Source organism: Aquarana catesbeiana, linkage group LG02 (genome assembly GCF_042186555.1).
Source record: "Aquarana catesbeiana isolate 2022-GZ linkage group LG02, ASM4218655v1, whole genome shotgun sequence".
NCBI classification, from domain to species: domain Eukaryota; kingdom Metazoa; phylum Chordata; class Amphibia; order Anura; family Ranidae; genus Aquarana; species Aquarana catesbeiana.
In genome coordinates this window covers 172135142-172207230 of record NC_133325.1, presented here as the reverse complement: position 1 = coordinate 172207230, position 72089 = coordinate 172135142, and the positions used below count along the sequence as shown (strand labels likewise).

At 42.5% G+C, this 72089-nt stretch overlaps 1 long non-coding RNA gene across 2 annotated transcripts; it reads right to left on the bottom strand.

Annotated features, from left to right (window-relative positions):
* Positions 1 to 14339: 14339 nt before the first annotated feature.
* Positions 14340 to 69202, bottom strand: LOC141127413 (uncharacterized). 2 transcript variants are annotated; one of them, XR_012241552.1, is made up of 4 exons: positions 69037 to 69202; positions 27299 to 27387; positions 24281 to 24377; positions 14340 to 19164 (listed from the first exon to the last, which is right to left on the bottom strand). It is a non-coding gene; the product is annotated as an uncharacterized lncRNA (long non-coding RNA). The 2 variants fall into 2 exon arrangements; XR_012241553.1 differs by having other exon boundaries at positions 24316 to 24377; positions 69037 to 69195.
* Positions 69203 to 72089: the final 2887 nt, after the last annotated feature.

The window sequence follows — 72089 nt, the reverse complement described above, 5'->3', positions numbered from 1 at the left end:
CCCTCGCGATCGCTCATGGAGAATGAAATGGTTCCTCGGCTTCTGTAATGTAAACAGAAGCGGAGGAAGTGATGTCATCTCTCCTCGAGCCAGTCTTTTCGTTCCGGTGCCGAGGAGAGAAGACATCAAGTTTGCACCAACACTACACTTCCAGTAGAATACGCAGGCACACTTTTCACCCCCCCATCACCCCCCAGTCACCCCCCGATCACCCCCCTGTACCCCCTGTCACAGTGACACCAAAAGCAGTTTTTTTTTTTCTGATTATTGCATTGGTGTCAGTTTGTGACAGTTGTAAGTGGTAGGGCACTTAGGGTTAGCCCCCTTTAGGTCTAGGGTACCCCCCTACCCCCCCCAATAAAGTTTTAACCCCGTGATCACCCCCCGTCGCCAGTGTCACTAAGCGATCGTTTTTCTGATCGCTGTATTAGTGTCACAGGTGACGCTAGTTAGCGAGGTAAGTATATAGGTTCGCCGTCAGTGTTTTATAGCATTACTGTTACGGGAGACGCTGGTTAGTTAGTTTGTTTTTTATAGTTTTAAGGCACCCGCCATTTATGACCTAATAAAGGTTTATCCCCTGATCGCCCGGCAGTGATATGTTATGTTTTAGGGTCAGATAAGGTCTGTGTCGCCCCAGGCAGTGTCAGGTTAGTGCCAGTAGCGCTAACACCCACGCACGCAGCATACACCTCCCTTAGTGGTATAGTATCTGATCCGATCAGATTTATACTAGCGTCCCCAGCAGTTTAGGGTTCCCAAAAACGCAGTGTTAGCGGGATCAGCCCAGATACCTGCTAGCACCTGCGTTTTGCCCCTCGGCCCAGCCCACCCAAGTGCAGTATCGATCGATCACTGACACTAAGCACACATAACTGCAGCGTTCGCAGAGTCAGGCCTGATCCCTGCGATCGCTAACAGTTTTTTGGTAGCGTTTTGATACAGTTGCTGACAGTCAGGAGCTTTTTTGCCTGTGAGTCTCACTAGTGTACCCCTAAATTTAGAGCCCAAAATGGCATGACAAATAGTGAAGAGGAAGTCAATCATCTGTCAGATTCAGGCTCAGATTACGATCCTGTAGACGACAGCTGCTCCATGACAGATAGCTCTGACGACGGAGTTGTGGTCCCTGCTAAGGTCAGGCGTACCAGACCCCAAACTTCTTCTTCTGTCCTTGAAGTGCAAGAACTGCAGGGCTCTCGTATGGAGCAGAGCGGTACTAGTGCCGCTATTCCTTCTGGTGAACTGGCAAGCACCAGCGGCCTAGTACACCCTGGTCGTAAATCCAGCACTGCAGTATCACGTGGTGACGTGGCGAGTCCCATAAGTGCAGTTTAAGCTGGCGAGGTGGCAAACACAAGTAGTGTCCCGCTGCCACCAAGAAGACGAACACAGGCCCGTCGTGCCCATAGTGCCCTTCCTGCTGCATTCGCCAATCCGTATTGGGAACCCACCACTTCTGCAGCACCCGTACTTCCCCCATTCACTGGCCAACCCGGCATTCAGGTGGAAACAGTTGATTTTACGCCACTTGATTTTTATTCACTGTTTTTCACCGAAGATCTCTATAGATCTATTGTGGACCAAAGCAATTTATACGCTGGTCAACACATCACCACTATTCCCCAGTCCTCCCTTGCCAGAGATTGGAGACCAATTACGGTCTCGAATTTAAGCTCTTTCTGGGCCTTTCCCTCGAGATGGGCATAACTAAAAAGAGTGAGTTGCAGTCATATTGGTCCACTGACCCAATTCACCATATGCCCTTGTTCTCTGCCTCCATGACCAGGGCACGATACGAGCAGATCTTGCGGTTCATGCACTTCAACAACAATGAACTCTGTCATCCTCGTGGAGACCCTGAATACGATCGGCTCTACAAAATTCGGCCCCTCGTAAACCACTGCAACCAACGTTTTGCAGACTTGTTTACTCCCCATTAGGGATGAGCTTCGAGTTTGAGTCGAACTCAAGTTCGACTCGAACATTGGCTGTTCGCAAGTTCGCCGAACAGCGAACAATTTGGGGTGTTCGCGGCAAATTCAAATGCCGCGGAACACCCTTTAAAAGTCTATGGGAGAAATCAAAAGTGCTAATTTTAAAGGCTTATATGCAAGTTATTGTCATAAAAAGTGTTTGGGGACCCGGGTCCTGCCCCAGGGGACATGGATCAATGCAAAAAAAAGTTTTAAAAATGGACGTTTTTTCAGGAGCAGTGATTTTAATAATGCTTAAAGTCAAACAATAAAAGTGTAATATCCCTTTAAATTTCGTAGCTGGGGGGTGTCTATAGTATGCCTGTAAAGGGGCGCATGTTTCCCGTGTTTAGAACAGTCTGACAGCAAAATGACATTTCGAAGGAAAAAACCCATTTAAACCTACTCGCGGCTATTGCATTGCCGACAATACACATAGAAGTTCATTGATAAAAAAGGCATGGGAATTCCCCACAGGGGCCCCCCGAACCAAAATTAAAAAAAAAAAAAATGACGTGGGAGTCCCCCTAAATTCCATACCAGGCCCTTCAGGTCTGGTATGGATATTAAGGGGAACCCCGGCCAAAATTTTTTAAAAAAATGACATGGGGTTCCCCCTAAATTCCATACCAGACCCTTCAGGTCTGGTATGCATTTTAAGGGGAACCCCGCGCCAAAAAAAAAAAAAAAAACGGCGTGGGGCCCCCCAAAAATCCATACCAGACCCTTATCCGAGCACGCAACCTGGCAGGCCGCAGGAAAAGAGGGGGGGACGAGAGTGCGGCCCCCCCCTCCTGAACCGTACCAGGCCACATGCCCTCAACATTGGGAGGGTGCTTTGGGGTAGCCCCCCAAAACACCTTGTCCCCATGTTGATGAGGACAAGGGCCTCATCCCCACAACCCTGGACGGTGGTTGTGGGGATCTGCGGGCAGGGGGCTTATCGGAATCTGGAAGCCCCCTTTAACAAGGGGACCCCCAGATCCCGGCCCCCCCCTGTTTGAAATGGTAAGGGGTACTTACCCTTACCATTTCACTAAAAAATTCAAAAATGTTAAAAATGACGAGACAGTTTTTGACAATTCCTTTATTTAAATGCTTCTTCTTTCTTCTATCTTCCTTCATCTTCTTCTTCTTCTGGTTCTTCCTCCGGCGTTCTTGTCTGCTCCGCGGTGTCTTCTATCTTCGCCTCCCTCTGACGCACGGGACATGACGGGACTTCCCTGTGGCATTCCCCGTGACGTCACAGGGAAGTCCCGTCAAGTCACCGTGCGTGACCCCGCCCCCCGTTATTTAAGAACCGTCAGACGAGGAGACGCCGTCACACAGCGGGAGCCTCCCTCCATGCCAGCAAGGGTGCGGAGCGGCCCAAGGAGGAGAAGATAGAAGATGCCGCGGAGGAGATGCTGGACGAGAACGCCGGAGGAAGAACCAGAAGAAGAAGTAGATGAAGGAAGATAGAAGAAAGAAGAAGCATTTAAATAAAGGAATTGTCAAAAACTGTCTCTTGTCATTTTTAACATTTTTGACAGTTTTTTTAGTGAAATGGTAGGGGTAAGTACCCCCTTACCATTTCACACAGGGGGGGGCTGGGATCTGGGGGTCCCCTTGTTAAAGGGGGCTTCCAGATTCCGATAAGCCCCCCGCCCACAGACCCCCACAACCACTGGACAGGGTTGTGGGGATGAGGCCCTTGTCCTCATCAACATGGGGACAAGGTGTTTTGGGGGGCTACCCCAAAGCACCCTCCCAATGTTGAGGGCATGTGGCCTGGTACAGTTCAGGAGGGGGGGCGCACTCTCGTCCCCCCTCTTTTCCTGCGGCCTGCCAGGTTACGTTTTTTTTTTTAATTTTGGCCGGGATTCCCCTTAATATCCATACCAGACCTGAAGGGCCTGGTATGGAATTTAGGGGGACTCCCACGTCATTTTTTTTTTTAATTTTGGTTCGGGGTTCCCCTGTGGGGAATTCCCATGCCGTTTTTATCAATGAACTTCTATGTGTATTGTCGGCAATGCAATAGCCGCGAGTAGTTTTGAATGGGTTTTTTCCTTTGAAATGTCATTTTGCTGTCAGACTGTTCTAAACACGGGAAACATGCGCCCCTTTACAGGCATACTATAGACACCCCCCAGCTATGAAATTTAAAGGGATATTACACTTTTATTGTTTGACTTTAAGCATTATTAAAATCACTGCTCCTGAAAAAACAGCCGTTTTTAAAACTTTTTTATGCATTGATCCATGTCCCCTGGGGCAGGACCGGGTCCCCAAACACTTTTTATGACAATAACTTGCATATAAGCCTTTAAAATTAGCACTTTTGATTATTCATGTTCGTGTCCCATAGACTTTAACGGTGTTTGCGCGTTCGAACGAACTTTTTTCCTGTTCGCATGTTCTGGTGCGAACCGAACAGGGGGGTGTTCGGCTCATCCCTACTCCCCATCAAGTTGTCTGCGTTGATGAGTCCCTGATTACATTTTCTGGCCGCTTGTCATTCAAACAGTACCTTCCCAGCAAGCGTGCCAGATACAGGGTCAAGATGTATAACCTCTGTGACAGGGCCACAGGCTATACATGTAGTTTTATGGTTTACGAGGGCAAAGATAGTCACGTAGAGCCAACAAACTGCCCTGACTACATAGGAAGCGCTGGCAAGATTGTGTGGGACTTGGTGTCACCCTTATTCGGAAAGGGGTACCATTTATATGTGTACAATTATTACACGAGCATGCCACTTTTTAGTCATCTTTTTGATCATCAAATTGGAGCATGTGGCACCGTGCGATCTAATCGCCGGGGCTTTCCCCAGCGGCTTGTAGATTCCCGTCTTAGGCTGGGGGAGAGAGCCTGCTTGCGGTGTAATAATTTACTCGCTATGAAGTGGAGGGACAATAAGAATGTTTTCGTTCTTACCTCCCTTCATGCAGACACGACGGTCCAAATTACTGCGGCGACTGGTGTTGTGGAGAAACCCCTCTGTGTCCACAAATATAACCTTAACATGGGAGGGGTGAACCTCAATGACCAGTTGTTGGCGCCGTACCTAGTTGCCCGTAAGGCCAGACGCTGGTACAAAAAAGTGTCTGTATACTTATTTCAATTGGCTTTGCTGAACGCTCATGTGCTATACAGAGCTTCAGGATGGACTGGATCCTTCCTTAAATTCCAGGAAGAGATCGTCAGAGCCCTTCTGTATCCAGATGGTGCTCCACCTCACCTTCCCCAACCAAATGCAGTAAGCCGGCTGCATGAGAGGCATTTTCCTTATGTCCTCCCGAGTACCCCTACTCAACGAGCCCCCCAAAGAAAATTTCGTGTCTGCAGAAAGCGCGGATATAGGCGTGACACCCGCTATTATTGTCCCTCCTGTCCTGGCAATCCTGGTCTTTGCATTGGTGAATGTTTTGAGCGCTACCATACACTAGTTGAGTTTTAGCGTAGGGTACAGCATTGCACAGACTAGGACACACTTTCACAGGGTCTCCCAAGATCCCATCGCATTTTGAGAGACCCAAACCTGGAACCGGTTACAGTTATAAAAAAAAAAAAATGTAAAAAAAATGCACAAAAAAATATAAAATAAAAAAAACAAAAATAGTTGTCGTTTTATTGTTCTCTCTCTCTCTATTCTCTCTCTATTGTTCTGCTGTTTTTTACTGTATAGTTTACTTTATAGTTTACTGTGTTTTATTGTTAACCATCAGGTACACCATTCAGCTGCAGCGCGGATTTATCTATCTTGACAGCAACAGCGTTTGCTCACACGATACATAAAGCCGTGACTCCAGCGTTGTCGGAGGTGATATCACCACCACAGTTACATACTTCAGCATATATGCCGAAGCGCGGGGGCAGCAGTGGGCGGAGGAGCGATTTGTTCCTACCTTTTGCGGGAGGATGCCCCCATGCTTCGGCATATATATATTTTAGGCACAGGTTACGTTAAATGTTTTATTTTTTACTATGTTTTTTTGTATTTGCTTTGCAGGTATGGTAAGTCTTACTGTTATACTGTAATATTACTTTGTTTTATTGTTAACCATCATTTGCTTAGCAGGTACGCCATTCAGTTGCAGCGTGGATTTATTTATCTTGACAGCAACAGCGTTTGCTCCCACGATACATAAAGCCGTGACTCCAGCGCTGTCGGAGGTGATTTCACCACCACAGTTACATACTTCAGCATATATGCCGAAGCGTGGGGGCAGCAGTGGGCGGAGGAGCGATTTGCTCCTACCTTTTGCGGGAGGATGCCCCCATGCATCGGCATATATAAACGGTGCATATATGCCCATCATTAGAAGTGGGTGGATGAAGGGAGGTATTCTAATGGTGGGCATACCCACCGATCAATCTCTTTTTTTCGTTCAGCCCACGGGCTGCATGAAAAAAAAGTTTACAATATATGCCCAACAAGGACCAGCAAGGTACTGGTATGTTGCTGGACTTTAAGTGGTTATACCAGAATGATGCCTGTAGGTTTAGGTATCATCTTGGCATCATTCTTTTCAGCCAGCGGTCGGCTTTCATGTAAAAGCAATCCTAGCAGCTAATTAGCCTCTAGACTGCTTTTACAAGCAGTGGGAGGGAATGCCCCCTCCCACCATCTTCCATGTTTTTCTCTGGCTCTCCTGTCCCAACAGGAAACCTGAGAATGCAGCCGTTCATTCTGCCAGCTGACCATAGAGCTGATCAGAGACCAGAATGGCTCCAATCATCTCTATGGCCTAAGAAACCTGAAGCTATGAGCATTTTATTACTTAGATTTCGCCGGATGTAAACAGCGCCATTGGGAAATTGGGAAAGCATTTTATCATACCGATCTTGGTGTGGTCAGATGCTTTGAGGGCAGAGGAGAGATCTCAAAAAAGAGTACCTGTCACTACCTATTGCTATCATAGGGGATATTTACATTCCCTGAGATAACAATAAAAATGCTAAAAAAAATAAAAAATGAAAGTAACAGTTTAAAAATAAGATAAAAAATAAAAAGCAAAAAAAATAAGAAAGAAAAAAAAAAAAAAAAGCACCCCTGTCCCCCCCGCTCTCGCACAAAGGCGAACGCTAGTGTCATTCTGGCGTCAAATGTAAACAGCAATTGCACCATGCTTGTGAGGTATCACCGCGAAGGTCAGATCAAGAGCAGTTATTTTAGCAGTAGACCTCCTCTGTAAATCTAAAGTGGTAACCTGTAAAGGCTTTTAAAGGCTTTTAAAAATGTATTTAGTTTGTCGCCACTGCACGTTTGTGTGCAATTTTAAAGCATGTCGTGTTTGGTATCCATGTACTCAGCCTAAGATCATCTTTTTTAGTTCATTAAACATTTGGGAAATATAGTGTGTTTTAGTGCATTAAAATTTAAAAAAGTGTGTTTTTTCCCAAAAAAATGCGTTTGAAAAATCACTGCGCAAATACTGTGTGAAAAAAAAAAAAAAATGAAACACCCACCATTTTAATCTGTAGGGCCTTTGCTTTAAAAAAATATATATAATGTTTGGGGGTTCAAAGTAATTTTCTTGCAAAAAAAAAAAAAAATTTTTCATGTAAACAAAAAGTGTCAGAAAGGGCTTTGTCTTCAAGTGGTTAGAAGAGTGGGTGATGTGTGACATAAGCTTCTAAATGTTGTGCATAAAATGCCAGGACAGTTCAAACCCCCCCCAAATTACCCCATTTTGGAAAGTAGACACCCCAAGCTATTTGCTGAGTGGCATGGAATATTTATATTGTGACACAAGTTGCGGAAAAAGACAATTTTTTTTTTTTGCACAAAGTTGTCACTAAAAATGCATCAGGAATATGTGAAATTACACCCCAAAATACATTCTGTTGCTTCTCCTGAGTTCGGGGATACCACATGTGTGAGACTTTTTGGGAGCCTAGCTGCGTACGGGACCCCGAAAACCAAGCACCGCCTTCAGGCTTCCTAAAGTAAATTCTTGATTTCACAGTTTCGGAGACTATGGAATGCCCAGATGGCACAAACCCCCCCCCCCCCCCCAAATGACCCCATTTTGGAAAGTAGACACCCCAAGCTATTTGATGAGAGGTATGGCGAGTATTTTGCAGACCTAATTTTTTGTCACAAAGTTTTGAAAATTGAAAAAAAGAAAAAAAAAAACATTTTTCTTGTCTTTCTTCATTTTCGAAAACAAATGAGAGCTGCAAAATACTCACCATGCCTCTCAGCAAATAGCGTGGGGTGTCTACTTTGCAAAATGTGGTCATTTGGGGGATTTTGTGCTATCTTGGCATTTTATGGCCTACGAAACTGTGATAGGTAGTGAGGAGTGAAATCGAAAATTTACGCCCTTAGAAATCCTGAAGGCAGTGATTGGTTTTTGGGGCCCCGTATGCAGCTAGGCCCCCAAAAAGTCCCACACATGTGGTATCACCATACTCAGGAGAAGCAGCAGAATGTATTTTGGGGTGTAATTCGAAATATGCCCATGGCATGTTTGAGAAATATATCATTTAGTGACAACTTTGTGCAAAAAAAAAAAAAAAAAAAGTTTGTCACCTTCCCGCAACTTGTGGCAAAATATAAAATATTCCATGGACTCAACATGCCTCTCAGCAAATAGCTTGGGGTGTCTACTTTCCAAAATGGGGTCATTTGGGGGGGGGGGGTTGTGCAATATTGCATTTTATGGCCTTCAAAACTGTGATAGGTAGTGAGGAGTGAAATCAAAAATTTACGCCCTTAGAAATCCTGAAGGCGGTGCTTAGTTTTTGAAGACCCGTACGCGGCTAGGCTCCCAAAAAGTCCCACACATGTGGTATCCCCTTACTCAGGAGAAGCAGCAGAATGTATTTTGGGGTGTAATTCCACATATGCCCATGACATATGTGAGCAATATATCATTTAGTGACAACTTTTTGTAAAGAGAGAGAGCAAGTACATAAAATGGGTGGAACTCCGCTTTAATAAAAGACCACATATATGAGTTCTTGCTGGAAAAATATTTTAAGCAACAGACAGCATGGATTCATGAAAGATAGAAGTTGTCAAACAAATCAGATTTCTTTTTATGAAGAGGTAAGTAAAACCTTGGACAGAGGGGTGGCTGTGAACATGGTATACTTGGATTTTGCAAGCAAAAGCGTTCGATACAGTTCCCCACACATGACTAATGTGTAAGCTAAGGTCTACAGGCTTGGAAATATCAGTTTGTAAATGGATAGAAAACTGGCTAAAAGACCAAATTCAGAGCGTAGTGGTTAATGATTCTTACTCTGAATGGTCTAAGGTTATCAATGGTGTACCCCAAGGTTCAGTGTTGAGACCCTTACTTTTTAATACCTTTATAAATGATATAGGGTCTGGGATTAAAAGTACCATTTCAATCTTTGCAGATGACACCAAAGTATGTAGTGGAATAACGTCCTTACAGGATGTCTCCAATTTACAAGCCGACCTCAATGCACTGTCTAATTGGGCAACTAAGTGGCAGGTGAGGTTTAATATTGATAAATGTAAAGTTATGCACTTGGGGGCTAAGAATATGCATTCATCATCCATACTAGGGGGAGTACAACTGGGGGATCCATAGTGAAGGATGTAGGGTTTTGTTAGATCATAAGCTCAATAATAACATGCAATGCCAAGCTGCGGTTTCCAAAGCGAGCAAAGTCCTTTCTTGTATTAAGAGAGGTATGGACTCCAGAGAGAGCGATATCATTTTGCCCCTGTACAAATCATTAGTAAGACCTCATCTGGAATATGCAATTCAGTTTTGGGCACCAGTTCTCAAAAAGGATATCAGGGAACTGGAGAAATGGCAGAGAAGGGCAACCAAACTGATAAGAGGCATGGAGGAACTCATCTATAAGGAAAGATTAGAGGAACTGGATGTATTCCCTCTTGAGAAGTGGAGATTAAGGGGGATATGATCAACATGTACAAATATATAAGGGGTCCATATAGTGAACTTGACATTGGGTTATTCACTTTACGGTCAACACAGAGGACAAGGGGGGCGCTCTTTACACTAGAGGAAAAGAGAAAAGGAAAAGAGATTTCCAAATACGGAAAGGTTTCTTCATAGTAAGAGCTGTAAAAATGTGGAATAGACTCCCTCCAGGGGTGGTTCTGGCCAGCTCAGTAGATTGCTTTAAGAAAGGTCTTTCCTAAATTTACATAATATAACTGGGTACTGATATTTATAGGTAAAGTTAATCCAGGGAAAATCTGATTGCCTCTCAAGGGTCAAGAAGGAATTTTTTCCCCTGCTGTAGCAAATTGGATCATACTTTGCTGGGGTTTTTCGCCTTCCTCTGGATCAACTGTAGGTATAGGATTGGGTATATGATATTATTTTTTATTTTATTTTTATGGTTGAACTAGATGGACTTGTGCCTTTTTTCAACCTGACTAACTATGTAACTACAGACAGGTCCATAAATATTGGGACATCGACACAATTCTAATCTTTTTGGCTCTATACACCACCACAATGGATTTGAAATGAAACGAACAACATGTGCTTTTACTGCAGACTTTCAGCTTTAATTTGAGGGTATTTACATCCAAATCAGGTGAACGGTGTAGGAATTGCAACAGTTTGTATATGTGCCTCCCACTTTTTAAGGGACCAAAAGTAATGGGACAATTGGCTGCTCAGCTGTTCCATGGCCAGGTGTGTGTTATTCCCTAATTATCCAAGTTACAAGGAGCAGATAAAAGGTGCAGAGTTCATTTCAAGTGTGCTATTTGCATTTGGAATCTGTTGCTGTCAATTCTCAATATGAGATCCAAAGAGCTGTCACTATCAGTGAAGCAAGCCATCATTAGGCTGAAAAAACAAAACAAACCCATCAGAGAGATAGCAAACACATTAGGTGTGGCCAAATCAACTGTTTGGAACATCCTTAAAAAGATAGAACGCACCAGTGAGCTCAGCAACACCAAAAGACCCGGAAGACCACGGAAAACAACTGTGGTGGATGACCGAAGAATTCTTTCCCTGAAGAAGAAAACACCCTTCACAACAGTTGGCCAGATCAAGAACACTCTCCAGGAGGTAGGTGTATGTGTGTCAAAGTCAACAATCAAGAGAAGACTTCACCAGAATGAATACAGAGGCTTCACCACAAGATGTAAATCATTGGTGAGCCTCAAAAACAGGAAGGCCAGATTAGAGTTTGCCAAACAACATCTAAAAAAGCCTTCCACAGTTCTGGAACAACATCCTATGGACAGATGAGACCAAGATCAACTTGTACCAGAGTGATGGGAAGAGAACAGTATGGAGAAGAAAAGGAACTGCTCATGATCCAAAGCATACCACCTCATCAGTGAAGCATGGTGGTGATAGTGTCATGGCGTGGGCATGTATGGCTGCCAATGGAACTGGTTCTCTTGTATTTATTGATGATGTGACTGCTGACAAAAGCAGCAGGATGAATTCTGAAGTGTTTTGGGCAATATTATCTGCTCATACTCAGCAAAATGCTTTAGAACTCATTGGACGGCGCTTCACAGTGCAGATAGACAATGACCCGAAGCATACTGCGAAAGCAACCAAATCGTTTTTTAAGGGAAAGAAGTGGAATGTTATGCAATGGCCAAGTCAATCACCTGACCTGAATCCGATTGAGCATGCATTTCACTTGCTGAAGACAAAACTGAAGGGAAAATGCCCCAAGGACAAGCAGGAACTGAAGACAGTTGCAATAGAGGCCAGGCAGAGCATCACCAGGGATGAAACCCAACATCTGGTGATGTCTATGCGTTCCAGACTTCAGGCTGTAATTGACTGCAAAGGATTTGCAACCAAGTATTAAAAAGTGAAAGTTTGATGGATGATTGTTAATCTGTCCCATTACTTTTGGTCCCTTAAAAAGTGTGAGGCACATATACAAACTGTTGTAATTCCTACACCAATCACCTGATTTGGATGTAAATACCCTTAAATTAAAGCTGAAAGTCTGCAGTTAAAGCACACGTTGTTCGTTTCATTTCAAATCCATTGTGGTGGTGTATAGAGCCAAAAAGATTAGAATTGTGTTTCTGTCCCAATATTTATGGACCTGACTGTATATGTAAAAACAGGACTTCTGGCCACGACCAGAAGTCACCCGGCTCCTCCCCATTGAGTGTTGGCAGCTTCCTGGATTAAAGTTTCATAGTAGGTAAGGTTGAATAAAGACAATACTCCATCCAGTTCAACCTGTGTAGGTGCACGTGTGTCAGTGTCTATAATTATTTCCCATATCCCTGTATGTTGTGTTCTTTAAGATGCACATCCAAGAGTCTCTTAAAAATATCAATACTCCCCCGCAGCCACTGCCAGTTGTGGAACAGCGTTCCACATCCTTATTGCCCTGACAGTGAAAAACCCCCTGCACAGTTTAACGTTAAACCGCTTCTCCAATCTCATTGTGTGGCCCCTTGTCCTCTTCCTTGAGACTGAATAGTTTTTTTCCTATGTTGGGATCACCATTGATATTTGTAAATCGCTATCATATCTTCTCTCAAGCGTCGTTTCTCCAGCAAGAATAAATTTAGTGCTTGCAGTCTTTCCTCTAATTGAGGTCCTACAGTTCCCTTATTAGTTTTGTTGCCCTTCTTTGGACTTTCTCCAGTTCCAGCACAGCCATTCTGAGGACTGGTGACCAGAAATGGACAGAATACTCCAGCAGTGGCCTAACCAGAGTTTTATAAAGTGGTAGGATTATCGTTCTATCTCTGGAGTATATCCCTTCTTTTATACATTCTAATATATGCCGGCTTTGGTAGCTGCAGCTTGACATTGCATGCTATTGCTCAATCTGTCATCTATTAAGACCCCCCAGATCTTTCTCAATCCTTGATTTTCCAGCGGTTCTCCCCCTAGTGAGTAGTTTGCATTTATGTTTTTTGCCCCCAAGTGCATTACCTCACATTTTTCCACATTAAACCTCATTTGCCATGTATTTGCCCACTTTATTATTTTATTCAGGTCTTTCTGTAAAATTTCTATATCCTGATATGAAGTTATTGCCCTGCTTAATTTTGTGCCAAACGCAGAAACTGAGATTGAGCTATTTATCCCATCCTCTATATCATTTATGAATATATTGAATAGAATTGGTCCCAACTCCCAAGACAATAGAATTGTCTAACACTCCAGACCAGTCTGAATACATGTTCTTGATCACCACCCTTTGGACACGCCCCTGTAACCAGTTTTTTACTTAAAAACCAAAAAAATATATGTCTTTGGATTATTCGCTTGGTTGGCACATAAGTGGCCTCATTCTAATTACTTTGCTTAGGCAAATGATGTCATTCATCCCTAGTCTTCGGGAGCGGAAGAGAGGAGGAGGTGTTTTCTCAGCTAAGCACACCCTCCTGCAGCATGGTTATGCTAAGGACAGATTGATTTCCTGAAGTAAATACTATATGAATCATTTGCCCCTACTCAAGATGGCCACAGTCTGAAATGCTAGGGGGTTGTTTCTCAAAGTGATTTCTCAACAAAATAAAGCATAGAGACATAGATGGATTGCTTTGAATATTGAAAATGAATTCGTTTTTTTGTTTGTGGTGCTCAGATGAAATGAAGATAAACTTTAAGGTTCTTTGGCAATTGCAACTTACTGCCAGGATTTAGCAGTAATTCAGAAGTGCAAAGGATGAAATATACATACATATATATATTTTATCTTCATTTTTGTCCTATAAAGAAGTGGGGCATAAACAGCAGCAGAGATGATTAGTAATCCATCTGACAGCCACACTTCTAAGATGCTTGTCTCTGGCTAAATGCATTATAACAAAATTCATAACTGGTGGACAATTTCTGACCTATTCATCAAATACAATATTTGTGCTTGCCATGTTATCCACAATTGTGTACCAAGTATACCTTTATCCTTATAAAATGTCCACCCTTTAGTACTTTTTGCACAGTTCATTCGGAGGGACACTACTTCTTTTGGATCCAATTCTGTCTATCCCTTTACTTTTCTGGTCTGATGTATAAATCCTTTTTTTTTATGTATAGACCTTTTTCAATGGACTATCAAACGTGTTACCCTACATTTTTTTTTTTTATCCAACCTCTAATTAATGCATTTATTATTTTGAAAAGCCAGTATATACTAAATGCTAAAGGTGTATTTTTTTCTTCTCAAGACGTTGGGAGGTATGTTTATTGCAGTGGCCTGTTCCATTGATTATTATGCTTTGGCTTCAGTTGACATCACAGATGTGATGTGTAGTCATGGAAAGCAGGAAGTTCTGACCTCTTACATTTAGAAATGTATGGGAAAGCTTTCCTTACATCAAAGACCCTCCGTATGTCAGAACTTTAATCCTCTGAAGCTGAAATGGTGTCATCAAACTGGGCATGTTGGAAATATGAAGGCAAAATATTGTTTTTAAGAAGCTTTATTAGGAAATCCTCAGACAGTATTTGCATTTTATATATATTTAGCATAACAATAATAGAGTCAACCACCAGAATGAGTAGATCCACAGGCAGCCTGTATTGAAAGAATATGCCCCAGCCTTCATTCATGGGAAAACCTTAAAATACTATCTGCTCTACTTTCAGGTATTATATACAAATGTGCCATAGTATGGAATGGCTAGCACGATCAGTCAAAGAGCTTTTCTATTTCTCCATATTAAAATTCATAACCATGATCACAACAGCAAGTATATAGCAGCTGCAGTGTTTTGAGATCTCTAACCTTTTTCAAGCCTTACTGTCATCTCACCAAGTTTGATATGAATAAATAGAAAAGGCATTTTAACTGTAAAAGGTGCCGACCATTCCATGTCATAATGTTGTTCAGATCTGGTGACCAGTTGAATCAGGTCAAGTCATGTCATTCATTGGGTGTCTCTGGACTACTTTACAATGCAAATGAGCCACTGCAATTTAAATCCTATTACTTATGGTTTTTGCTGATCTTAGGCAGGAATTTGAATCAACCCTTTGTATTCACATCCTATACATGTCCAATGTGTTCTATGCACAAAATCAAATTTTGCTGATCTAATATGTGATTTTGCATAAAGCCATTATATACACATTCCATAAATGTCCAAGGTGTTCTAAGTAGTACATACAGTACAGGTACAGTATAGGTAAACTATATGTGTCTTTATTAGTACTTTCATATTTTTTGCCCTAGCATTGAAGGTGATCTTTTCTATACTGAGCAGGGATACTTGGGTAAACACAGTTGTACATAGACTCAAGATGTCAGGTATATTCCCCACATACTCATCCTAAATAACTCTTACAGCTGCAAGTGTCCTCCAAGTGCACAGTTTATTAGCTTTATACTTCTGGAACCATGTTAATAGCACTAATCCATGAGTAACTACAGGGAACACTAATTGTTTTTATGTTCTACGTTCTTAAAGAAAAAACGAATTCTGGAAGTTGTGTCCCAAGAAAAGGCATGTAGAGGACTAGTCATTAGAATTACCTGTGGTCTTCCCTGCAGCTGACATTTCACCATTACTCACTTACAATGCCTTACTCTACACTGTAGAGTTATGTTTCGTCCTGTCTGAGCCAGCAAGAAAAGCATTGAGCAGCACAGTAGTTGTATTACCAAATCTCACTCATCTCCTAAGACTAGCAGTCAGAGGCAGTGGTGTCTGAGATCTCACATTGCAGATATACAGTGCCTTGAAAAAGTATTCACACCCCTTGAGATGTTCCACTTTTTTTTTGGTTACAACCAAAAATGTAAATGTATTTTATTGTGATTTTATGTGATAGACCAACAAAAAGTGGCACATAATTGTGCAGTGGAAGGAAAATGATAAAGGGTTTCCAATTTTTTTTTTACAAATAAATATGTGAAAAGTGCGGCGTGCATTTGTATTCAGCCCCCCTGAGTCAATACTTTGTAGAATCACCTTTCGCTTCAATTACAGCTGCAAGTCTTTTTGGGGATGCATCTACCAGCTTTGCACATCTAGAGAGTGACATTTTTGCCCATTCTTCTTTGCAAAATAGCTCAAGCTCTGGCAGATTGGATAGAGAGTGTCTGTGAGCAGCAATTTTCAAGTCTTGACACGGATTCTCAATTGGATTTAGGTCTGGACTTTGACTGGGCTATTCTAACACATGAATATGCTTTGCTCTAAACTATTCCATTGTAGCTCTGACTATGTTTAGGGTCGTTGTCCTGCTGGAAGGTGAACCTCCGCCCCAGTATCAAGTCTTTTGTAGACTATAACAGGTTTTCTTCTAAGATTGCCCTGAATTTGGCACCATCAATTTTCCCATCAACTCTGACCAGCTTCCCTGTCCCTGCTGAAGAAAAGCATCCCCACAACAGGATGCTGCCACCACCATTTTTCACGGTGGGGATGGTGTGGTCAGGGTGATGTGCAGTGTTTTCTGCCACACATAGTGTTTCACTTTTGGGCCAAAAAGTTAAATTTTGGTCTAATCTGACCAGAGCACCTTCTTCCACATGTTCACTGTGTCCCCCACATGGCTTCTCACAAACTGTAAATGGGACTTATCATGGCTTTCTTTCAACAATGGCTTTCTTCTTGCCACTCTTCCATAAAGGTCAGATTTGTGGAGTACATGACTAATAGTTGTCCTGTCGACAGATTCTCCCACCTGAGCTGTGGATCTCTGCAGCTCCTCCAGAGTTACCATGGGCCTCTTGGCTACTTCTCTGATTAATGCTCTCCTTGCCCGGCCTGTCAGTTTAGGTGGACAGCCATGTCTTGGTAGGTTTACAGTTGTGCCAAACTCTTTCCATTTTTGAATGATGTATTGAACAGTGCTGTGTGAGATGTTCAAAGCTTGGGATAATTTTTTTATAACCTAACCCTGATTTAAACTTCTTCACAACTTTATCCCTGACTTGTCTGGTGTGTTCCTTGGACTTCATAATGCTGTTTGTTCACTAAGGTTCTCTAACAAACCTATGAGGGCTTCACAGAACAGCTGGATTTATACTGAGATGAAATTACACACCGGCGGACTCTATTTACTAATTAGGTGACTTCTGAAGGCAATTGGTTCCACTAGATTTTAGTTAGGGATATCAGAGTAAAGGGGCTGAATACAAATGCACACAACACTTTTCAGATATTTATTTGTAAAAAATTTGAAAACCATATCCCTTAAAAATACATTTACATTTTTGGTTGTAACATGACAAAAGGGGTATGAATACTTTTTCAAGGCACTGTACAGCCATGAAGCTGCGGGCACATGAGTGCCTAGCCACCCTCACACACCAGGAAGTGCACTGCTTTATTTTAGGAGGAATTCAGGACAAAAGGTAAACTTCAGGGTACTACTCAGGCCCAAGTAACATACCATAACTTCACTTTTTAAACTTGGTTCCAATTTAAGCGATCCTGTCATTATACAGGGGCTACCACTGCTAGCATCCTTCTAAAATATGCTAGTTGCCCACCTGTGTCTGGTGTCAATATTTTTTGAGCAACACATTTGGAACATACATACCATGTCAGAAATCATTACCTTTATTTGTGTTCCAGGTCAGTGACTCAGGAAGCAGTGAAGCCAAAGTATCAACATGACATGAGTATGGTTAGAAATGGCAACTTCTATCATTCTCTCATGACAGGTTTTCTTTGGTCCTCCTTTTAGCATTGAGATTTGACAATGAAAGAACTTTTAAAAAGGTCTTCCATGTGTTCTCTCCTGTAAGTATGTTCACAGTTTTAGTCTGACCACTGCAGTGGAGCCCTAAATCTCCTTTCACATGGGAGGTCAGGGGGTGGTAAAAACAGGCAGTTGAGCAGTTTTTCTGCCTCTAGGCTGCCCACCCAAATTCTACTTTTGCAACTGGATGGGATTGTACTTGTCCCATAGCAAATTTTATTTAGGCAGCAGTATCCCCTACTGCACAACTGGCAGCCACTGCTCCACCTTCCTCTGAAAAGTGATCCACTGTGCTAAACACTGCTGTGAAATAGCCATAATTGTCTCAAAGTAAAGGTAATCTGAATACATTTATGTTTGCTTTAGTTATTTTATAAGTAGGTATTAAACAGACCCTTTCACCAACTTTAAAAAATGCAGGTAAAAGCACAGAATAATCAAGTATTTGAAATGCCTACTTGCAGTGTTTTTCTATACATAAAAAATGTTCACTTGCGATTTGTCTTTGAATTTGCTAGAACATTTGACTAGCCAATTCCCTAGCGCAGCCCCCTCCCTCCTTGCATTTCTTGCCTTTCCTTTTCTGATAGTGTCTAATTAACTGACTGTTCTTGCCAAAGTCCTCCACCCCTCCATTCACCTCTATACACCTCTGGGGGAAGAAGTAAAAGGGATTACTGTAGAGCAGTCTTTCTCAACCTTTTCAACACAGAGGAACCCTTGAAATAACATTCCGGTCTCAGGGAACCCCTTCTAAAAATGACTATGTCTATAACTCATGATACATTAGTGTGATGGTCAGTAGCAAGAATGCTCCTTACACTTGTGGTCATTGGAAAGAATCCCCTCTTACAGATTATAAAATTATCAATGGTGTCAGTGGGAACCTATCTAGGAGGCAAATATTGCACATTGCTTAAGGAACCCCTAGCAACCTCTGGAGGAACCCTAGACATCCATAAGAAACCCTGCTGTAGAGTGTCACTTGAGAGGTAGCTGGTGCTGCTGACATCATATCTAAAATGACGCTGCCCAGCAATCATTTTTGGGCTTTTGAATGTCCAAATAATGCACCTACAAATTTGGTAAATGAACATATAGAAAGATTTTATGAACTAAATGGTCTGGTGACAGGGTCTCTTTAACTGGAGTAAAGGGGCTTTGTTTACAGTGACCCTGTTGCTGTAGTAAGTTTACTCAGCCAAGCTGTGCCCTAGACACTGTACATTGATAATTTCTTGCATAGTTATCTTGTACCCTAAAACGAATATTTTAACATATATGCTGTCTAAATAAGATCAAAAGGCTTTTGAGGTGTGTATGGACATATATACAGTGTGTGTGTGTGTGTGTATGTGTGTATATATATATATATATATATATATATATATATAGTGAATAAATACAGATTTTACTCCTGGTTTGTCCACATACATACAAACTTCCCAAAGAAAGAAAGTAGAAAGTAGAGATTACGATGATTTTATATAGTACAGGTGCCCGGTCAGTGACACCGAAATAATATCCCATGCAGAAGCAGCATCACCTTGCAAAACGCATTTTCAGATCCAGGAAATCTGTGGAGAAAAATAATAAGAATTTTTCAATTTTGCTTATGCCCATTACTATACATTCAGCATATTATTACTTATAACCCTTTTTTACCGTAAAAAACCAATAGAAAACAACACAGATGTTGATGGATAAACTCTTGGCTCCTCAAAATGGACATGGTCCTGGATGGTTATACTGATGTTCTTGCATGTATTATTATTTTGGGATAAAATATAAAAAAGATTTTTTTTTTCCTTTAAAATTATTTAAAATAAGTTGTTATAGGTAATGCACTGTCTGCCTCAAATTTCATTCAATGTGACCGTTTACAAATCGTGCTAATAGTAATTCATTTTTGTGACTAGTTACTACAGGGATTTTATGAACCATTTAGAGACAGGTGGGCCCCCAATTAATGCATGTTTGTTAAAGATTTACACACTAAATTAGAATCTGCTCTAGTGACTGGTCTATACAAAGGAAATGTTATTTAGAAGCCAGGTTAACCAGATCACTGCCTGCTGTCATTGACATTTCCACCTTTAGATTGCCTGGTAATTGCTTCCTTTTGTGAAGGTGTGGTGTTACTCAGATGCACTTGGCTACATTACATGAGTATTGTTTTGAGAATAGGCAGTAATCTTGTATTATTCAGTACTTAACTAAATATAGTGACAGCTGCAGGGCATGGAAATCAAGACATCAGCACATACAAGATCCATTAGACAAATAAAATAACGGGCAGGTGTCTCATCCTAAGTAAAGGGAAGTAAAATATATGCATATCCTCTTTGAAATTGAAGGAGCATCGGATTATCTTAAATCACGGATGGGTGTATATGACACACACAATTAACCCTTTCTTCTCTCATCACCTTAAAGCATATTTCCTAAGTCATCTTCCAGGATGATGTAATGAGAGAGCCTCCTCCCACCTAACACATGAAACACAAATCCACATTGGTTCAAAAACAGGCGTGAGCCTAGGGTTCGTCAGTATTTTGTGTTTCCTCCAGGCAGACAGGATCACCACAAGCTTAGAGAAGAAAGCTTTTTTATTTTTTCTCTTAGTTCCCACGTGCTTGGCGTCAGGGGTCTCCTGGCCGTGAAACTCTCTATGCCAGGGCAGTGTCTCTGGGGGTGGGGGTTCTTTGTTTGGCCTGGGCTCTCCCAGGACTTTGGCGCTATGGGGAGGATTTGGGGCACCTCCTCTCCCCTACTTTATTCTGTCCATGAAGGTAGCCACAGTGGGAGGCAAACCTGGTCCCTGTGAGGATTGCAAAGGGTGCATACCTGGCTAGGGAGTATGTTTTTTCCTTCCCCTGGCTATCATTGTGGCTCCGTTTGGCAGTGGTGGGGCCGGGAACGCCAGGCTAGACGTCACTTCCGATTGGGTAATGACGACTTCCTGGAGGAAGTGATGTGTTGGATGTGGATGGCAGCCATCTTGCTTTTGGGTTGCAGATAAACATGGGGAAAGCCAAGGGAGAAGGAACTCCAGGCTCTGGGACTAAGGACTGGCATCCCAATCTATATGTGCTGGGCCGGGACCCGCAGGTACGGACGAGGGCTGTGCTGGGCAGGACCCAGGACACATAAGGACTCTGCATTACCCTGAGACCCTGCATGCCACGATGGAGGTGGCTGCTGCAGAGGGGACGCAGGAAGATCCAGGCCCTAAGGTAGGAAAGTGATGTTGGTACCTCTGCTTGAAGGTAGCAGTTATAGATTGTACACTGGGTGGCTTCTTTGCCTTCCTCTTTTCTTTAACACTTGGCAGCTCTCTAAGGCACTGTATGTTGCTTGTACCTTACAGGGTAAGAGTCACAAGGAAAAAGATTTAGCTGGTCCTGCGGAAGCCCCAAAAAGAGACATGCCTCATGTAAACAAAAGCTGTCATCCTCCTTGAGGAAACCCTATGTCAGGATTGCATAGATGCCACAGCTAAGAAAGAAGTAGGCTCTGTGTTTAAGAAACTGCTGCATATTGTAACATACCTGGTGGTGGAGCCTGAAGCATTGAGGAAGGCCTCTCTTACAGCTCTGGCTCTGGAGTCCCTGGTAAGGTGACAGGGAACGCCAGAGCATAGAGTGGCATGAGTGTCTGGTAAGTCTCTCACTGGCAGGTGCTGATGTGTGTCTGGAACACAGGGAGGACAGGACCAGCAACACTGGCAGAAAAACTGGAGCCAGAGGAGAGTGCAGGAAGACAGATGCTGGTACAGGATGGGCACAAGACAGAGTCAGATGGTCCAGGTCGGCAACTAGCAAGAAGAGCAGGTACAAACGGCAAGCAGGAAAATCATCAGGAAGTCTGGGTCGGAAACAGCAGATCAGATGAGCAGAGGGAGCAGGCAGAAGTGTAATGCAGGGACAGGCTAAAGGTCGGTGCAGGTGGCATTCAGACGGAGTCAGAGGCTGCATCAAATCAGCAACAGGAACTGATAACAGGAACGTAATAGACTAAACGGCACTTACACACTGCACTAGTGCAGTTTAAATAGCCCTTCTGGCACCAATGCACACATATGCATGTGCTGCGCGCGCACCCACTAACTGACCACAGGCAGGATTTCTGAGGCTTCTGTGTCTGTGCACATGAATATTCTTTTCCTGGCAGATACTATGAAAGTTGAAATGGTGAAAACTTTTCAAACATTCAGGTCATCGCTGCAGGATGCAGGCTCTCCTGATGTCTCTGCCTTGCACATCAGGCTCTAGCTAAGCATCCCTGGCTTCTATTCCAGTGGCTGTGGTATAGAAGCAGGGTACGTTGGAAGAGATGGAAAATGTGTCAAGTGGAGACTGAAGGAAAGGGAAGGGAAAGCTGTGTTTAAAGGTTCTTATTTCACTCAGATGAAACCGATGACCTGCTTACACTGATTTATGACACTTTAGAACTGGAAGAAAAAGAGAGTGTTTGTTTTTTTTTCCATATACGACTAACTCTAACACTAACAAGACAGTCCAGAACCTTTCCTGTGCATACAGCTCTAAAGGGCACCATACTACAGGAACGTAGGGAACCGGAAAAGAGCCTGAAAAGTAGATTCCTATTCAAGGAAGTCGCCTCCCTGTGGGCAAAATGTCAGAGGCTTGATGCTGCCCTGTCCAAGTTGGCAAAGAAATTTGATCTGTCTTTTGAAGACGCCGGGTTGTTCAAGGACATCATGGACAGGAAGGCAGAAGGATACTTGAGGATGAATGTGCTGAGTGTTGTAGTGTCTGGTAGACTCCTCATGTTTCCCCATATTAAATCAGCATAGTTTAATCACAATGAGTGTGGTGAAACAAAGCCAGGTTCTCATTACAGCTGACCTGAATTCAAAATACCAATAGTCAACATTGAAAAATGTATGACTGTGAAAAAAAACATTAAAAAACACTTTTCTCGGTCCCTTGGTTCCCCACGAGTCAGTGACGTCACTGTGTCTCACCACTGCCTCCCAGGAAAGCCAGAGGATCAGATTGTCATGGGAATGCGCTCCCACAATGTGCTGGCAGCAATGGGGCCTATACCGTCATCAGCGATTCTGGGAAGTAGGTGAAAGCTAGGCCTGTAAGCACTTTTTTATATTTTTTTTTCCATCTTTAATTAGGCATTATTTTGGGTGTAGGATGCTGTCCGTGAAGTGGACCTTGTATTTTCATGCAAGGTCAGCTGTAATGAAAACATGGTTGTGTTTCACCATGCTCAATATGATTAAACCACACTGGCTGCCAATGAGGCAATGCCAACTTTCCATGGACAGAAGAAGGCAGTCCTAGGGTCAGTGGTGTTGCCTTATGAGTTTATGTGAAATCACCATTAATAGCTGGAAAATATTGTAATTGTGAATATATTTCATTTAGCATTGTATCTATGTAGGAGGTGTGACATAGCGTCCCAGAAGGCCCTGTTATACAGACGATTCAGTGCCTAAGCTTGTGTATCTAAACAATGGATCAAGTTAAATCTCCCACTCAGAATAGTGACAAGGATTTGCATTAAAGGGGGCTGACTTATGCAAAGTATGGGGATTGGAGATGAAGCCAATTCTAGACCAGGAATAGAGAGGCCCACCAATCAGAGCTGCGCCATGCCAACCAATGAGTCATCAGCCTGTAATGATATACACAGACTAGATGGGAGGGAAGCACACACTCTATGGTACAGCAGCTACCAGAATGGAACCTTTGTGGGAATGGTAACTATGGGAAATGTCTGCCGTGTACTTGTAACTAAATATGTTTGTCTTATGTCTTTTATGTCCTACTGTTTGTAGATTAATGTTTTAAGGAATATACTCTGTATTCTTTTATTTTAAGATTTTATTTATTATTTTAGATTTTGTATAGGCTATAGATAGATTGCTGTGTATTAGTTTAGACTTTCTACTACTCACCAAAAAATTTTGTTATTGTGTTAAAGCTTTCACTCATGGTCAAAGAACTCTCATTTAACCCATATCATATCTGAGAGATATTAAATCTCAAATATAATAAACGGGTAACAGTGGACAGTATTTGTCATATTTGCACCCTGTACTGGCCATGCAGAGTGACCTATCTCAGCTTGGGATTGGAATAGTGGTGGGGAAGAAGGGGGGCATTTTGGTATCTTTGCATTGGGTGCCAGAGGCCATTGTCCTGCTACTGTTTATCTGTGCCTAACACATTTCCTTGTCTCTGGCTAAAATGCTACAGAATCTCCTTCACCAGCGAAGGAACAGGTTGACATTTTTTTGCAACAAAGTGCTTTGGGTTAGAAATAATCTATCATAATGGAGTACTTTTTAGAGTCTCCAGTGTCCTTCACTGACAATGGCTTCCAAGTGATTCTGTTACCTTGCTTATACTCTGTATGGGTATAGTGGTGATATGATTATATATACTGAATATTTTGTATTATCATGTGCATGCTGTGTTTCATTCCTGTCTGTATGATCACCTTGTATATCGCTATATACATAGGGATGTGGAAAGGATATACAGTATTTTCATTTCCTCATTTCAGCATTGTGTCTTCACTGGGACAAGTGACAGAAAGTGCCATGCTTTTAAGAGGTGGGTGCTCAAATTGCACCTATTGCAGATCTGCTGAGTAATCTCACACTACAGCAGGTACAAGAACAGTTATTTAGAATTCAATCCATTCTACCTGTTTTCATTATAAAAACACTTAAAGGTCTTCACCTCTCCTTCAGAGGTCTGGACCTCATTTATACCATGGTTCTGGCTCTTCCTTCTTTACCCAACTGCGGAAAAAACAGCAAGACAAAAAAAGTATGAGTCAAATCAAATTATTATTATTTTTTCTGTCCAGTAATGGAACAGATAGGGGGCATTCATAGACTGATCCTGTGAGATTTCAAAACTGTGATTGTTTTTGTTAAAATTACCTGGGTAGTTCCTTTTGATGCCAGTTCTTTGTTGCTGATAGAATCGAAACCAATCAGTATTACACAGCACCTTGTGCAGCAGGTAGAGTCGATGTGATCATGATACAAACAAGCACGCATCCTGGCAAGGAGCTGAAAGTACTTAGAGACCACATTTTGACCACCATCTGCATGCTATTATATGAACATTTGTGTAAAGATAATAGATAAGGAACCCCTGCAGTAGCATATGCTTGCCATTAAGAAAAGAGAACTACAAATGATTAACAAGAATTTTATAGAGAGTTTTTCTTTTTACATAAGACTTGGGGGCCTATTCACACCTAAGTGTTCTGTTGCGTAAATGTGTGTTGTGGCATGCGTTGTGCATTGTGCTCCCAACGCACCACAACAGATGAAAAAACATACACAACTCCTTCTTTGAACATGCAGTACACCAAAATGTATGGTATACAGCAGTGATCTCCAAACTGCGGCCCGGGAGCCAGATGCGGCCCTTTGCTTGCTTTTATATAGCCCTTGGGGCACTATTTGAATCCACTGATACCAGTGTAGCACTACCCCCTGCAGGAGCCATTTGAATATTGGTGCCCAAGTCTCCCACTGATTAATCCACAGCCAGTCACGGGGTATTTTCACACAGCCAGGTACACACACTCTCCAACTTGTTGTCTCCAATAACCAGGGGATGTGTTTTTTTGTTTTATTTGGAGAACTTGGATAGGAGAAGGGATTTAGTAGGGTACTCCAAATGAACTATTCACAAGTGAGAACAACTTCTTAATAGAACGCTGTAGCAGGCTGTCAGTAGAACTATGCAACAGGCTGTACAGAATAGAGCAAGTCCCTTTGTAGCTGAAGGAATTTAGTGGACTTTGCTTCTTCAAGACACTAGCCAGTGTCTCCTTTAACATACACCCAGTATGCTGACTTCTAGAAGCAAGAGGGGGATTTTAGCAACAACAGTATCTAGGATCCCTTTAGGGGGTCTCTGCTCACAAGGCCCTGGCCAGGTCACCTTCTCCGTGATGCCAGACAGGATCCGTGGACATCCTCCTTCATTTTAGCTCTCACAAGAACCATGGGTTGCAGCTTCAGGCCCTCGGGTCGCCCACCTGAGGCCGCATGGCAGCCTGCACTGGGGAGAGGCGGCAGCCTCCTCTCCACCTGGATCTCTCTCTATCTAGAGGAAGACCCAGAACCCATGTGCTCATCACATATAAATACAGTTGCCCCTTCTAATTGGCCAGGGCTGTAAAGACATCCATGCGCTCATCTGCAAGGTTTCCTCCCACTGTCCTGTTCCTCCCATAGCTACTACAGTGAGGGAAAAAAGTATTTGCCCCCCTGCTGATTTTGAACGTTTGCCCACTGACAAAGAAATGATCACATTTTTAACAGTAGGAGACAGAATAACAACAAAAATATCCAGAAAAACACATTTCTCCAGACCTTAATTCAATAGAAAATATGTGGAGGGAACTGAAGGTTCGAGCTACCAAAAGTCAGCCTCAAAACCTTAATGACTTGGAGAGGATCTGCAAAGAGGAGTGGGACAAAATCCCTCCAGAGATGTGTGCAAACGTCTGACCTCTGTGATTGCCAACAAGGGTTTTGCCACCAAGTACTAAGTCATGTTTTGCGAAGGGGTCAAATACTTATTTCACTCATTAAAATGCAAATTATTCTATAACCTTTTTGAAATGCGTTTTTCTGGATATTTTTGTTGTTATTCTGTCTCTCACTGTTAAAATAAACCTACCATTAAAATTATAGACTGATCATTTCTTTGTCAGTCGGCAAACGTGCAAAATCAGCAGGGGATCAAATACTTTTTCCCCTCACTGTAGACCAGTGTGGAACCAATCAAGACAGCACGAGCAGCACCAGAGCACTGAGCAGACTCTGCTAATCAATCACAGCTCTCTGATAAGCAGACAGCGCATAAATTTGCCTAGCTGTCTCTCTGTTAAGCAGAGAAACCAAAAACTATATACACTCACTTTAGCACTTATCTAGGAGGGTGCTACACCAGCAATGGGGGAAAATCTCCCCCCCACCACTGACACCAATGAAAGGGGTAGAATTCCTCCCAATGACACCAAAGATGGGGCATAATTCCTCCCAATGACACCAACAATGGGTGCTATTCCTCTCACTGACACTAATAATGGGGCATTGTTCATTCCCCCTAACGTCGGCACCTTTTCTACTCAAAATGCCCACAGTCTGGCCCCCCTATCACTCAGTCATTAGTTGTTAGCATAATAGAGATCACTGCTGCTGTCAATCAAATCCAGTGATGAGGTAGTAGAAGGTGTGGGGCCAAGCAGCACTGTGTTTGTCAATAGACGCACACAGTGTGACTCAGGACCGAGGCGTGTGAGAGCACTTATAGCAAGGGCCTTTCTATTGGGGCACTCAGAAGGCAGGAGGAGCCAGGAGCAATGGCAGAGGACCACAGAAGAGGAGGATCAGGGCTGCTCTGCGCAAAACCATTGTGTAGATCAGGTAAGTATAACATGTTTGTTATTTAGAAGAAAAAAAAAAAAATCCCTCACAATCATTTTAAAAAGTATCTCTACTCAGTACAATTTTAATTTTAAAAAATGTAGACACTGCACCCTGATACAGAAGGGAACAAATGCTTACACTTTCAACAGGTGACCATTCTTGGCTGTCTTGCAACATCACTGCTATCTGACACTTCAAATATCTAATATTTCTACTGCTATATCTTAGGTATATACTGTATTTTAGTTTAGTGTGGTTTATACCTTAATTCTCGGTTGAACAGAGTGTTCTTCACCAAGTAGATAGTAACATTAATAACTCCCAGTCCTGTGAAACCAAGCATTGGCACCAGCTGTAAAAAAAATAGAAAGTATAATATTAGGCAATATGTTAATATTGGCAACAACAAATATAATTTATTTTATGCCAGTTTAAAACATTATCAAGCACCTATTCAAGGTGAGAAAAGCCTGTTTTATGAGGATGACCATCTTGATTCACCAGGAATCTTTGACTTTATCAAGAGATCAATTAAACTGATAGCTGTAATAGGGATAGATATGTACTTGATTTTAATGCACTGATAACAAAGTATCTGACATTAATATAACTTTGCTGTGAAAACTATTGTTTTGTTTGTTTCCAGCATGGATCTCCCAAAGCCAAAAACAAGTGAAATTTGTGTAGCTCTCCACATGATTTGTCATCGATAGTTACCCTGAAACTAAATTCTCATTTTCCCAGACTATAACTATTTTTTTTGAAGGGCTCTCAACTCTGCCTCCTGGCACGTGTTTAAACTTTGTGTGACCTCTGTTGTTCTGGACAAGAAATGCCATCTGTACATCAGAAATTGCTCAGCGAGAGCTTATTGTGTAGTCACAATGAAAGATATGCAACAATTTATGGCCACAAAGCGTCCCTTTTATCAGTCGACTATTGCCTAATAAAGCGGGCTCCGTGTGGCCCTCAAAACTCTTCATGTCTGTCATTATGACTAAATTAAAAGCCTGCTGAGCAATTTCTTATGTACAGATGACATCTCTTGTCTTGCATTTATGGAATGGTACCATCTGTTTCAGTCATTCCAGCCAACTATAACAAAATTCTATTGTATGGAGTGTGGCTGGTGATTTCTCCTGTTTATCTTTATTGTGCTGTCTAAATACCTTACCTAATGTCATTGCATTTAATAAGACAGTAGGATGCAGGAAAAACAAACGGCAGAGGAGATTTTGTGTCAATCATCCTTACTCTGCCCCTTCTTTCACGTTCCAGCCACCAGTGCAATCACTCCCACTGTCAATCTAAATTGAAATTTAAAGGGCATTGTTACTTTTAATTAAAAGTTCTGAGTTCTTCACCAAGTGGCCTTACCTGGTGCCACACATCCTTTGCAGAAATAGTCCTGGTCGTGTCCAGCCCTTACTGCTCATGCAACCTGCACCCATTCAAACCAGTGCAGACCAACTATAGGAATTAATGGACCGAGGGGTGCATATAGACAGTAGGAGCTGAAAGCTGTTGGGATTTTTTTTTTACTGCAAAAGCTGTGCAGTGCCACATAATTTAGAACTCAGTTGCGGGGTAAAAGGTAAGTATTAGGGTAGGTGGCTGCCACTCATGTGGTAACATTTAACGGACAGCTTTACTAAAAGTATAGATGTCCTCTAAACAGAAATGCCTAAAATTATGGTAATTTAACATAAATAAGAATCACTGTACATGTCCAATGCAATCTTAAGTACATCATTTTAAAGCGGTAGTAAACCGCGGATGTTAAAAAAAAACCTGCAAGGCAATAGCGAAATGTGCTTGTATGCATCGCTTAGTAATACATTATGAAAGTCACCGCTGAGAGGGTTGACATGTTCGCCCTGTTTTTTTACGGGTTCGCGAGCTCCGGCTATGTGATTGGCTGGAGCCGCAATGACGTCACTTCCCCACATGCACGTAGGAGCGGCAAGGTATGCCTGACCTTTACAGTGCTTGCGCCAGTGATGTCACTCGCTGCATGCAGGGTGAATAACTCCTAAACGGTGCACGTTTAGGAGATATTCATTTTACCTATAGGTAGCCGTTATTATAGGCTTACCTGTAGTTAAAAATGACCAAGTGGGGTTTACAACCTCTTTAAGCATTTTAAAATATGCCTGCAGCATTACAGGGCTGTCAATACAGAAATGCTGTTCCATGTGTACTTACCTATTTTTAATGTCACCTGACCCTGTGGCTCCAACTCCCCTGTGTCTGCTGCAGGGGAGAGGAGGGAGCTCTGACAATGGCTAGGTCATGGGAGCCTATAGGTGAAACCACGGCTATGTGAATTCAAAGCCATTGTCAAGCGCTGCCTTACACAGGGGAGCTGGAGCAGCTGAATCATGTGACCAAACAAGATGAAAAAAATTTAAGTATACAGTCAGATATAGCCTTTATGCTGAAAATAGCATGGCTTGAATGCCCTTCAAGCTTACAGGGGTTGGACAAAAATATGGAAGCATTACATGATTTGCAGGTGTGGAAGTGATAATGTTTCACGTTTAAAGCAGAAGTAATGTAACATTCTTTTGCCTAGCTAACAGGTGCAAAGCCTACTTTCATCATTCGCTGTGTGCGCTGCAAGTAATACGGAGTCATGTCAGAGCTTGCTGCGTTTCAAAGAGGGCAAATTGTTGATACCCGTTTAACTGGTACCTCTGACTGAAGTTGCCAATTTATTTATGGTGTTGCAAGGTACAATATCAAAGGTTATGACACCATATACAGTTTCTAGGAAAACTGTGTGCTAAGCATAAGCGCGGTCGACATGGTCAACTGACTAAAAGAGATAAAAGGACATTTTACCGAAGGATTGTGACCCAGATTTTTGCATGAAGAGTGGTATCAGTCTCTCTTATCCACCATCCAAAACTTATTTGTCAATTCCCATGAGAATTCAGGCCCTCTTGGATGCCAAAGGTGGTTCGACGCCATTATTAGGTAACAATTTTGTTCTTTTACTGTACTTGTTTACATAATCTTGTCCAACCCCAGTATATTGGTCAGATTAGCATGTGGAAAGACTGGTGCATGACAGACAGGATTGGCTTGTCAGGCTTCAGTAGACTTCAACTAAAACTAAATTGCAGTTGTTTGCAAACAGCCACCCTGTTGCATGAGTGTGCATAGAATAGGTAAAGGATGGCTTCATCTCCTGTTCTCCACCTGTAGAAAACCCTTCAGACTTGTTTCACCCTTCTCTAGTCTTAATTGTAGAGGCCTCTATGATTAGGCCCCGAAAAAGGGCGAAAATGTGTCTCAGGAATTTTCTAAAGGGGAAGAACAAGAGTTGAAGCCATCCTTTACCCATTCTATTTACACTCCTGCAACAGGCAGTAGGTGTCTATGTGCAGACAGCTGCCATTTTGTTGTAGATATAGCCTTTACTATCACTTTAAAGCTAACCATGTCTCCTATTGCATGATATATCACAGAAGAATAACAGCAGAAAAAAGACCAAGTGTTCAAACAAGCATGCCCCAACTTTTTTTTCTTCTTTGTCTGAGTATAGATCTGTTTGCTCCAAGCAATTTTAATTCCACGTACTGTTAAATGACTCACTACCTCTACTGGAAGTCTATTCCAAGGATGAACTACTCTTTTTTTGTAAAATAATACTTTCTAATGTGAAGAACACATTATGCTGTTCTTTATTTTTTTTTTTTTTACATACAGAATAGAGGACCAACAATCTGTTAAAAATTGTATAACATTAGAATTTAGATTTTTATGTATTTTTCTTTTAAACATTTTTGAAAAGGAAAGGCACTTAAGATAGAAAGACATGCACTGGAAGCCGCGTTAAGTCAATGTATCCCTCTAAAATTAAGGCCTTGTTCTAAGCGATTCCACTTGTCAGTGGGAGAACTAATATTAATTTCCTTCCAGCTGTGTAACCAATAGTAATTGTATTAGTCAGGGCTATGATGTCACAGCTATGAATAACAATCTTGCAGAACCATAGGTGATAATACAAGTACTCATAAGCTCTCCTGTCATGCTGACCATTGTTCTGCTTTTATCTATTTTTAGGAAAAAAACTTTTATAATTACGTTTTTATTTTAACTATTTAGGGTATCTATATAGATACCACTCAAGTAAATGCCATGAAAAAAAAAATAACAGCATCATTTGTAATTGCAATTTCTTTTTCTAACAGATAATTGTAGATCAGTTTTTAGGTTACACAGTATAATAAAGTGTCCCTGTCTCCCTGTCCCTCATGCTCAGTGGTACAACAATTTGAAAAGATTAACCAATTTGTTATTATTATTATTATTATTATTATTATAACAGGTATTTTAATAGCACCAACAAGCAGTGCTTTACATAATGTGCATTCACATCAGTCCCAATCATGGAGCTTACAAAGGTCCCTATCTCATATGCATACATACATACATAAACACACATACTGGGGCCAATTTGAACAAAAGCCAATTAACCTACCAGCATATACATAACAAAACAGTGTTGCGCTTCCTAAATAACTACCAATAAATCCTTAAAGAGAATAGATGATTAACTTGCAATAAGGCAAGATACCGAGTGCACAATCAAATATTCGTGTTCCCTGACTGGGAATAGTGAACAATACACAATAATGAAATATACGTGTTCCCTATATGGGAGTGATAAAAAATAAACAATAAAGATAAAGTCCACACACTCAAAAAAAAAAAAAAATGAATAAAAATATGAGTCCAAATGCACAGTTGATATAAAGTAAGTCATGGTGGTGTAGTAGCCCATTTGACGTAACGCGTATAGGGGGATAAAGTCGCAGTGGCAACGTCATCCCTCGAGCATCTTGTCGTTTCTATGCATCCTGAGCCCGCACTGCTTAAGTGCTGCGTTTGTGAGTAACGTTTAATGTTTTTATGAGGAAATAAACCATTTTGATACACAGAGAGCACTAGATTTTGCCTTTTCTATTCCCATGTGCACCGGACCCCATTGAGGGAATTTGTACTGATTGGTATCCATCTAATCAGCCGGAGGCAGCACGGAAGGAATAGGAGTTCCATTACCAGGTAATTCGTTAATCTCCCTGAGAGGGAACCTGCTTTTGCTGACCATCTGGTAAAACAGGGGTCAGAACGTGAGGTGAGCGGCTAGGATGTTGAGGTGGAGGAGAGCACTTGCATTTTTAACATTTATGCACTGGTGGTGTGTTGTCCGTTTTTGTGCAGAAGACTCTGAGGATTATTTTTGTGCATTTGGACTCTTATTTTTATTCAATTCTTTTTTTTTTTTTTTTGAGTGTGTGGACTTTTTCTTTATTGTTTATTTTTCACTATTCCCATATAGGGAACATGTATATTTCATTATTGCGTATTGTTCACCATACCCAGTCAGGGGACATGAATATTTGATTGCGCACTCAGTATCTTACCTTATTGCAAGTTAATCATCTATTCTCTTTAAGGATTTATTGGTAGTTATTTAGGAAGCGCAACACTGTTTTGTTATGAATATTCTATATGTGAAGTGAATGCATTTTCTATGTGTGCAGCAGCCAGGTAGGGGGTGGGGTATTTTTAAATTTTTGGTTTGTGGTGGGATTTTGTCATATCACCTACTACTCATATCACTACATAGTGATTAAGGTTATTATCATTTGCACATTTTCTGTGTGTGCAGCAGCCAGGTAGGGGGGGGGGGGGGGTATTTTTAATTTTTTCGTTTTTTTTTTTCGTGGGATTTTGTTATATCACCTATTATTCATATCACTACATAGTGATTAAGATTATTAATATTTGCGCTGATAGAAATTTGTTTTATTGTTTAACCTACAGTACCAGCATGTCTTTGGAGTGTGGGAGAAAACCGGACTATCCAGAGGAAACCCACTCAAGCGCTGGGAGAACACTGCAAACCCCATACAGGTATTGTCCTGACCAATAATAAGTCTTGTTTTAGTGATCTACTGGCTGCACTCTCTTGATACTGTTCTAGGCCAGAAAGGTTCTGCCTGCACTGAGGATAGCTGACATGAATACTGAAATATATGTTGGTAAAAAAAAAACAGCAGCATTATAGCAGAATCTGAGAACAATGTTTGGGCTTATCTGCAATGAAGATTAACTCACACAGCCCAGTGGGCATCCAAAGGTATTAGATAAGTATGTCAGACGAATGGCTTGTTAGTTACATCTTTACAAAGAGTTGTTAGTTTAGTTTTAATTTTTTTTTTTCTGGGATATACTATTCTTCTTCAGGGCCTGTTCATAGATATTTCAGTTTTTGGTAGATGCCAAAGAGTTGATCCACCTGGCAGTTCAATATGCGGTATGTCTCCAGGACTCTAGTGGGAAGATCTTTCTGAGTCTGCACACCGGCTCTGCCCATTATGAGAGGTCCCCACTCTCCCAGCCTTCATTTATTTTATGGTAAGGAGAAGGTATCAGAAGGTACTGGAACCCATAAAGGTGAATGAAATGCCCACATAGTCCAAGTGGACAGGAAAAGAGTCAGCATTATGACAGGGAGTTCATGCTTTTGGAAAATCCAAGACTGAGAAGCCAAGGGCTGAATCGGCCTTCCAGACTCCACCTATGACAACATTATCACTTCTATTTTGGTTTATATTGCCAACCTACTTTCTTTTAGGCCTCTCATTCACACAGGTATAAAAAACAGACATTTCCCCTGAATGCTTTGCAAAGTCAAAGCATGTACTTTACATTATCAGCAAACTTTGTAGTGTACATTTAGACCTTGTTCACATGGGAGTAAAGAACATGAGTTTGCACAATGTTATTGAAGTTGTCCCAACATTGCAGAGCCAATAGCTGTAATTTATATTAACAGCTAACCATGTAGTACACAAAATGAATTAAATTATTTTAAATTAGCAGCACATTTATGTCGCATTGTATTGCTTCTGATATGGTCTGCAAGGTTTGGCAGGCGTTGGCAACTTGCAACGCTTGTCAAGCTTCTCAATTCAAGTCACTAGAGGTTCACCGTAAATGTGCCCCTGGCATTTTGCAAGCATTTGTCACGCTTTGGCAAGGCATTAGGAACAGTCTCTGAAGGAAACTGGGAAATGACAGGGCAGATGATAGAGAAGTTGCATCAGCCATTTCCTGTATGAAAGTTTTTAGGACAACATGATTGCAATGAATGTGACTGCACTTATCCATGAAGGGGAGCAGCATCCAGAGCCATATGATCCCTCTGGACCCAGCTACAGTATTCCGCAAAAAAGAGACCTGGGAAGAAGTCTGCAGGCATGTGTTTACTGGAAAATGGGAAAGTCTTTCATCCAAAGAGAAACTTAAACACAATGGGCACAATTCACTAAGCGATCTGTTACCGCATCCGAGTATGCAGTAAAATAACGCATAATGTTCCAAAAAAAAACTGTAATTCATGGAGAAACTCTCCTTAAAAACGTTTCCAAAAAAGTGTAAGGCAGTCAGCAACTTAGTCATGGCTGATATGGCATGGCTTCTCTGTGTTGAGGGCTCAAGGTACTCTATCAGTTGGGTATAGAGCTCCATGAAATGAGGCTTAGATCAGTGTTTCTTAACCTCGGTCCTCAAGTACGGGCCATGTTTTCAGGTTTTCCTTTACTTTGCACAGCTGCTTTAAATCAATATCACATTGACATTGTATTGATAAGAGCTATTTTATCTAAGGGAAGTTCCCAAAACATGGCCCGTTGGGGGTACTTAAGGACTGAGGCTGGGAACCACTGGCTTAGATAACCTGAACTTCTGCAGGGTATCAGCATCGGAGTATTGATCCAGCAGTGTTCACCCCTTGAGCCTGGGTTCACACATGTGCGGTGCGAATTGAAACTCAGGTTTCACTGGGGAGATAAAAATATCCTGTTCAAAGGTTCATCTGCGTTTTAGCTCAGGATCAGTGAGCAGGGAGAGGGGGAGGGAGAAGGGGGGAGAGGGGGGAGGTGTAGTGAGGAGAAGGAGAAAATCCATGTTCAGAACGCAATGCATCTGCGAATCAGATGCGTTCCCATAGAAGATACTGGGCTTGTAATTCGCAACGCAATGCCCAGAAATCACACACATTTTTTGTGCAATGCGCAGTGCGAATGCAACACACATATGTGAACCAGATGCATTCATATGAATATATTTTAAAATGTCCTGCGAATTGGATGCGTTGTAAGCCGCATCTAATTCGCATAGGTGTGAACCCAGGCTAAAGGTTCTTTTCTTTAAAAGCAATAGATTCAAAGGGCTCCATCCTATTTGATATGCGGTCTGTCAGGCTCCAGAAACAACTCCTGACTGAAATATAACTGACACCTGCTCTAGCACTTTCCTGCCTATTTTTTTAAATCAATCACTGGGGGGTTTGGCCATTGCCATATTTACCGCATCGTTATCGTAAGCTTTGACCAATACTTAATAACCACATGCATTTATGTATTTACTTTTGTGAATTGACTTTAATGCCTTTTTATGTGGTATTTAACCGATTGCCGACTGCCCGCCGTCGTTTAGTGGCAGAATGGCTCCCCTGTGTGAATCACCATAGCTATACGGCGGCCGCTTTAAGGCGGATGCGATGTCCACCGGGCACACATGATCGCTCCTGACAGAGCCAGAATGAGGATCTGTGTGTGTAAGCACACAAATCCACGTTCTGACAGGGGAGAGGAGAAAGATCATGTGTTCCTAGTATATAGAAATACCGATCAGTCTCCTCCTCCAGGCAGTTCCACCCCCCCCACAGTAAGAACACACTGAGGGAACACAGTTAACCCCTTGATTGCCCCCTAGTGTTAACCCCTTCCCTGCCAGTGACATTTATACAGTAATCAGTGGCTATTTTTAGCTCTGATCGCTGTATAAATGTCAGTGGTCCCAAAAAAGTGTCCGATCTGTCCACCGCAATGTCACAGTCCCAATAAAAAACACAGATTACCACCATTACTAGTAAAAAAATAAATAACAAAAATGCCATAAATCTATCCCCTTTCTTGTAGACGCTATAACTTTTGCGCAAACCAATCAATATACGCTTATCGCGATTTTCTTTTTTTACCAAAAATATGTAGAAGATTACATATCAGCCTAAACTGAGGACATTTTTTGGGGGGGGGGATATTTATTATAGCAAAAAGTAAAAAAAAATTATTGTGTTTTTTTTTTTTTTTTTTTTTTAAACTGTCATTTTTTTTGTTTATAGTGCAAAAAATAAAACCCGCAGAGGTGATCAAATACCACCAAAAGAAAGCTCTATTTGTGGGAAAAAACTGACTTTTGTCATACGACCGCGCAATTGTCAGTTAAAGCGACGCAGTACCGTATCGCAAAAAATGGCCTGGTCAGGAAGGGGGTAAATCCTTCAGAGGCTGAAGTGGTTAATCACTTGATGACCGCCTCACGCCGATTTACGTCGGCAAGGTGGCACGGACAGGCAAAATCACGTACATATACGTGACTTGCCTTCCGCGGGTGGGGGGTCCGATCGGACCCCCCCGGTGCCCGAGGCGGTCGTCTTTTGTCCCACGGCGATCGGAGATGAGGGGGAGGCCATCCGTTCGTGGCCCCTCCCTCGCGATCGCCGCCGGCCAATCACATCATTCCTTTGCTGCTGTATGCTAAACAGCAGCAAAGGAAATTATGTCATCTCTCCTCGGCTCGGTAATTTCCGTTCCGGCCCGTGGAGAGAAGACAGGTATGTGAGTGCACAACACTACACACACACAGTAGAACATGCCAGGCACAAAAAACACCCCGATCCCCCCCCCGATCGCCCCCCCGATCGCCCCCCGATCCCCCCCCAATCACCCCCCCCCCGTCACAAATTGACACCAGCAGTTTTTTTTTTTTTTTTTCTGATTACTGCATTGGTGTCAGTTTGTGACAGTTACAGTGTTGGGACAGTTAGTATTACCCCCCTGTAGGTCTAGGATACCCCCCTAACCCCCCCTAATAAAGTTTTAACCCCTTGATCACCCCCTGTCACCAGTGTCGCTAAGCGATCATTTTTCTGATCGCTGTATTAGTGTCGCTGGTGACGCTAGTTAGGGACGTAAATATTTAGGTTCGCCGTCAGCGTTTTATAGCGACAGGGACCCCCATATACTACCGAATAAATGTTTTAACCCCTTGATGGCCCCCTAGTTAACCCTTTCACCACTGATCACCGTATAACTGTTACGGGTGACACTGGTTAGTTTGTTTATTTTTTATAGTGTCAGGGCACCCGCCGTTTATTACCGAATAAAGGTTTAGCCCCCTGATCGCCCGGCGGTGATATGCGTCGCCCCAGGCAGCGTCAGATTAGCGCCAGTACCGCTAACACCCACGCACGCAGCATACACCTCCCTTAGTGGTATAGTATCTGATCGGATCAATATCTGATCCGATCAGATCTATACTAGCGTCCCCAGCAGTTTAGGGTTCCCAAAAACACAGTGTTAGCGGGATCAGCTCAGATACCTGCTAGCACCTGCGTTTTGCCCCTCCGCCCGGCCCAGCCCAGCCCACCCAAGTGCAGTATCGATCGATCACTGACACTTACAAAACACTAAATGCATAACTGCAGTGTTCGCAGAGTCAGGCCTGATCCCTGCGATCGCTAACAGTTTTTTTGGTAGTATTTTGGTGAACTGGCAAGCACCAGCCCCAAGCAGCATCAGATTAGCGCCAGTACCGCTAACACCCATGCACGCACCGTACACCTCCCTTAGTGGTATAGTATCTGAACGGATCAATATCTGATCCGATCAGATCTATACTGGCGTCCCCAGCAGTTTAGGGTTCCCAAAAACGCAGTGTTAGCGGGATCAGCCCAGATACCTGCTAGCACCTGCATTTAGCCCCTCCGCCCGGCCCAGCCCACCCAAGTGCAGTATCGATCGATCACTGACACTTACAAAACACTAAACGCATAACTGCAGCATTCGCAGAGTCAGGCCTGATCCCTGCGATCGCTAACAGTTTTTTTGGTAGCTTTTTATTGAACTGGCAAGCGCCAGCGGCCTAGTACACCCCGGTCGTAGTCAAACCAGCACTGCAGTAACACTTGGTGACGTGGCGAGTCCCATAAGTGCAGTTCAAGCTGGTGAGGTGGCAAGCACAAGTAGTGTCCCGCTGCCACCAAGAAGACAAACACAGGCCCGTCGTGCCCATAGTGCCCTTCCTGCTGCATTCGCCAATCCTAATTGGGAACCCACCGCTTCTGCAGCGCCCGTACTTCCCCCATTCACATCCCCAACCAAATGCAGTCGGCTGCATGAGAGGCATTTTCTTTATGTCCTCCCGAGTACCCCTACCCAACGAACCCCCAAAAAAGATGTCGTGTCTGCAGCAAGCGCGAATATAGGCGTGACACCCGCTATTGTCCCTCCTGTCCTGACATTGCATTGGTGAATGTTTTGAACGCTACCATTCATTAGTTGAGTATTAGCGTAGGGTACAGCATTGCACAGACTAGGCACACTTTCACAGGGTCTCCCAAGATGCCATCGCATTTTGAGAGACCCGAACCTGGAACCGGTTACCGTTATAAAAGTTAGTTACAAAAAAAGTGTAAAAAAAAAAAAAAAATATATAAAATAAAAAAAAATAGTTGTCGTTTTATTGTTCTCTCTCTCTCTCTATTCTCTCTCTCTTGTTCTGCTCTTTTTTATCGTATTCTATTCTGCAATGTTTTATTGTTATTATGTTTTATCATGTTTGCTTTTCAGGTATGCAATTTTTTATACTTTACCGTTTACTGTGCTTTACTGTTAACCATTTTTTTGTCTTCAGGTACGCCATTCACGACTTTGAATGGTTATACCAGAATGATGCCTGCAGGTTTAGGTATCATCTTGGTATCATTCTTTTCAGCCAGCGGTCGGCTTTCATGTAAAAGCAATCCTAGTGGCTAATTAGCCTCTAGACTGCTTTTACAAGCAGTGGGAGTGAATGCCCCCCCCCCCACCGTCTTCCGTATTTTTCTCTGGCTCTCCTGTCTCAACAGGGAACCTGAGAATGCAGCCGGTGATTCAGCCATCTGACCATAGAGCTGATCAGAGACCAGAGTGGCTCCAAACATCTCTATGGCCTAAGAAACCGGAAGATACGAGCATTTTATGACTTAGATTTCGCCGGATGTAAATAGCGCCATTGGAAAATTGGGGAAGCATTTTATCACACCGATCTTGGTGTCATCAGATGCTTTGAGGGCAGAGGAGAGATCTAGGGTCTAATAGACCCCAATTTTTTCAAAAAAGAGTACCTGTCACTACCTATTGCTATCATAGGGGATATTTACATTCCCCGAGATAACAATAAAAATGATTAAAAAAAAAAAAAATGAAAGGAACAGTTTAAAAATAAGATAAAAAAGCAAAAAAATAATAAAGAAAAAAAAAAAAAAAAAAAAAAAAAAAAGCACCCCTGTCGCCCCCTGCTCTCGCGCTAAGATGAACGCAAGCGACGGTCTGTCGTCAAACGTAAACAGCAATTGCACCATGCATGTGAGGTATCGCCGCGAAGGTCAGATCGAGGGCAGTAATTTTTGCAGTAGACCTCCTCTGTAAATCTAAAGTGGTAACCTGTAAAGGCTTTTAAAGGCTTTTAATAATGTATTTATTTTGTTGCCACTGCACGTTTGTGTGCAATTTTAAAGCATGTCATGTTTGGTATCCATGTACTCGGCCTAAGATCATCTTTTTTATTTCATCAAACATTTGGGCAATATAGTGTGTTTTAGTGCATTAAAATTTAAAAAAGTGTGTTTTTTCCCCAAAAAATGCGTTTGAAAAATCGCTGCGCAAATACTGTGTGAAAAAAAAAATGAAACACCCACCATTTTAATCTGTAGGGCATTTGCTTTAAAAAAATATATAATGTTTGGGGGTTCAAAGTAATTTTTTTGCAAAAAAAATAACTTTTTCATGTAAACAATGAGTGTCAGAAAGGGCTTTGTCTTCAAGTGGTTAGAAGAGTTGGTGATGTGTGACATAAGCTTCTAAATGTTGTGCATAAAATGCCAGGACAGTTCAAAACCCCCCCAAATGACCCCATTTTGGAAAGTAGACACCCCAAGCTATTTGCTGAGAGGCATGTCGAGTCCATGGAATATTTTATATTGCGACACAAGTTGCGGGAAAGAGACAAATTTTTTTTTTTTTTTTTTGCACAAAGTTGTCACTAAATGATATATTGCTCAAACATGCCATGGGAATATGTGAAATTACACCCCAAAATACATTCTGCTGCTTCTCCTGAGTACGGGGATACCACATGTGTGAGACTTTTTGGGAGCCTAGCCGCGTACGGGACCCCGAAAACCAAGCACCGCCTTCAGGCTTTCTAAGGGCGTGAATTTTTGATTTCACTCTTCACTGCCTATCACAGTTTCGGAGGCCATGGAAAGCCCAGGTGGCACAAAACCCCCCAAATGAGCCCGTTTTGGAAAGTAGACACCCAAAGCTATTTGCTGAGAGGTATAGTGAGTATTTTGCAGACCTCACTTTTTGTCACAAAGTTTTGAAAAATGAAAAAAGAAAAAAAAAAAAAGTTTTTTCTTGTCTTTCTTCATTTTCAAAAACAAATGAGAGCTGCAAAATACTCACCATACCTCTCAGCAAATAGCTTGGGGTGTCTACTTTCCAAAATGGGGTCATTTGGGGGGGTTTTGTGCCACCTGGGCATTCCATGGCCTCCGAAACTGTGATAGGCAGTGAAGAGTGAAATCAAAAATTTACACCCTTAGAAATCCTGAAGGCGGTGCTTGGTTTTCGGGGCCCCGTACGCGGCTAAGCTCCCAAAAAGTCCCACACATGTGGTATCCCCATACTCAGGAGAAGCAGCTGAATGTATTTTGGGGTGCAATTCCACATAGGCCCATGGCCTGTGTGAGCAATATATCATTTAGTGACAACTTTTTGTAAATATTTTTTTTTTTTGTCATTATTCAATCACTTGGGACAACATGCCTCTCAGCAATTTCCTTGGGGTGTCTACTTTCCAAAATGGGGTCATTTGGGGGGGGGGTTTGTACTGCCCTGCCATTTTAGCACCTCAAGAAATGACATAGGCAGTCATAAACTAAAAGCTGTGTAAATTACAGAAAATGTACCCTAGTTTGTAGACGCTATAACTTTTGCGCAAACCAATAAATATATGCTTATTGACATTTTTTTTACCAAAGACATGTGGCCGAATACATTTTGGCCTAAATGTATGACTAAAATTTAGTTTATTGGATTTTTTTTATAACAAAAAGTAGAAAATATCATTTTTTTTCAAAATTTTCGGTCTTTTTCCGTTTATAGCGCAAAAAATAAAAACTGCAGAGGTGATCAAATACCATCAAAAGAAAGCTCTATTTGTGGGAAGAAAAGGACGCAAATTTCGTTTGGGTACAGCATTGCATGACCGCGCAATTAGCAGTTAAAGCGACGCAGTGCCAAATTGGAAAAAGACCTCTGGTTCTTAGGCAGCATAATGGTCCGGGGCTCAAGTGGTTAAAGCGGGGGTCCACCTATCTATTGTTTTTTTTTTTTTTGAGTTCATTCACAAACTTTTCTGCTCAGCATTACATACTCACATATTGTGTGTAATATGTCTGCCTGTGTCAGATTTGGTTGGAAAGAATAACTTATATTATTCACTGCAGGCGGTTTCCATCTTCATTGTGGGCATTTGAAGCCCACAAGCATTTATTTCCTGGATGCGGTGAATGCTGTGCTCCCAGCATTCACCGCTCCTTCCTGCACATGCTCAGTGGCATCCTGGGAAGCCTGAGACTAGCTCCCAGGAGACTGTGCGGAGTCTGGGAGAGGCTAGAAACACGCCTACTCCCACGGGAGGAGAACCAGGAAGTGCAAAGAAGAATAGAAAAATAAAAGGTAATTACGGCGATTTAAATTTTTTTAAACGGCATGTCAGCATCTAGGCAAGGAAGAGAATACATAGATATTGTTCAAAATTTGGGTGGAACCCCGCTTTAACAAGCGTTTTTGGTGTTTGCTCTAAGAACCGCACACAAGCAATAGTGAATTTACATTTTCATTATCGCATGCATTAAGTGGCCACGTGACCACCATGACACATGCGATAACCTTTAGTGAATTGTGCCCAGTAAGTTAAGAGTCTTGAGTATTACTATATTACCCACTTCCAAACCAGAGACCTACCCGTACTTTCCTGGACTTCGGGGGATTTTTACCGGGATGATGCCTGCAGCTGCAGGCATCATCCCATTACTGTTTTATAGAGCTGGTGATTGGCTCTCTTGTAAATGTGATTCCTAGTGGCTAACTAGCTGCTGGATTGCTTTTACAAGCAATGAGACAGCAAAGCCTGGATTGGCTCTCGGCTATGGTAACCCGGAAGCGATGACCTGTTATCACTTCCAGTTTACCTGGATGTCAACGGCACCATTTAAAAAAATGAAAAGCATTTGAAAACACCAATCTTCGCATGCTACCACATTATGACAGGCCTACCTGGACAAAGAGCCCTCCAGCGCAGCGCTGTCATTGTTCCCCGTGCTCCTATCTTCACCCCATCTTCCACCCGAGTTCATGGTCTCCAGCTGTATGAATGGCACACAGCTCTGAAGGTATGGCATGGGTTAGGTATGCCGTCTCTTCAGCGTGAATGCGATGGTGACGTCATGGCTGCATGCTGTATGAATATCTCCTAAACAGTGCAAGTTTAACAGATATTCACTATACATACAGATAAGCCCTTTTATAGACTTACTTGTAGACACAAGTTAAAAAGTGGACTTTACTTCCACTTTAATGAAAATGACCACCATGATAAGAACACTAAGGATAAAAATGAAGAGGTAATCAATAAAACAAAAGCCTGCATGTAACTCTAAAGATGACTTTTTTCTATTTCACAATAGTTATAATGGTTATAATGGTGCCTTTATTTTATTTCGGATGTCCTGAATGGAGGTTCTCTTTAATAAATTTTGTACCTGCAGTAAACAAATCTGGCATTAGAACAAAAGGACTAAAAATTAGTATAATAATGCAGTTATGCAGTAAAATCATTGTATTGGGCTTTATGTGCATGAAGTTTGGGCTTTATATTTTGATATATATCTTTTCTGATCTTGTTTCAAGATTAATGGCTTTTTAAATGAAAGCTGACACAAAATCGTATTGTAATCTTAGCCGTGCTTTACCATCTCCAGTCTCTCCAGCACTCGATGGGTCAATCTCCTGCATCCTTGGCTCTCTAATAGGAGTTTTGTTTCTCTATTTCTCAGAATAATGGCTTTTGTTGCTGTCTCTAGGTCTACTTTGCCTGTGTTTATCCCAGGGGACAGAGAGCTTTGCCCTCAATCGGATACTATACACAAGCACTTGACCTTAAGTAAGCTGGAGTCCCCTGCCAGGCTGTGTCGTGCTGCTGATTGCCTCATTTAAAATGGACCAATTGCACATGGAATACCACTCACAAACGCACCCTGGAAATAATAACAACAAATGGGGAGGGTAGAATGTGATTTAGGGCAGGTTGAGTACCTAGCTAAGTAATCATCTGGAAGTCTAAGCTTGGCTGCCATTCTTTTCCAGCTCTGGTTTGTTCTGTTTCATAAGATGTCTTACTTTATACCATTGTTTTTTTTTTTTACTTCTTTTCACTTGAACTATTTTATAAATCCAGTCACTATAATTTCACATGTCTAATTTAATATGTTAATAAAGTAATTTTCAATATTTTTACATCTGCAGCTTTCATGAGAATTTTACATGGTGATTCTACAATGAAGGTCCTGGTTCAGGTACTTCCAGTGCTGGGTTTCCTAATGGGCCAGATGCCATTTAAGGGCCCCGTGACAATGGATCAAAATAACATTGATTTGATCTTGAAAGAAAATTACAGTGAAGCTTTCTTAAATTGTTTACAAAAGATAGGAAAAAAAAGAATCAACTCAAAGAAATGAAAACTTTATGTTAAAAGCTCTATGCAGAAAATATTGTATAAATGTAATGTACCTAGTGAGAACCTAAAGTGAAACTTCACCCAAAAGGGGAAGTTCCGCTTATTTGCATCCCACCCCCTCCTCTTTCACATTTGACACTTTTTTTTGGGGGGGGGGCAGTTGCCTGGTTTTGACAGCTACCTGCTCCCACTTATGGTTGGATCGCCTTGGCTTAGGGGCCTCCACAGAGTTTGAGACCTCATGTAAACAGACGCATGAGGCCATACAGTGTATATTGTGGGCATATTGCTGCACCTGGGAAACACAGCTGCAACATACAGTTGCCCATTGTAATAAATGGCTGTAGGTTGGTATATACCGTACTGTCCTTAACACATGCATGGGCACAAATCGCTGGACGCAGCTGGATTTACACCTGTGCATACATATTGCAAATTAATAGATATCTAAAACTATTTTAAAGTCTTAGATTTTCAAAAGGGAAAAACTACAGGATCTACTTGCTCAGACCCTATGACCACTGCTTTAGTGCTCTTCACCCTTAGCAGGTACTTTTCAAGTAAGCTCTGAAATGTGTGAATGCTCAATTATCCAGAGAATGTAGGCGGCAGGCCTCAGGTTGCAGACTAACAAGATGTACAAACAGGCTGACTTCAAACTAAAGATGCCCATACAATTTTAAAAAGTTAAACATCGGTTGATCTTGGTGAAGTAGATAATTGAATCAACCAGACATAGATGGTGCCAAAAAATGTAGTCAGTGGTTAGGGAGTTTATAGCAGAAGATGCACAACTATGCTTTAGAATAGAAAGGCAAATGGGAATCTGATTTGGGGTTCATAGAAATAGCTGGGGCAAGTGAGGTTGAGTCAAGGTCAGACAGGCAAGTTGTGCAACTAACACACAGTAGAAAGATGCATGAGTCAAACAAATGATAAAATGGGAACTTGACCTTTGGGTCTGGTCAGTGGCGGCCCGTCTATTAGGGGCACCGCCCCCTCCGTCCATTAGGGGCGCCGCCACATCTTAATTAATGCTCTATGATCCACATGCCGCTACCCCTTAATTCATGTGTCTGGCCCCTTTCAGGATGCCGGGCGCATGAATTACAGCAGTGGGGGTGCCAGAGGCTCTAATAGGCTTCAAAATAGGGTGGGCTTGGGTCGCAGAGCATTGCACTATGAGCCCACCCAGGTGTTACAACAGAAAATTAATATTCGCTGTTGCAACACTGATCCTCCTAGCCAATCAGGAAGCAGGTCTGATACCCATCACCTGATTGGCTGAAAGGACAGGCGATCCTATTGGACAATAGTCTTAAATGAACAAACGACTTTCACGGAGCACTCAGAGATCCTATTGGACGCTTAGGAGGAGGGGAGAAGTAGAAGACACAGGAGCCGATACACACCACAGCCTGATGTTCGCCGATGCCCTGATCCCTGCCGCTGCCCCGATCCCCGCCACTGCCCAATGTGCCCGCCGTTGCCCAATCTCTGCCGCTGCCCGATGTGCCCACCATTTCCCAATCCCCGCCACTGCCCGATGTGCCCGTCGCCTAGATGGAGTAAGTCCCAGTGGACCGGCAGACAGCGAGGGGTGGTTTGTGGTTGTTTGCAAACCCCCCAAACAAATAAACAAAAAGAAAACACTGGCTGACACTGGGTCTGGTGCCTTTAGTGGTAGCACCAGGAGGGTGCTTGGATGTGCTAAAGTACCCCCAAAATTTCTTCTAGCACCCCCAATCAGAAGCAGCCATAGTCAGAGTTTGCATTAAAGTTTTCCTAGAGTCCATCCTAGCCAAAATACAATGGGCTCCAGTCACAAAAGCATCTTGCATGCGATACTTAGGTGTCCAGACACATTTCCCCTAAATATCGCATGCGATCCTGAAATTGTCAATTCACTATACCATTTTGTGATATTTACTGCAAAACGTTTAAAACTGTCAGTAAATACCGAATGAAAAGGGGTTAAAGTCAATTCACAGAAGGAAATAAATAATTAAATGCATGCGGTAATTAAGTAGTGGTTCAGGTATGAGATATTAAGGAATGTAAAAAAAATAATAGCCAGTTTTGAGTAGTCTCTGCCTTTTTGGATCAGTCCTCTCAGCAGTAATGCATAGAAACCTAAATATGAAAATTATTGGTGTTGATTTACTTAAAGTATAACTGAAGGAAAAACTTTTTAACCGCTTGCCGACCAGCCGCCATCATTATACTGTGGCAGGTCGGCACAATCCTGTGACACGTCGTAGCTATACGTCGGCTCCTTTAACCTCCCTGGCGGTATTCCCGGGACTGGCTTCGGGTGGAATTTCAGAACCAAAAGCAGTAACCCCAAGCCAGACTTGGGATCGCTTCGCAGAATCCAGGAATAACTTATTTACCTTGTCCCCTGGATCCTGCGATGTCTCCCCGCAGTTTGAGCGGCTCGTCCTCCGCTCGATTCATCACGAACCCGAGCACCGTTCCCTGCGAGCGTTGTGACGCACGGGGACAGAGAACGGCACCAAATTCAAAAAGTGAAACACACACAATACATACAGTGTACTGTAATCTTACAGATTACATTACTGTATGACATTATTTCACATCCCTTTTGTCCCTAGTGGTTTCTCCAGTGCCCTGCATGCAGTTTTATATTATAAAAACTGTTCTTTCTGCTCGGAAACTGGAGATTGTCCATAGCAACCAAAACCGTCCGTCAAAAGTGGTTTTAGACCAGCTAGAAAACAGCGATAATAAATTAGAATCACTTGCAGAATTTAGCGATAGGGATTTGTGGGGAGATCCGTCATCAAACACTGAAAGTAATGACAGCGACAATTCTGCAACTGAGCAAATTTCAGTGTTTTTGATTTGATTACATTATTAAATAATTTTTATTATTATTATATTATTATTTGGTATAATTATTTATAGTTATTTATTATATTATAATTTATGATTTTGTGTTTCAAACTTTATCATACCCGGGATGTCTACTAGACTCTTGTTTGGACAGATTGAAGTGAGTTATTCCTAAGAATTACAGGCCTACAATATAAAACGCCAAATTTCCATGCAAAAGAATTGTACCGCTTTGAGCATCAAAAATCTGAAATAATCATACCGCCAAGGAGTTTAAGGGGGATAGCAGGTGCGCGCGCCGATGCTCGTGGCTGATGGTCACGATGACCGCCGACCATGAGCGATCACGGGCACGAGAGGCAGAACAGGGAGGGTAAAAGAATATCCCAAATATTGGTATGTCCCCAGAAAAGTAGAAAATCTTCCAATGAGACACAGACGGTCAGGGGTTATAACCCTCCAAAATGAAAAAAAAACTTGTGCCTATAGTTCTACTTTAAGGCAAATAGACTGTGCAGTTTACAGGTTGCTCCAGAGCTTAGTAAATGAGGTAAAGCTTTTCTTTACAAAGAATACTCAATCACATGCAAGGAAAATAAATACATTTTTTTTTGCACATGATTGGATGATAGACGTCAGCAGAGCTCACCCTCATTTACTAAGCTCTAGAGCAACTGCAAAGTTCTCAGTCTATAGTACTTATAGTAAATCTGCCCCATTACATGTAGTGAAATATATCTATTTGCTTCAGTCATTTCGCCAGGTTTTTGGATACTTTCTTATTTATATATATATATATATATATATATATATATATATATATATATATATATATATATTGTAATGTTTGGGGGACCAGCTAGATCGCAGGACACAGGCTTTTCACTCAAAAGGAGATTTATTGAACTTAAATAGCTTTACAGCAGCAAAAACAAAAGAAAAAGGTTTCAGTCTCACCGACTTGCAAAGTCCAGAACTGCTATTGCAGTTAAACAGTCCTTAGTTTCTGTTGCAGGTAGCTTCCCCTGGCAGGAGACTTCCAGGCAGGACACTGCTATTCACTTTTGTTGCTGCACAACAAAACACCATCCACCATCCACATTCTCCTCTACACTCCTCCACAACCTCTCTAACTTCCTGTCTTGTTTTAAACCCACTTCCTCTGACAGGTGAGTTAACCCTTTTTTGTTCCCTTAAAGGGAGCACAGTCCAAACAGAGGGGAAACATAGCGTCCTTCCAGGATCCAGCCACGGCGTCCTGTACATATCCCCCCCCTGTGCCCCAACGCCATGGAGGTGGAGGCAGCAGTGGAGCTCAAACAATGGACTCGGGAGAGGGCATCTGCATTTTGATGCAGTCTCCCAGGCCTATGCTCCACTACAAATTTAAATTCCTGGAGTGCCAGGAACCACCGAGTAACCCCGGCATTATTCCCTTTACCCTGTCTCAACCATGTTAAAGGGGCATGGTCAGAAATCAGCCTAAACTTCCTCCCCAAAAGGTAATATCTGAGGGACTCTAGAGCCCACTTAATGGCCAGACACTCTCGTTCAATTATAGCGTAGTTTTTCTCCGCTGGTGTTAACTTCCTACTGAGGAAGACTACCGGGTGCTCCTCTCCATGAACAACCTGAGACAACACTGCTCCCAATCCTACATCGGAAGCATCAGTTTGGACCACAAACTCTTTTGAAAAATTGGGTGCTACCAGGACAGGGTGTTGGCACAGTGCCGACTTGAGCTCCAAAAAGGCCTTCTCAGCGTCTGCATTCCACTCCACCATGACCGATTTCCGACCCTTAGTCAGATCGGTCAATGGAGCCGCCAACGTGGCAAAGTTGGGTACAAACCTCCTGTAGTATCCCACCATGCCCAAGAATGCACGTACCTGCTTTTTTGTGAGGGGACGGGGCCAACTCTGTATAGCCTCTACCTTGCTGACCTGAGGTTTCACCACCCCTCTACCCACGATATAGCCCAGGTATTTCACCTCCTCCATTCCCAAAGCACATTTTTCAGGGTTTATTGTAAACCCCTCCTTCCAAAGAGAGTCCAGCACTGCCTGGACTTTGGGCAAATGTGATTCCCAGTCTCTGCTAAAAATGACTATGTCGTCCAAGTACACTGAGGCATACTTCCGGTGAGGTCGTAAAATCCTATCCATTGCTCGCTGGAATGTGGCTGGAGCAGTTTGCAATCCAAAAGGCATCCTTTTGTACTGAAAACTCCCCTCTGGGGTAGAAAAAGCAGTTTTCTCCCTAGCAGCCTTAGTCAACGGGATTTGCCAATATCCCTTGGTAAGGTCTAACGTAGTGATAAACCTGGCTGGACCTAGTCTCTCAATAAGCTCATCTACCCGGGGCATGGGGTAGGCATCAAACCGTGACACTTCATTAAGTTTCCGGAAATCATTGCAGAACCGCAGAGTCCCATTGGGCTTCGGTACCAACACAATCGGGCTCGACCACTCACTCGGCGATTCTTCAATAATCTCCAGGTCTAACATCTTCTTCACTTCCTCTGAAACAGCCTTCCTTTGGGCCTCTGGGATGCGGTAGGGCCGGACAAAAACTTTGACTCCTGGTTCCGTGATGATATCATGCTCTATGGTACTCGTGAGCCCTGGCAAGTCTGAAAATTTTTCTTTATTTCTCTGCAAGAACTCCTTTGCCTGCTGACTTTGGGTTTTAGACAGGGTATTTGCTACTTGGACACTCTCCACCCCAACCCGAGGCTCCAATCTTGCACTAGCCAGGGAGGTCACTGGTTCCCTCTCTGTCCAGGGCTTTAACAAGTTTACATGATATATTTGATAGGGTTTCCTCTTACCCGGTTGGTGGACTTTATAATTCACCTCTCCCACTTTTTCTACAACTTCAAAGGGGCCTTGCCACCTGGCTAAGAATTTACTTTCCACAGTGGGAATCAACACCACTACTCGATCCCCCACTTGGAAATTCCTTATTTTAGCAGCCCTATTATAGACTCGTCGTTGAGCCTCCTGGGCTTTTTGTAAATGTTCCTTGACTAGTGGCAACACAGTTCGGATCCTCTCCTGCATTTGGGAAACATATTCAAGAACACTCTTATGCTGACTATTTTCACTTTCCCATTCCTCTTTAACAAAATCCAGTAGTCCGCGAGGTCTCCGCCCATATACCAACTCAAAGGGCGAAAACCCAGTGGAGGCCTGGGGCACTTCCCGGATAGCAAACAGGAGAGCTGGTAACAGACAGTCCCAGTCTTTCCCATCCCTTTGTACAACTCTCTTAAGCATAAGGGTCTTATTAAAGCGTTCTACTAACCCATCCATTTGGGGATGGTAGACCGATGTGCGCAGCTGTTTAATCCGGAAGAGCTTGCACACGTCGGCCATAACCCTCAACATAAACGGGGTGCCCTGGTCCGTTAATATTTCCTTGGGAAAACCAGTCCGTGTAAACAACTGGAATAATTCCCGGGCAATAGCCTTAGAGGAGGTATTCCGCAGGGGTAGCGCCTCAGGATATCGGGTGGCATAGTCGAGAATCACCAGTATGTAGGAGTGACCTCGAGCCGACTTCACCAAGGGACCCACTATATCCATGGCTATCCTTTCAAATGGGACCTCAATTATGGGCAGAGGGACCAAAGGATTCCGGAAGTGGGTCACCGGAGCGGTCAACTGACAGGTGGGACAAGAGGTACAGTATCTCCTTACCTCTGCTTTCAGACCTGGCCAGTAAAACCGGTCGGTGATCCATGCCTCCGTCTTTTCAACTCCCAGGTGTCCCCCTAAAACATCATCATGGGCCAGGTCCAGGACCTTGCGTCTATACTGTTGGGGTACCAATAATTGCTCTACCACATTTTCTCTCACTTTGGTAACCCGATAAAGCAATTCATTACATATTGCAAAGTGTGGCCACCGCTCATTCGCACCTGGCTCTTGGGGAACCCCATTTATTACTACCACCTGTTCCCGTGCATGGGCCAAAGTGGGGTCCTGCATCTGGGCAGTACCAAATGCCCCCCGCGGAACACCCAAATCCGGCAGGGCAGGGGTAACAGCCACTTCCTCATCCTCTTCCCCCAGCATTACCTGAAGTGGGGAAGGTTCCCCCCCCCTCTTCAGTGTTCAGGTAGGTCTGTGAACCACACATTTTGACACCCTTAATAACATCAGCACTACTTGCATCACTATTAACCAAATCATTAGCATTTTCAAGAACATTCGGCATTTCAGGGTTATTTCTCTCAACCGCAGGAACAGAGGGACTAGTTTCTCCCCAGTCTCTGGACCGTTCAGGTAGTTCTCCTTGTCCCCACAGTTTTGCAAATAATGGACAGTCTCGTCCTATGATAACATCATGTACCAAGTTCTTTACCACCCCCACCTCTTGAGTACCAGTGCCACATGCTGTGGAGATGGTCACCGAGATGAGAGGGTACTCTCTAGTGTCCCCGTGAATGCACACCACCCGTAAAGTTTTTTCTTACCGGACCGATCTTCCCAATTACTCTAGGATGGACCAGGGTTACCATGCTTCCGGAGTCCAGCAAAGCCCGGGCAGGGAGGTGGTTCACTTGGACTTCACACTCGAATTTCTCTTCTCCAAGATCGATATGTGTTGTACATGCTTTATGGGCATAAAAAGACCCCCTCCGAAGAACCCCGCATTCCATGGGCTCCTCTTGCAGTGGGCAGTGGGCCCGGGTATGGCCCCAGGAGTGACATCGCCAACATTGTACATCCCCTCCTCTCCGAATAGGAACAGATCGCTGAGAAGGTATCGGGAGTGACTCTTGACCTTCCGGGGTGTTGGTTCCAGGGCTCCGGGGAACGTCCTTTCAAAGGGCAGCAGTCGAACGAATATGCCGTGGCAGACTGGGTCCTTGGCGCTTGGTAGGGCCAAGCAGATCCTCCACCACTGTGTATCGTTCCACCATCTCGACAAGGAGGTTCACTGTTTTGGGGTCTCCATGGCTGACCCACCGTTGAAGGTCGTCTGGCAGTGACCTTAGGTATCGGTCCAGCACGACCCGCTCCACGATTTGGAGGCCAGACAACATTTCGGGCTGCAGCCATTTTTTCACCAGTTGCACCAGGTCATGCATTTGAGACCGTGGTGGACGATCTGGACGATACTTCCATTGGTGCACTCGTTGGGCCCGAACAGCTGTAGTTACCCCCAAACGAGCCAGTATTTCTGCCTTTAATGTTTGATAGTCTTTAGCATGATCTGGTGGCAGGTCGAAGTAGGCTTTTTGAGGATCTTCGGTTAGGAAAGGAGCAATTAGGCCGGCCCACTGGTCCTGGGGCCACCCTTCTCTCTCTGCCGTCCTCTCAAATGTAGCAAGAAATGCCTCTACATCATCACTCAGGGACAATTTCTGCAAAAAATGGCTTGCCCTCACGGTCACCTGGTTGCCAGGGGCAACAGCCGCTTGCTCACGGCCCTGAGAAAGCTGCTGCACTACTTCTTTTAAGGCAGTCACTTGAGCCTGCATAACCTCTTGCTGGGTCGCTTGCTGGGCTGCCAACTGCGCCACCAACAGGCGAGTGTTTTCTTGCTGTACATCCAGCTGGGTTGTTAAGCGCTGATTAGCTTCCTCATGGCGAGTCTGCGCTTGTATATTAGCCAAGGACAGCTGTTTAATTAGCTCCTCCATTGCTTCAGCTTTCAGGGTTTGTGCGGCTTTAACCCAGGACATAAATCCACTGTACTGTCCCTTTAAATGTCAGTTTTAAGTCCAATACACAAAAAAAAAAAACAGCAAGAAAAATGCCTGTTACTCTGTCCTGCCCGCATTCTCCACCACTTGTAATGTTTGGGGGACCAGCTAGATCGCAGGACACAGGCTTTTCACTCAAAAGGAGATTTATTGAACTTAAATAGCTTTACAGCAGCAAAAACAAAAGAAAAAGGTTTCAGTCTCACCGACTTGCAAAGTCCAGAACTGCTATTGCAGTTAAACAATCCTTAGTTTCTGTTGCAGGTAGCTTCCCCTGGCAGGAGACTTCCAGGCAGGACACTGCTATTCACTTTTGTTGCTGCACAACAAAACACCATCCACCATCCACATTCTCCTCTACACTCCTCCACAACCTCTCTAACTTCCTGTCTTGTTTTAAACCCACTTCCTCTGACAGGTGAGTTAACCCTTTTTTGTTCCCTTAAAGGGAGCACAGTCCAAACAGAGGGGAAACATAGCGTCCTTCCAGGACCCAGCCACGGCGTCCTGTACAATATATATATTGTACAGGAGAGGTCTTTGGTTCAAATATTCACAAGACAGAATGGGATTATGAATAGACAAGTATTCTTACAAAGGTGCGGAACTTGAACTGTAAATTGATGGGTGTCATCAATTTGAAGGTTAGACAGATGGATACCAGAGTGACACTTTCAAGAACGTCAGAGAATGACAATGGCTATTCTCTAACAAGAAAACACAGACCTGTCCAAAGATATAGCAACGACTTGTCAAATATCACAGCAAAAAGGACTTTAAAGCAGGGTTTCTTAATCAGGGTTCAATGGAACCTTAGGGTTCCTCCTCAGGTTACCAGGGGAAAATAGTTATTTTTGGAATTTTTATTTATTTATTTTTACTAGTAATGGGGGTGATCAGCGACTTATAGCAGGACTGCCATATTGCAGCGGCCAAATCAGCCACCTGACACTTTTTGGGGACCAGTGACACTAATACAATGATCAGTGCTAAAAAATATGCACTGTTACTATACTAATTACATTGGCAGGGAAGGGGTTAACATCAGGGGTGATAAAAGGGTTAAATGTGTTCCTAGGGAGTGCTTTCTAACTGTGTGGGGGATGCTTGTGCTGTAGGAAGGCAGAGATCCGTGTTTCTTAGCAGAAACACAAGATCACTGCCTTCTCTTATCACAGAACAGCAATCTGCCTTGTTTACATACGCAGATCGCCGTTCTGCCTGTGCCTTATAAAATCGGCGTGTCCTGGCAGACATCACTGATTTGCGCCTGCTGTGTCCAATCACAACGGGAGCGGGTCGCCAGTGGCGCGCACGTGCCCCAGACCCGCCAATGCAGAATCACGTACAGAACGTGGAGGAGCCACTGCCCCGAAGTAAATGTATGTGGGGCGGTCGGCAAGAGGTTAAACATACACTCACAGCCCCTTTATTAGGTACGCCTTTCTAGTACCGGGTTGGACCCCTTTTGCCTTCAGAACTGCCTTAATTCTACATGGCATAGTTTCAACAAGGTGTTGGAAATATTCCTCCGAGATTGTGGTCCATATTGACATGATAGCATCATGCAGTTGCTGCAGATTTGTCAGCTGCACATCCATGATGCGAATCTCCCGTTCCACCACATCCCAAAGGTGCTCTATTGGATTGAGATCTGGTGACTGTGGAGGCCATTGGAGTACAGTGAACTCATTGTCATGTTCAGGAAACCAGTGGTGAGATGATTTGAGCTTTGTGACATGGTGAATTATCCTGCTGGAAGTAGCCATCAGAAGATGGGTACACTGTAGTCATAAAGGGATGGACATGGTCAGCAACAATACTCAAGTAGGTCTTGGCATTTAAATGATGTTCAGTTGGTACTAAGGGGCCCAAAGTGTGCCAGGAAAATATCCCCCACACCATTACACCACACTCACCAGCCTGAATCATTGATACAAGACAGGATGGATCCATGCTTTTATGTTGTTTACACCAAATTCTGACTCTACCATCTGAATGTCGTAGCTGAAATTGAGGCTTGTCAGACCAGGTAATGTTTTCCCAATCTTCTATTGTCCAATTCTGGTGAGCCTGTGCGAATTGTAGCCTCAGTGTTCTGTTCCAGTGGAGTAGACTTCTGTGGGGAACACTGTGTTCCTATTTTATAAGACATCTGTGAGATTTATTAAAAAATAAATACATGAAAATGGGAGTTCTGCTTCAAGGCTGTAAGAGCTTTTGATGGTGTCCACGTTAACTTACTGGAAATTATAAAATAGGATAATTCAGTTGGTTGCAGGCTGGTCGGTAAGTTGAGCTGGGAATTTTCTTTGGTTTTGTTTAACATGTGTCGCCTTTCCATGTGTTCCTTGCTGCAAAGGCCAGTTATAGGTGGGGGCAGTGACCATTTGTTTGTACTGTTGGAATACTGGTGAGGGGAGGCACTGGACACCTTTGCTGCCATAGTGCTATATACGGGGTGTTCAGTGTGCCCCTGTGCCTTTAATGAGGGGTGGGCTCCCTCCAGACTCACCTGCCATCTGCCTATCCATTATAATGCATGTGCTTCTACTATGAAGGCTCTCAAAATCTAGAGTGAGGACTACAGATACTCCCGGGGTGTCGTGAAGTGGCTCTACAGCTTACGTGAGTTTTTGCAAATGTGTGCAAACTAAAAGTGGTTGTAAAGCCTTAAGATTTGTCACCTTAATGCATTCTAGGCATTAAGGTGAAAAACTTTTTGTGCTGCAGCTCCCCCAGACCCTCCCATTTTCTTACCTGAACCCGATCTGATCCAGCGATATGCACGAGCACTGCTCCAGCCATTGGCTCCCACTGCTGTCAATCAAAAGCTGTGGCAAGGGATCAGGGGGTGGGGCTAGCTCCGCTGTCTGTGTCAATGGATATAGCAGCAGGACTTGGGAGCGAACCCACATGGGTCCCCCCCCATGGAAAGCAGCTTTCCCTGAGGGCACCCGGTGAGGAGGAGGGGCCTGGATCGCAGGCGGGGGAGCCCAGAAGAAGATTATTGGGGCTGTTCTGTGCAAAACCATTGCACAGAGCAGGTAAGTATGGGCATGTTTGTTATTTAAAATACAAAAACAAACATTTTCAACCACTTAAACCCCTGTTTTTAATGTATACTGCTAGACAGGATAATTTGGTTGGTTGCAGGCTGGTCTGTAAGTTGAGCTGGGAATTTTCTTTGGTTTTGTTTGAAATGATATTGAAAATGTTGCTTGCAGTTGTGAGGCTCATTTTCCAACAGTTTATAACTGTGTTATGCAATGTTTACAGACACAGCATAAAACAGTTTTTGTATTTCCCACGTGTTCCCACGGGTTAACAAGCAAAATGTGAGCATTCTGGATCGAGCACAATGGAAACTTTAAGCCGCTGTACAGGCATAATGGAACTAAACAGACTATTCTGGCTTAGCACATCAGCACATCCAGAAAAGTAAAAATGTACCTGTACATTGTATTTTGAAAATTTTTCAGAGCTACTGTAGTATTGCCCTCTTCTATCTTTGTTGACTTTTACTATGTCAGTACTGGGAGGTTAGGTTGTTCTAGAAAACTAAGTTAAAATGTGTTCTTTCCTTTCAGCATTACAAAATATGTCTCTAATTGGCACCCTGAAGATGCAATAGCATTAGATTAAGGATTTATGAGCTATGATTTAAAGTGTAAGTCCAGCCAAATCTTTCTTTTTTAGTTTTGACTTGAGAAGGGGAGGGATAGAACCTCTCTCAGGTTTTTGTTGCTGTCTGTGTCCCCACTGAGGGGGAATTCACCCTCACTCCTGGTGATTATTATCACTGAGATAGAAAGTGAGGGATATCTAAGCATTTTGAGCTGTCACTGTAACAGGTGGCGATGGTAAAACTTCCAATGGGTAAACCTCTTCTGGTGACAACTGTCTTAAACCTAGTACACACGATCGGATTTTCCACAGATAAAACCTCGGACTTTTGTCCAAAGGCGTGTGCCTGGATTTTGTCTTGCATACAAATGGCAAGGAATTGTCGGCCAACAAACACCAACGTAGTAACGTACTATGTGGTTTTTCAGCTCTTTAGCGCCACCCTTTGGGCTCCTTCTGCTAATTTCGTATTAGTAGAAGTTTGGTAAGTGTTGATTTGTACTTTTCATTTCACACTTTTCATTTAGCGCTTTTTAGTTTGCGCTTTTCATTTCGTGCTTTTCAGTTCGTTTCTGAACACCCGTTCGTCAACCAGACATGTCACGGAATCGGAGGAATTGGAGGAGATAACGTGTTATTTATTATTGGCCTTGGAGTTATTGCTTTGACCCAATTCCAGTCCAGGAGGAGGAGGATTTCTTGGACCAAAAATTGGTTGCTTTATTAATCGTGACCAATTATGTCATATGCCTTTGCTGCGGGAGCTCCAGGAGAATAATCCAGATGATTTCCAGAATTATCTCCGGATGACGGACCCCTGCTTTCACCAACTCTTGGCATTGTTGACCCCCTATATTAAGAAGCAGGACACTTGCATGAGGCTTTTATTTTATTTTTTGGTTGAATAAAAATGATTTGATTTGTTATATTTTCTATCATTTTGGATGCATAGAATGCACTTTTTGGTTAAGTTCTATTGGCAGATGGCATGTCTAATGTTATTTGTTTACAAGACAGACCGCTTCTGGCTCATCCTTGCTTCAGAGTATGCGTGTTTGTACTTTGTTTGTACTTTGGACTTTTGTCCGAAGGACTTGTGTACACGCTCGGAAAATCCGACAACACACATTTGTCAGCGGAAAATCCGGCAACAATTGTCTGATGGAGCGTACAAATGGTCGGATTTTCCGCCAATAGCCTGTCATCACACATTTCCTATCAGAAAATCTGATTGTGTGTACGTGGCTTAAGAGGGGATATCCCATTGTTTTGGTGAGATGTCCTCTTACTTCAGAAAATAAAGAGAATCCATTGTTTACGCTTAGGGATCTAATTATACAAAATGAGTTGGATGAATCTGACAAGCATTTTCCTATCTGTGACGATTTCTGACTGTATTAAGTTTAATACAGTTATTTCTTATGATCGAAAGTTTCATATAGTGGCCAGAAAGCGGTATTTTTTCTGAAATGCCTCAATTAGAAAAAATATCACAATATGGCCACTAGATGGAGCTGACCATTATAGGAAATCACCAGTTTAAGTATATTATGGTCAGAACTCATCACAGCTAGGCAAATGTTTGTTACATTTGTCCAACAATTTTTTTACACAGTAAATAGACACCTTAAAGCAGGGGTCAGCAACCTTTTTCTACTTAAGGGACGGATTCAATGTATGTGAATGCATGGAGGGCCGCATTCACCTGCTAATAAATGAAGATAATAATCTGGACCCCTTTACATTACACAGCCCCGCACCTCTGGACCACTTTACATTACACAGCCCCACACCTCTGGATCCATTTACATTACACAGCCCCCCTGCATATTACACCCCCCCCCCCCATGTTATGCTTTAAATTTGTGCACACTCATGGAATAGCAACAAACTACGGTACTTAAAAATCTCCATAGGCAACACTTTAAAAATGTCTACGGGTTGCCAGTTTAGAGTTACAGAGGAGGTCTTGTGCTAGAATTATTGCTCTTGCACAAACGATCGAGGCAATACCTCACATGTGTGGTTTGAACACTGTTTATATTTGCAGTCATGACTTACGTATGCGTTCACTTCTGCGCGTGAGCACGAAGGGATGGGGCGCTTTCAATTTTTTTTTTTTTATTTTATTTTTACACTGTCTCTTTACAAAAAAAAATTCTGATCACTTTTATTGCTTTTAGAAGGAATGCAAACATCCCTTGTGACAGTAATAGGCAGTGACAGGTACTCTTTATGGAGGGACCTGGGATCTATAAGACCCCAAATCCTTCCTTTGCACTTAAAAGCATTCAAAACGACAAGTTTGGCTGTTTTGAACGCTATAATTTTTTAAAAATTTGGCGCCTTTAAGTCTTCTGTAAACCGGAAGTGATGTCATGACATCGCTTCCGGGTTACTAGATCCAAAACCCGATCAAAGCCAATTCCGGCTTAGTTTGGCTCTCTGGCCAGCCAGCGGACGTGCCGGCTGGTCGCTCGGGCCTCCCAGTGGGACGGGAGAGCCTGGGCGAGCCGCGGAAGGCGGGGGGGAACGTCCCCTCCCGCTGCTTGGGATAACAGCTGAGCAGTTTCTTAGCCGCGCTGGGTGTTATCACAAGAAAGCCGACCGGGGTTAAAATGTCTGCGGGCCGGGTGCACGTGAATTCAACAAGTGCACTGACAGGTCAGACATTTAGCTGGCCGTAGGTTGCTGACCCCTGCCTTAAAGTGTAGTATAGCCAAAACTTTTTTTTTTGTTTGTATAGAGAAGAAATGGGTAAAAGCTTTGTCAGGTTTTCTCTTTACCTTCTGTGTCCCCATTGGGAAGATTTGCTTTACTTCCTGTCCTGGAGATGCAAAAGGAATTGAGAGGAAATCCCTGACAAGTTATGAAAATTTCCTCTCACCGCTTGTTCTTATTGACAACTGTAAAATGTTGGATTTGGATTTTTCATCACTTTCTGTCTGTCTTAAAGTGGAGCTCCACCCAAAAGGGGAAGTTCTGCTTTAAGCACTCCTCCCCCCTTCCCTGCCACATTTGGCATGTCATTTGGGGGAGCGGGTACCTCGGCAATCCAAGCGGAAGTTCTCCTCTCCCCCTCCCTCACTGCAGTCCACTGGGACACGTCAGAGATCCCAGAAGACTGCCGGACCATTAGGCTGCGCCATAAAGGTGCAACCTATCACAGACAGGTGCCCACAGTTGAAATGCCTGCGCCAGGGAGAGGAGAGGGAGACAAGCAATGGTTCAGGTGACCACATTGCTGGATCCTGGGACAGGTGAGTCTGTGTTTACACTATTTATAGCTACTGAATTTTAAATTAATATAAAGATGCTGACTTTTAATAAACACAAAAACAACTGGAGCTCTGCTTTAAAATGACCACCAGGACACAGATGGGGAGATTTAATAAAACTGGAGCACTCATAATCTGGTGCATCTGTCCATGGTGGCCAATCAGCTTCTAACTTCAGCATGTTCAATTAAGGGTTGACAATAAAACCTGGAAGCTGATTGGTTTCTGTGCAGAACTGCATCAGAATTGTCACTCTCAAGCTTTAGTAAATCTCCCCCATACTGATGGTTATTTAATTTAGCAGGAACACAGATGATAAACAAAACCTAACAGGGGTTCTGATTCTTCCTTGATCTACCCAAAAGTTTTGGCCATACATAAACTTGAAACACAGTGAAGAACAAAAAAGGCAATGTCATACTTCTTTACTTCTCCTACCTACTCTTCAGTACAGTGGATCACAGTTTCAGAATCACCTATTTTCTATTAGTGGTACACGTAGCGCCTGTGATGTTCTATGGCTAGATAATTATTTGATCCCCTACTACAGTAATACTGAAAATATGTATAAAAAATTGTGGCTGGTTATCATCTCTTTAGTTATTTTAATGTTTTTAGGGATACCTGGAGAAAGAAAAGATCATAAAATATAGATTAACTAAAGTGTTCATTCCCAAATATTAAACGTTTGTGCACACAAATATGCACTAATGCTAAAGCAGAAATATACACCACATATTTTAATTTTGGGTAAATTGGATGGGATTTGATCCCTGCTGGGTCTATAATGCTGTCCCTTTAGAAAGGTAATCTTCCCTACTTGCAGGCTTGCCTTCACAGCCACAGGACCAGCTATGAAATTAATTTCTTGCATCCCTTCTAAATGATGTGTTCCACATATATTCCTATGGAAGAGGTGGGGATGTCATTCAGGTGGTGTCACTGCCTTCTTTGTTGATGTTCAAATGAAGACTGCACAGAGAGGAACCAGGGAGCTAAGGATCACTGCAATGACAATGAACCTATAGAGGTTATTATTCTGTGATAACTCTGAGGAACATTAATGAGTTTAATGGAAAAACTGTGTATAATCAGCTAACGGGGATGAATCTGGGGAGGAAGCGAGGTCCTGGGAAGTGTGCTCTGCTTCTGGACAGCCTCCAAATGAAAGACCTTTCACCCCATAGTGTTAAACATAAGAATTCCAAAGCACACCAGTACTAACATAAAGGTTTACTTTCATCTTCTGAAACATTTGCTGGGTATCTCCATCAACATTAACTTACAGAACAAACAACATAGCATTGCTATACCAATACTTTGCAATGACAATAATAGATGCTAAATAAATTTGAGTAAAGAAAAATTAATGCACCGAAACCAGCCTTACAAAACTGCCTTATAAATGCTTTATAAACTTTCAAATCTTTCTGCTCCAGATGTGACTAATAATGGAGTAGAATGTCAATCACTGGCTGACTTACATTTCTGTAAACTCATATATAAAAAGAAGGAACAGGGACATGGCAGATAATGAACCATGTATGGATGAGGAAGGAATATTATGGCCATCCCTAGACCCTGGTACCTGGGGCACATTACTAGGCTCTCTTGCTGGTTAGCCAGATCTAGGAACCAGTAAGGTGAATTGACACCAATGATCTATTAAACTACAATTTTACCACCAGACACTGCTGACTATCAATGTAAAGAGGTACTTTTCTCACAGACCACCAACGAAAGATGGCATTTCTCTGCAGCCACCAAAGAGGCACTTCTCAACTTACTGCCAATGTAAGGGGGCTCTTCACTTACTGCCAATGTAAGGGGGCACTTTTCCACTTACTGTCAATGTAGGGGGGCACTTCTCCACTTACTGCCATTGTAATGGGACACTTCTCCAACTGATCATCAATGTATAGCAAAACCTTACCACTAACCATCAATGTAAGGTGGCACTTCACTACTTACCTCCAATGTAAGGGTCTTTTCTCCAACTGATCATCATTGTAAAGGAAAACCTTACCACTAACCATCAATTTAAGGTGGCACTTCACTACTTACCTCCAATGTAAGGGTCAATTCTCCCACTGACCATCAATGTAGGGACAAACTTTACCTTTGGCCACCAATGTAAGGAGCACTTCACCCTGACTTCCAATACAGTTACACTTTACCACTGATCACCACTATAAGTGGGCACATCCTCCTTAACAATCAATGAAAAGGAGTGCTAAACTCACTACCAATAAAAGTTGGAGCCTGTTTACTCCACCAATATAATGAGTACTACACTAGCAACACAAAGGGAAATTTGTTCACTGGCCACATATATATTAAGCTACCATTTTCAACCATAGTCACAAAGTTAGTCTGGTTGAAAAAAGACACAAGTCCATCCAGTTCAGCCCACAGAGAGAAAAAAAAAAAAAAAAAAAAACCACACACACTTACAAATCGAAAACCTCCATATACCCAATCCTATACCTACAGTTGATCCAGAGGAAGGCAAAAAAACCCAAAACAATAAAGCATTATCCAATATGCTTCAGTGGGGAAAGAAATTCCTTCCTGAACCCTTAAGAGGCAATCAGTTATTTCCTGGATTAACTTACCAAATGTACCTATAAATATTAGTATTAATTTATATTTTGTGCATTTAGGAAAGAATCCAGACCTTTTTTAAAACAATCTACTGAGCTGGCCAGAACCACCTCTTGGGGGAGCCTATTCCACTTTTTCACAGCTCTTACTGTGAAGATGCCTTTCCATATTTGGAGGATAAATCTCTGTTTCCCCAGACGTAAAGAGTGCCCCCTTGTCCTCTGTTGATGACCTTAAAGTGAATAACTCAACAGTAAGTTCACTATATGGACCACTTATGTACTTATACATGTTGATCATATCCCCCTTAATCTCCTCTACTCAAGAAAGAATCCATTCAGTTCCTCTAATCTTTCCTCATAGCTGAGCTCCTCCATGCCTCTTATCAGTTTGGTTGTCATTCTCTGCACTTTCTCCAGTTCCCCGATATCCTTTTTGTGAACTTGTGCCCAAAACTGAATTGCATATTCTAGATGAGGTCTTACTAATGATTTGTAGAGGGGTAAAATTACAGTAGCTCACAAAAGTGAGTACACCCCTCACTTTTTTGTAAATATTTTATTATATCTTTTCATGTGACAACACTGAAGAAATGACACTTTGCTACAATGTAAAGTAGTGAGTGTACAGCTTGTATAACAGTGTAAATTTGCTGTCCCCTCAAAATAACTTAACACACAGCCATTAATGTCTACACCGCTGGCAACAAAAGTGAGTACACCCCTAAGTAAAAATGTTCAAATTGGGCATAATTAGCCACCCCCCCTGGTGTCATGTGACTCTTTAGTGTTACAAGGTCTCGGGTGTGAATGGGGAGCAGGTGTGTTAAATTTGGTGTTATCGCTCTCACTCTCTCATACTGGTCACTGGAAGTTCAACATGGCACCTCATGGCAAAAAACTCTCTGAGCATCTGAATAAAAGAATCGTTGCTCTACATAAAGATGGCCTAGGCTATAAGAAGATTGCCAAGACCCTGAAACTGAGCTGCAGCACGGTGGCCAAGACCATACAGTGGTTTAACAGGACAGGTTCCACTCAGAACAGGCCTCAACGTGGTCGACGAAGATAAACTTATTTGGTTCAGTTGGTGTCAAGCGTGTGTGGTGGCATCTAGGTGAGGAGTACAAAGACAAGTGTGTCTTGCCTACAGTCAAGCATGGTGGCGGAGTGTCATGGTCTGGGGCTACATGAGTGCTTCCGGCACTGGGGAGCTACAGTTCATTGAGGGAACCATGAATGCCAACATATACTGTGACATACTGAAGCAGAGCATGATCCCCTCCCTTCGGAGACTGGGCCAAAGGGCAGTATTCCAACATGATAACGACCCCAAACACACCGCCAAGATGACCACTGCCTTGCTAAAGAAGCTGAGGGTAAAGTTGATGGACTGGCAAAGCATGTCTCCAGACCTAAACCCTATTGAGCATCTGTAGGGCATCCTCGAACGGAAGGTGGAGGAGCGCAAGGTCTCTAACATCTACCAGCTCTGTGATGTCATCATGGAGGAGTGGAAGAGGACTTCAGTGGCAACCTGTGAAGCTCTGGTGAACTCCATGCCCAAGAGGGTTAAGATGGTGCTGGAAAATAATGGTGGCCACACAAAATACTGACACTTTGGGCTCAATTTGGACATTTTCACTTAGGGGTGTACTCACTTTTGTTGCCAATGGTTTAGACATTAATGGCTGTGTATTAAAGTGACAGTGTGGCGCTAATATACAAACTAAAAAAGAGAGTAGTGCATGTATCCTGGATGTGGTACAAATGAAATCAAGTGTGATGTGTGAATAAACCAAAAAACAAGAAAAGGCAAATGACTGTGTTAGACACAGTAAGTGTATGAATCAAACATGAAACAATAGTCCAAACAGATGTGAAGGGATAATTCACACATCACACTTGATTTCATTTGTACCACATCCAGCATACATGCACTACTCTCTTTTTTAGTTTGTATATTAGCGCCACACAGTCACTTTAATATTCACGTTGAACTTTGTTTGAGTGTTGGCAGCTTTTTTTCTTCATTTTGAATTGCTTATATATGTTGTAGTGCAGTCTTTTCCCCACATTCCCCTCATTAATGGCTGTGTGTTGAGTTATTTTGAGGGGACAGCAAATTTACACTGTTATACAAGCTGTACACGCACTACTTTACATTGTAGCAAAGTGTCATTTCTTCAGTGTTCTCACTGAATAAAAAAATATAATAAAATATTTACAAAAATGTGAGGGGTGTACTCACTTTTGTGAGATACTGTATATCTCTCTCTCTCTGGAGTCTATAACTCTCTTAATACAAGAAAGGATTTTGCTCACTTTGGAAACCGCAGATTGGCATCATGCTATTTTTAAGCTTATGATCTACCAGAACACCCAGATCCTTCTCCACCATTGATTCCCCCAGTTGCATAGCTCCCAACTGTCCCTGATTTTGAGGGACTGTCCCGCTTTCCTCCTCATTTGTCCCTCATTTTGGTCTAATCTATATAGTTGTATATAAAATGCACTTTTTATCTATCAAAAAGTGTTTTACAGTGCTAAAGCTTTCACCCCATTTGTAAATTACTGCATTTGTAAATTTTCCAAAAGCCAATATAACGGAATAGTAGTGGTAAAAAAGCACTTGAGAGTTTAATCGATCATTTTTCTACAAGTCGCCTTTAAAGTGGAAGTAAACTTCCATTACTAACTTTTACCTATAGGCAAGCCTATAATAAGGCTTACCTATAGGTAGTGTATATATCTCCTAAACGGGCACCGTTTAGAAGATATTTACTGTAAATGCAGCCAGTGTCCTCACTGGTGCATGCGCTCTGAAGTAATGGCCACCTGTGCCGTAAACGGCGGCTCCTGCGCGCATGCGCGGGAGTGACGTCATCACGGTTCTGGCCAGTCACAGAGCCGAAGTCTGCAAATCCGGAAGTAAGACAAGTGAAGATGGGAGCATCTGCAGCTCTGACATCGCTACGCTGGAAGAGCTTAGTTTTAAGGTAAGTTTAACATAACGTGCTAGTATGCAATGCATACTAGCACATTATTACATTACCTTGCAAGTTAAGAAAAAAAAACATGTCCAGTGGTTTAAAAACGCTTTAAGGGGGTGTGGCAGGGGGTGTGCCCTATGCCTGCATACTTTTGATAATAGGTGTCAATCATTCCCATCTCAGAAAGTTGGGAGGTATGCAGTTGTGCTGCCTCCAGTATGTATAATGCATACTTTTAGCCCCCCAAGTGCATAACTTTATATTTATCAACATTAAATCTCATTTGCTACACAGCTGCCCAATTAAACAGTGCATTTAGGTTGGCTTGTAGACATCCTGTAAACACTAATAATATGAATAATATTATGACAACTAATATACTTTAAGTGGGAACTTAGGTATAATGTAAGGGAGAAAATTCCCATTGACCACTAATGTAAAGGGTATTTCTCCAATAATCAATCACCTGTATGAAGACATTACACTAACTTTTCAGCACAGTGCATTCCCCAGGCATACGCTTGATCACTGACCTCCCTAAGTATACAGAAAGATAGAGTATCAATGTGTAAAAATGCTCTTTTGTCCTGAGGTTTATGTTTGTCTGTGAGATTCTCACTTATGACAGTACAAGGACTGCGGAATATGTGTGCAGAATATAAACAAGTAGGCTATTTAACAATGCCCCTTGTTAAATTGCCTACTTAAAATCTGGTGCAACCGTGCTTGGTAGCAATCAGCGTCTAACTTCAGCTTGTTCAGTTAAAGCGGAATTCCATCCAAAAGTGGAACTTCCACTTATTCCCCCCCCCTCCGGTGCCACGTTTGGCACCTTTCAGGGGGAGAAGGTACCTGTTTTTGACAGGTACTCTGACCCCACTTTCAGGAGACCAGGCCACGACAAAGTATGTCACATATCCGGGCCCCTCCTCCTTCTCCCTCCCCCTCTGCCAGGCCAGTAAGAGAGTGCAGCGTGCATGTGCAGTAGGGACATGGCCGTGAAGCCGCAAGGCTTTGACAATAAAACCTGGAAGCTGGTTTCTATGCACAGCTGCACCAGATTTTTCATTCTTCGGTTTTAGTAAATCAACCCCAGCGTGCTGTAGCCATGTATACTGACTATTGCAGCTTTCACAATCCTTGCTTATTATGCTTATTATATCCTTATTTTGTTGGAATCACAGAAATACTATATATGGGTTGTTTTTTTTCTCTCTAATGTTACTCTCACCAGTACATGGACTGTCAAAAATTTTTAAAAACTTTTAGACTTGTAGAGAATTAGATTGCATAATAACTTCTTTTTAATGAGCTGTACTATTTTAACACCTCATGGCTGCTCATCACATATAATAAATGGTTCCGCTTGTACTACACATGGAATAAAATATTGTTGTATTATTATTTGCTGTGGTTTATCATATTTTGTGAGTAAACATATTAACAGCTAATTTACATGTCATCTTTTATTATCATATCAACACTTTAACTCTGTTCAAATATTTGCTTAGAATTAATATTATTTTGTACTCTGCCAATTTGGCTTTTATCTCTCAATATACCCGAAGAAGGAACCCAGTGTTATAAAAACCTTGTGTTTTTAATACCTTAATTAGCTACTAAAAGGTATCACTTTGGCAATAATTTTTGCCTTCTCTTCCTCTGCATAAATTTAAAAATTTCAAGGTTTAAAAAAATAATCTCACACTACAACTGATTTGCATAACTATTTGCAGTAACCAGAGAGGAAGCTCTGACAACATGCAGATATTGAAACTTAAATCAGTTAAAAAAAAAGTTTTCACCCTCTGCAAGGGTAATATGAAATTACTAAGTGAATGCAGTTTCTACACCTTATCCATCTTGCGTACAAAACTGTGATGTTGCTTCAGATACAAGTTATTTACTATAGAATGAACCTGCTATGTGAGAAATACAAGTTGTTGCTGTCTAAATGTAAAAGATATTAACACTAGTTTCACCCCACCTGTGATTTGAAATGAGTAGGCAGGATGACAGTTTAGACTATTCAGCCTTCACTGGGTGCATACTTGTTCTGGGTCTGTGACTCACTAGCCTCACTCTTTTAAAGTTATGCCAGCAATAGTAGCTGCCAAACATCTGTCATCACAAGGTACCTGTAATAGTCCAGATGTGACTAATAATGGAGTAGAATGTCAATTACTGGTTTACTTACACTTCTGTAAATTGGTATAAAAAAGAAGGAACAGGGACAACATGGCAGCTAATGAACCATGTATGGATGAGGAAGGAAAATCATCATGACCATCACTAGACCTTGGCACCTGGGGCACACAACCAGGTTCTCTTGCTGGGTTAGCCAGATCTAGAAATTTGTAAGATGAACTGACAACAATGATCTCTTAATCTACCATTTTACCACCGGACACGGCTGACTATCAATGAAAAGAGGAACTTTTCTCACAGACCACCAACAAAAGATGGCACTTCTCTGCAGCTACCAATATTAGAGCGCACTAACCTGATCGCCAATGTAAAAGGGCATTTCTCCACTAACCGCCAATGGAAGGGGAACTTCACCACTGGCCAACAATGTAATGGGGTATTTCTTCACTTACTGTCAATGTAAGGGGGCACTTCTCCGCCTACTTCAAATGAAATGGGGCACTTCTCCAATTGATCAGCAATGTAAAGGAAAACCTTACTAATCATCAATGTAAGGTGGCTTCACTACTTACCTTCAATTTAAGGGTGACTTCTCCCACTGACCATCAATGTAAGGATGAACGTCACTTTTGGCCACCAATGTAAGGAACACTTCACCACTAACTTCCAATACACTGGTGGGACTTAACCACTGACCACCAATGTAATTGGGCACTTCTCCAACTGATCATCAATGTAAAGGAAAACCTTACCACTAATCATCAATGAAAGGTGGCTTCACTACTTGCCTTCAATTTAAGGGTGACTTCTCCCACTGACCATCGATGTAAGGACGACCTTCACTTTTGGCCACCAGTGTAAGGAGCACTTTCACCACTAACTTCCAATACAATGGTGGCACTTAACCACTGACCACCAATGTAAAGTTACACTTTACCACTGATCATCATGATCAGTGGGCACTTCTCCCTTAACAATCAATGAAAAGGGGTGCTAAACCCATTGCCAATAAAAGTTGGAACCTATTCACTCACCACCAGTTTACAAAAAAATGATCTGACACTACCATAACTATTTGCAGTAACCAGGAAAGGAGCTCTGACAACATGCAGATAATGAAACTTAAATCAGTTAAAAAAAAGATTTTCACCCTCTGCAAGGGTTATATGAAATTACTACACGTAAATGCAGTCTCTACACGTTATCCATCTTGCGTACAAAACTTTGATGTTGCTTCAGATACAAGTTATTTACTATAGAATGAACCTGTTAGGTGATAAATGCAAGAGTTGTTGTCTAATTGTAAAAGGAGTTAACATTAGTTTCACCCCACCTGTGATTTGGAACAAGTAGGCAGGATAACAGTTTAGACTTTTCAGCCTTCACTGGGTGCATACTTGTTCTGGGTCTGTGACTCACTAGCCTCACTCTTTTAAAGTTATGCCAGCAATAGCAGCTCCTATATGTCTCTCATCACAAGCAGCCCCTATATGTCTCTCATCACAAGGTACCTTGAATACACTAAAAGTTTTCCTTCTAAAGAAGAGTGCTGAGATAAGAAGCAGCAGTCTGGGCATGGTTACATCCGTTACAATTAGTTATTCCCACTTGTAAGAGTGACTGGAGCATCATCATTCAGATGAGGATTTACAGCTGAATATATGACTCATTTTATTCAGGACACTGCAAATAAAGTAACTGTGACAATTTTCTAACCTACTTTTTCTTTTTACATAACTTAAAAAGTTTACAGCAGATATACATTATGTAGTGCCACTGCCTACTAACTTTGCAGCTATTAGAAATATATATATATAAAAAAGCTATAACAATAGTAAATGCAGGACTTACTCCAGGGTGCTTCTTCACCTGCTTTGAAAATGTTGAGAACCTCCACCACATTTTGTCTGAGTAGGATCTCTTCTCTGTGCCTCTGATTCCTGCCAGCAACAAGTCCTAGTCCAAGTCTTGTTAGACAGAGATATTTAAGGATGGGGTGAGAACACAGGGAGGTGGGTGTATATAGTATATTTGCTGCCTTCCTCTCTCTTATCCCTCCTCCTACACCTCTTAACATAATTTTGTTAATACATTTGAAGGGAATGTAATTCAATTATTTGCCTACTATTTCATTCTTAGTGTAGTTCATGCTACCCATAGCCCCTGGTCTCCCTGTGTGTATTGATCTTTCTCTTCCTATTGCAGGAATCATTAATTACTTTGCTGTAATTTCTGTGGTCTACTGTACGTGCATTCTGTAGTATCATAGACAGAGAACATCACTTGACCCCCTATTGCTCAGCTTTACTTTGATCAGTTCTCAATGAAGGAAGAGTTTTATAAAATGCCTGGATAGCTTAACCTGTTGGTCACCAATCACCATATCATTCTGCTCACATACTGAAGAAAGTACATATGACTCGATTTTCAGAGCTTACTGCTGGGAAGATCAATATGAGAAAATCCAATCCAAAATTGGAAGCATATGGATTGTGCAGCACCTTAGAGCAGGCTCGGGTAGTCCATACACTGTGCAAGGATAGAAGGAGAAAAGGGTTTACCTTTTAAATGGTTAATTCACCTTTACCAAAAACTGCCTATGGAGATAAGGGGTGTCTATAGATAAAAACAAACAGTGCAACTTTGACTAAAGTTAAATACCACTCTTTAGATAGGTGTAGGCCATTTATGTACTTCCCGAATTATGACTGAAAAGCTCCCAGAGATTGCATCATTCCATCCTACCCGACGGCAGCCCTTTCATTTCAATGGGCTTCCCGCAGAAAAGGGTGCTCATTTTGACCATGCAAATTTTCTGCAGTTTCCGCACACGCACTTCGATTTTTTTTCATGCATGGGTTGCCATTCAGAATGAATGGCAGCACTGCGTGTTTTTTCCACTGTGTGTGGTTGCGGGTGCAGGAATCGCTGTGATTCCCACACCTGCAGCGACACGTGCACCAAGCATAAACCAGTATTAAAATTATTGTAAAGTCTTGTTCTTTTTTTTTTTCTTTAAAAATAACAAACATGCTATACTTACATGCTCTGTGCAGTGGATTTGCACAGAGAAGCCTCCTCTTCTCGGGTCCCCCAACCGCTCTCTGGGCCCCTCCCTCCTGTCAAGTGCTCCCACAGCAAGCAGCTTGTTATGGGGACACCCGAGCCGAGCCACAGCTTCCTGTGTCCATTCAGACACGGAGCCCCGGTTCGGCCCCGCCCCTTTCTCTCCTAATTAACTAACTGACTTTGATTGACAGCAGCGGGAGCCAATGGCGCTGCTGCTGTGTCTCAGCCTCAGAGGACGGCTGAGGAACTCATGGACATTGTTGGAGGAAGATCGGGCTCAGGTAAGTATTAGGGGGGCTAAGGGGGGTTGCTACACACAGAAGGTTTTTTTATCTTAATGCATTAAATGCATTGAGATAAAAAACCTTCTGACTTCACAACCACTTTAACCGCTTGCCGACCAGCCGCCGTCATTATACTGCAGCAGGTCGGCTCGATCCCGCGAGCTGTCGTAGCTGTACGTTAGCTCCTTTAAGCGGGATTGCAGGCGCACGTGCACCCCCGCTGCACTCGGGGGGGTGCCGATGCTCGTGGCCGACAGACGCGATGACCGCCAGCCATGAGCGATCATGGGCACGAGAGGCAGAACAGGGATGTGTATGTGGAAACGCACACATCTCTGTTCTGTTCTGTGAGGAGAGACAGATCGTGAGTTCCTAATAGCTAGGAATCACGATCTGTCATTTCCTCTAGGTAAGTCCACTCCCCCCACAGTTAGAAACACACACAGGGAACACAGTTAACCCCTTGATCGCCACCTAGTGTTAACCCCTTCCCTGCCAGTGACATTTTTACAGTAATCAGTGCGTTTTTATAGCACTGATCGCTGTTTAAATGGTCCCAAAAATGTGTCAAAAGTGTCCGAAGTGTCCGCCATAATGCCGCAGTCACGATAAAAATCGCAGATCGCTGCCATTACTAGTACAAAAAATAAAAAATAATGAAAATGCTATAAATCTATCCCCTATTTTGGAGACGCTATAACTTTTGCGCAGACCAATCAATATACGCTTATTGCGATTTTTTTTTACCAAAAATACGTAGAAGAATACATAAACTGAGATTAGCTGTTTTTTTTTTTAAAATGGGGATATTTATTATAACAAAAAGTACAAAATATTGTGGTTTTTTTTCAAAATTGTCACTCTTTTTTGTTTATAGCGCAAAAAATAAAAACCGCAGAGATGATCAAATACCACCAAAAGAAATCTCTATTTGTGGGAAAAAAAATGTCAATTTTGTTTGGGTGCAGCGTCGCACGACAGCGCAATTGTCAGTTAAAGCGACGCAGTGCCAAATCGCAAAAAATGGGCTGGTCGTTTAGCAGCCAAATCTTCCGGGGCTAAAGTGGTTAAACCTAAAACCAAAAATGTATTATATTGCAACTTACCAATCATTAGATGTAGTGGCTGCATTTGTTTTCTTTTGTTTGCCTTTTTTCCCCTGTTTTCACGTGGTGATATGGCTAGTAACATGCCTCCTGTATTAGTGAAACGGAACTCTGAAGGAATGAGAACAGGAGGCACAGCAAACCGCAGCATTGTCAGTTTGGGGGGAGGGAAATGTTAAATGTGTTAGCAGATTTAAATACACTAGCAACTTGAAGCTAAACACCAGATCACACTTTATAATCAGTTACAATCAGTTACAGCAAACTGTTTTTTTTTTTCTTTTGGGATAAAGGTTTTACATGGATAAATAAAGGGTGATCATTTTATTCACTGCTGACAGTGTTGTTTAGTTTGCCTCATCCGTGTGAACTGATACATTCTGCTGGACAGCTTGTGAAAAACAACCAACTTAGTGGCTGGATCACCAGATGAAAACAGAAGAAA